The following is a 72,089-nucleotide window of genomic DNA, read 5'->3' on the forward strand; positions in this document are numbered from 1 at the left end:
CATTTTTTACAGATGTAGAGAAAACAGTCTTGAAGTTTATATAGAACCAGAAGTGACCCAGAAGAGCAATGTAATCCTGGGTAACAAAAGGGCAAAATAGAAGACAGATAAATAGGAAGTCAGGAGAAGTTCAAATAATTCCCTAAATTACCTTTTGCACTATAGCAAGAATATTTTAATATATCTGCTAATTCACTTCATTTGTACTACTATTTTTTCATACTTCGTTGAAAACAAAGTTTTGGGCTATCATCTGTTTGTTTCTTCCTTGTAGGAGAGAATATTTTTGTCTTTGAATAACTACTGTGAAGATAATGATATACAGTGTATTAACTATTATTATTCACTATTATTTGGTTATGAAATTTTGTTTTAATTTCTCATAAAATTTAAAAGAAAAGAAAATCTTTTTAAAAAACCCTGGGGCTAGGGATTCCGCTCAGTGGTTCCGCCACCTGCCTCGCAAGCACAAGGTCCTGAGTTTGATCCCCAGTACCAAAAAAAAAAAAAAAAAAAAAAAGACCTGGAGATTTAGCTCAGTGAAAATACGCTTGCTTCAAGCCCCGGTATCTCCCATAAAGGAAGAGAGATTATTCTGTAGGAACACATGTAAGTGAAAATCAGCTGTGTGATTTCTAAGAAGACTAATTTTTTTCTGGATATCTTCTCCACTTTGCCTGTTCTTGTTGGAATATAGATATGATTGAATGCTAAAGTCAGGGGTCCTTTCATTCAGACATAAAACCAGCACCAGCAACTGTTCATCTCTGGATTTGTTGCTATGTAAAAACTAACCCTTAGTTTTCTAAGACTCCATTTATTGCTTATTGCCACAAACATTCCTAATAGATATAGATAAATATATGCTATTCTGGTGAGAGGAATGACACCAAAAAATCCACTGATTTGCAAATAAGAATATTTAAGCTTTCTTAGCTAACATTATTTAAATATATGTATGGCTCCAATGTCCAGTCTTTGATTAGTAAATTGTGACAATGGCTAAGAGGGTCTGAGTCATTATTTCTTTAATGATTTCCTGTTTTAATTTTCTCCACATATTAATATATGAGAATACGAAATGAAAAATGGGGTAGACAGATTATGAGATTGTATACAGGGAAAAATACTTCTATGGGAATATGAATAGAGACATAAGTAAGTGCAAAAATGGGCTAGTTGACTAGGAAGTTAGTAAACCAGTTTTTATTATTTTTTAGAAGTGAATTCTGTTTTCAAGTGCAATTTGGTAAAATTATTGTATTAGTTATTTTTTTTGTCACTGGGACAAAATACCTGATACTCACAACTTAAGGAGGAGAGCCAGTAAACATTTGGCTCATATTTTCAGAGGGGATTGCCCACAATCAGAGGTCTTATATGCAGAAAAGTCATGGTAGAAGGGGACGATAGAGCAAAGTTGGTTACTTCATGGAAACCAAGAAGCAGAGCACAGGAAAAGAGTGCCAATGAGAGACAAACCTTCTGAAAGAAAGCCAGAGTGAATCACTTCCAACTGGGCCTCATTTTCTAACAGTATATTCCACTATGACTATTAGTGGTTTAAACCACTGATGAGTATAGGATCCCTATGATCAAATCACTTCTTCAGGAGTTGACTTCAGTCAGTCTAACAATTAAGCCGAACCATTATATTCTAGCCCTTGTCAACTTGACACCCAAATATATCTCCTTAAACCATACTTCATTACCAAATACAGATAATAATAAGGTCATAATTCCACCTAATGTTATGTAACTGTTCTGTGTAAACTGAAAATTCACTAATAAAGTCTAAACAGTTCTAGGATTTCTCAAAAGTAAAAGTCAGTCTCCTTTGAGATTCAAGGCAAATTCATAGCTTTGAACATCTACAAAGTTCAAAAAGCAAGTTATATACATATCTTGGTGCTCAACTGCTTTAAAACTCATCAAATTTCCCACTCAGTGCATTTTGATATGAAAGTTTTGTCCTGGTATGCATCATTTATTTGGTTCTCAAAGCAAAAACTGGAACTTGCAGGTGTCAGTTTTGTCACCTACCCTTTCCATGACTTATTACCCTTTCCAGCCAAAAAAACTTGTTACCTGTCATTTTTGGCACAATTACATTCCAAAGTACAATGCTATAGATTAAACATTCACATTTCAAAATGAGGAATAGGGGAATAGAAAAGAATACTGTGTAACCAGTGTAACACAGAAAACATTAAACCCCTTGAATCCAGATCTGGTATCCAAGGCAAATGGTGGTGTGGTAAAAAGAAGTGAGTTCCAGAGTGTTTGGGTGGCTCTACTATTACCACCTTGTTGGTTTTAGCCCATGTGGCCTCCCTCATGGAGTGGCTCTACTTCTCTACTTGCTACCTGTATCCTCCCTGGCACATGTTCCATGTTCCTGGAATATCCAACTTCCTGGGGTATTCACTGTAACTTTGACTTCCTTCCTACAGCTTTATGCAATGCCCCCTCTGGGGCTGCTGGCATGTTCTTCAGGCCTTCTTATGAAATCTGGGTGTAAGTCTTTTTGATACCAAAACTCTTGCATTTTTTATGCTACTAAAACCATCGCCATGTGGAGAATGCCAACGTATGCCACCAGGTTGAATAGTATCTAGACACCCCTGGACTATGCCTAGAGTGGTCTTTCTGTGTGTAATAGCTGATCATGGTGAACTCAATTCTGAGGACCCAATTTCTTAGGTAACACCTCTTTATCAGGGATGCTAGGGACTCTCTTCTCAAATGAATGGTTTGCATTTTTGCACCCTGAGCCTGTGATAGGTATAGTCTTATGGATCCCTGAGATGTCCTCAGAGTGTCTTCTAGCACTGATTAGAAGTACTTTGTGTCTTTTTTATGGCACTAATCTCTTCAGCAAGTGTAATCCCTTTGCCTCCATATTTTTACTGGTTGTTTTTGTGCCAAATTTAAGTTTTTCAAATCCCTCTCATCTGCTTTCTGCTCCTGATTCTGAACATAATTCTGGCTAAAAACAGGCAGAAGTGCCTATGCGAAAATCTGGATGCTTGGCTGCTTTGAAATTCCATCTTCCTGATAATTAGCCCTTACCCTTTAAACACAGCCTCCCCCAGAATATTGGCAAAGTGTAAGCAAATGTCTGGCTATAGTGTAATAGGTTTGGCCTTTAACCTAATCCCCAATAGAATCCTCCTTCCCAAATAAAACCTCATAGGCCTATCCTTTACTCTCCATATTCCTTTCAGCGTTCTGATTTTCCAAACCCTAACCAGAATCACAAATCAGATTCTACTTACATCATTTCAGTGATCTTCTAGTCCACTTTCCCAAACCTTTTCAAACTCTCCCACAAACTAGTTTCAAGGGTTCTGAACCACATGGTCAGGTATAGTTACAGCGATCAAACTACTGTCAGTAGCAATTTTCTGTATTAGTCACTTTCTTTTCAATGGGACAAAATACCTAACAACCACATATTAAGGACCTGAAATTTATTTTGGCTCAGAGTTTCAAACTATTCAGGCCATGATCATTTGGCTGCAAGGCAGAAACATCATGGTGGAATGGTGTGGTAGAACAAAGCTGCTCACGTCACGGTACCTGGGAAAAAAATCACCAATGAGCCATATACTTTCTAAAGTTATATTCCCTGTGATCCACCTCCAACTGGGCTCTAACTCACAACAGCACATTCAGCTATGAACTTGAGTGGATTAACTGATAAGCATAAAGCCCCATGACCCAATCACCTTGTCAGTATTCGCTAATCAGCAAGTGAGCAATTAAGCCTAACTCTCACAATTAAATATGAATTTTCTTATTTCTGATACATTTGAAAGGAATTGATGACAATTCAATTGTGTTTTATACAGGAGATGAAGAAAAAAACCATGATATGGGCTTTGCAGTTTAAAAAGTTGATAATCCTCATACATCTGACTGAAATGAAGGAACTGAAAAGGGATATTTGCTTTGGAGGGACAGAGGTAATTTTCTTGATGGATGATTGTGTATGTGGACTCCTTATGTGAACTTGTAAGCTGCTGAGAATAGAAGCAAATAAAAAGCAGTGGTTCATGAATGGATTCTATATTTAGACATAATCAGAAAAGAAGGAAAAGTCACAGAATTGGATGATTTTTTTTTTAATTGCTAAGCTAAAATCTCAGGTATAAAGAATGAAAATGTGAACCTCCAAAACAGGAAGGCAGCAGTAAACAAGAAAAAAATCATGAATGGAGACAGAGAAGAGTTGTTATGAAGGGGAAGCATCGAGAAAACCCAGAGATCAGGGAATCAGCATAATCAAGGGCAGTACTGGAACTTGGCAAAATACTTTATAAGAGGGCCTCGGAGGCCTGAAGGAGAGCAGTGCTGGTAGTGATGGGAGTTATGAAGGGGTTGCATTTCAAGAGTGAGGTAATAAATGGAAAGAAAGAAACTGTAAAATGTTTGACAAAGTAGTGAGAATGAAAACTGCCTAGCTGTATTCTGATTAAAAGGCAATTATAAAACAGCATGTGAGAGACTGACAAAGAGTTTTGCTCATACAAAAGTTTGGAAAATTCGGGTTCTGGAACCAGAAACTCTTTCTGGGTAACAGTTTAAAAAATAACTTTTAATATCCTTCATTTTGTGTCACAGTGCCAATTGGTTTTAAACTTTTGGGAAAAAATGTGTGAACAGATTTTTGTTGTACAAAAGGTTATACAAAGTCATTTTCTCCATTTTATAATAAATGACCTGAATGTGTTAACATAGAGAAAGTTGCAAATATTAAACTATTAATGAAAAAGTTTCTTCCTACTTTTAAAGAGCTAACAAGTTTTATAATATGTTTAGACAGAAAAATATCTTTTGTTTGTTAAAAAAACTGTGTATTTTACTTATGCCTTTGTAGTCAATATTATGTAATCTAATTATTCTTTGTGACATACATTCTAATCATCATACAGCATCAGAAAATTACAAATCAATATCTTATTATCATGACTCCTCTCAAAATTCCTTTACAGATTATATGCAATAATTTGATTTTAAAATTATACTACACATTGCATATAGTATCTATATAGGAAATATTAACAATCTGAAATATAAGTGAGCAATAAAATAATACAATGACAAAAAGACAACATGCCATATGCTCTATGATTCATATGATTATTCCTCTTGTGAGATTTATGTTAAAAATAGATAAAAGAAAAGGGAAAATCATAAAACTCAACTTTTGTAAGACAAAATAAAAGGAGACACACTCTTTTTTGTCAAATTATGTCTCTTAAAATCATGTGTTTCTTGCTTCCTTCTTGAAGCTCTGGAAAATCATATTGAAATTTTCTTTGGATAACTTCCAAAAGATTAATTCCTTCTAGCATAATTATTTCTACATTTTTCCTTTACTACTTGGATTGTCTATTATTTTTATAATCTATTGGTTTGCTATTTTATTATATGTATATTTAATATCATCAATTATCTTATATTTTCTTTGAAAGTTAGCAGAACATAAATGACAGATAATGCATTATATCATTAATTCAAAATAAAGGTGAATAAGTCATTGTACTTTAGGGAAAATAGAATAAATTTAAAAGAATTAACTTGTCTTAAAAGTGTTTATTTAAGTGATATAAATGTTGAAATTAGTTTTTTATGGAAATTATATCATCACTGAGATAAACTATAGATAAAAGAGCAAAATAGATAAACTATCAATTATGGATATTTAAGTTGTATAAGACATAAAATGAAAATGAATACAATTGAAGATAAGCAGAAACTTCCCTTGTCTGGGAGACCTGAAATCAATTTTTTTTTATCCTGACTAAGCCATTGGAAATTTGACTGACCTTGACCAAGTCTTAACATTTCGATACTTGAGTTTTTTCATCAACAAACTTAATAAGTTTGACTTAATATTCAATAAATATCTTTCCTGTTCTAAAATTTCTGGATTTAGGGATGTATCTCAGTATTAGAAGTCCTTGCTCAGTATTCATAAGAGCTTGTGTCCAAACCTCATCACACACACACACACACACACATCCTCTCTCTCTGTCTCTCTCTTTGTCTCTCTCTGTCTCTCTCCTTTCTCTCTTTCTCTCTCTCTCTTTCTCTCTCTCTCTCTCTCTCACACACACACACACACATACACACACGAAAGGGAAAAAACCTAACCCTAAAATTTCATTCACAGGTCTGTGTGTAGTGACATGCACCTGTAGTCCCAGCTACTATGGGAGGCTAAGGTAGGTCGCTAAGGTAAGTCAATTGCTTGAGCCCAGGAGCTTCAGGCCAGCACGGGCAAATAAAGTAATACTATCTCTTAAAACTTTTCTTTCCTAGAATGTTTTGAAAAGTCCTTACATTTTAGAAGCATTATTTTGTTTCATTTTCTTGTTTTACTGGACATATTAATGAATGGTGAAAGGCAAAAAATTAAATAGAAAGCAACACAGATGAGAAAAGAACATAAACATGCTGTTTTTTAAAATTTGTTTTGAAAAATATCTTAGTGAATAAATTAGAAATGTTTAACTTCTAAAAGTTTGTAAAATTGTAGGCAGTAATAATCAAAACTTCAAACCAGAGATTTTTTTTCATAAAAGATGGAGACTGTAATTCTTTGAAGAGCACTTATGATTTTGACATCTTCTAAAATTATAATTTGACTTATAGATATTTTGGATAATGCATCAGATGAATACCCTCTTCAGAAATTCAACACATCTGCCCCAGTGGAAGTCAGAAAAACAAAGTCCTATTGAAATGAAAAGTACATATTTTAATCTGATTCTTCATTTTTGTTTTTCTCGGCTTCCTAAAAGGTTTGATTCTAATCTTATTTGCTTTGTGGGTAATTTGGGACTGAGCTTCCTGGATTGCCCATCTCCATTTCAGAGTGACAGCTGGGAGACATCCAACAACCACAGACCTAAGATAACAAAATAGAACTCTCATTGGAAGGAAACCAAGAAATATACATCAATACACTTTCTAGTTGGCTTTACCAGCTGGCTTGGTTTCTTATTTGTGTCCGCTTTGAAGTGTTTGAGTCTTCTTTTTTTGTGTGTTTTATAAGCCTCACACATATTTAGAATACTTTTATCTACCTCTGGCAAAGGAGTGGAATCCAAGGGAACAATATCATTCTGAGTAAATTACTAGAGAGAGCTGGCAAAAGCTACAGTTTTTATACTATCTCCCTGACACCATCAGACTCTAAGGCCTTTCCTTAATAACAATGTACACCTAATTATAATATCTCAGCTTCATTAACATGTTTAACTATCTTCCAACCTATTGACAGTTGTAAAGAGGCTGATGGGTACTTAAATAGGAGAAGAAAATCACTACTTACAAACTAACAAAGATGTTATACCAGTTATTGAAGTAATTGACTCAGATTTTACAGCTGCAAAATTGATATTCTCCAAACGTTAATTTCTCTAACAAGCATCCAACAGTTACTCCTGAATTTTACTTATCTTACTGGGTGAAGATATAATCTCAACATCAGTAACCCAAAAAAATCCAAAAGTAGATTTTTTGAAAGTCAGTGAAATTGACAAACCCTTACCAAACCTAAAAAGAGAGAATATGAAAATCATTAAAATAAAAATCAAAAGCAAGAGCTTTATTCCCAATCTTATAGAAATTGAAAAGCTATTTTTGTTAACTTACTATTGCTCTGAAAAAATACTTGAGAAAATCAAATTTATAAAGGAAATGGCTTATTATTGCTCACAGTTTAAGACAATTCAAGCCATGGATGCTAGACATTACTGCTTTGGGTCTGTGACAGCACAGTACATCATAGTTGGGTATGTGGCAGATGAAGTCTCACCTCATGGCAGGCCAGAAGCAAAGAGAAATGGAAGAATCTAGTATCACATTCTCGCCTTCAAGAGTATATCTCCAGTGATCTAACTTCCTTCCGCTAGAACCCATCTCCTAAAGGTTCCATTACCACCTTATAGTTCCACAGGTAGAGTATGAAACCCTTAATGCATGTGTTTTGCACAACATTCCAGATCCAAACATAGCAGATTGAAATTGTAATGCTATAGCTTATATCTACATGTCACCTCAAAGTCTCAGGTACTCATAGGTGGGGCTTTTGAGAGTGACTGGATAATATATGTGTAATACTAGATGAGTCCACTGATTGGTTTGGCATAACTCTGGGTGTGAATGATGGACTTACTGAGAGGGAAGACCCACCCTGGGTGTCAGTGGCACCAACCAATAAGCTTGCAGCCAGGATGAAATAAAAAGTGAAAGAAGAAAGATATCTCACTTCTTGTCTTCAACATCATGAACTATTTCTTCTCTGCCATGCCTCTCTGCCATGCCACTGTGCATTGGAGCTGTCTGACTATGAACTGAAATCTCTACAAACTGTGAGCTAAAATAAATCTTTCCTCCTTTAGCCTGTTTTGTTCCAGCAACAAGAAAGTAGCTAAGACTGATTTTGTGGGGTCATTGCTGTGACTGCATGTGACCATGTAGCTCAGAAGCCTTTGGAATTGCCTAACAGGAAGAGTTTTGAAATATTTAGAAATGCTGGCTGCAGATGCAACCCTGGAATGCTATAAGCCAAGCTTAATGGGGTATTCTGATCAGAACTCAGAAGACCACAGTGCAGATAGAAAAATATCTGGCAAAGACCAGGTTCAGGAAGGAGGTTACAGTTAAGAGCAAACACTTCATTGCTGATTGGACTCCAGGCCATGTGTGCTATGCTTTGACAGAAAAATTTGTCTGTATTTTGCTCTTTTCCAGACACATTGTGGGACACTGAGATTAAGGGCAGTAGACTAACTAATCTGGTGCAAGAAATTTCAAGTCAGTCTAATGTTGAGGCAGTGGCATGGCTACCATTGGGGGATGTTGGCCAGCTGTACCTTGAGAATCAAGAGCAAATCTCCCAGCCAAATGATTTAAAAAGTTTTGAGCAGCGAATGTGTGGCTTGCAAGGGTGGAGCTTTTCAGAACTTGGTTCTGAAAAGATTAGCATTAAAAATGCGAGTAATATGGAACAGGACAATAGAAAAGATGGCCTTAGGGCATCACCAAAATCAATAAGACTCCACCTTTTTTAGCCTCAGAATTGTAAAACTGAAAGACTTCGCTTTATGCCAAGAACTACAGGGCAACATGTTTCAGAATAGTGATGGCCTAGGGAATTTGTTCCTTGGGCCTGGGCTCACAGCATATAGCAATCCAGGCACTCAACCCTTTCATTCAAGAGAGATAGAAGCCTGTCTACTGGTCCAGTGGCAGCAGACCTTCGGTGTCACCTACAAGGTACTAGTTTTAGGTGTACACAGAATCCAAGAGTTGTAGTATCTGGAAGGATGCCCACCCAGATTTCAGAAGGTCTGGTAGGCTAGGCATTGTGATTATGAGGGAGCAGGGTATAAAGCTGTGAGTGTGAAGTGTAAAGTATAGTGGAGATCCCAGAAGGTTGGAAGCCAGGAATCTGGATTATCTGAGGAAAGTTGCAAGGAGCAAACTGGCCTCAGAGGCAGGTTGTGAGAGGTACAAGCACCAGCAGTGCCATAGGGGCAGAACCACCCAAGCTCTTTGAAATTTGCATCTTACCACAGATTACCCTAGGTGCTAGACATGGAATTATGGAAATTACCATTTGCTTTTCTGGATTTTGATCTCTTATGTCATGATCATCTGTCATGCCACTGTATCATGAGGCAGTCAAGTATGGACTGAAAACTGTGAGCTAAAATAAACCATTCCTCCTTTAACTGGTGGGTATCCAGTATTTTTTTTTTCCAGCAATGAGAAAGTGACTGAGACAAACAAATTTAGCAATACAGATAAAACGGGAAAATTCTTAGAAATACACCTATTGCCAATCTGACTAAAGAAGATACAGAAAATCTAAACAGGCATATAACAAGAGATTAAAGCAATAATTCTAAACCTTTAGAAAGGAAAAATTCAAAACCAGAGGACTGCACTGATGACTTCTCACAATTATTTAAACACAATACTTTAATATGAAATACAGTCAATCATACCACAAGAAAACTACAGACTTATATCTCTAATGGTAGTGACTCAAAATTTCTGAACAAAACTTTAAAATATGGCTTACATTAGAAAGATTATACTTCATACCAAATTAAACTTATTCCAGGAATGCAAAGATGTTTCAATATGAGAAAATTTGTTAATGTAATATACCATATAAATATTTTTTAAAATTAACTTTATTGGTACATTTTAGGTATACATTATGACAAAGGAAAAAATGATCATCTCTATAGACACAAGAAAAATATTAAAATTTCAAGCCTGTCATAATAAAAACAATCAACAAATGAGGCATGGAAGGGAATTTTTAAAGAACTGCAATACTTACATGAAAAACTTATATTTAGGAAAGATCCACAGTTGATATATTCAGTGCTGAAAGGCAAAATTCTTAGCTTCTATGATCAAACAAAACAAGAATTCTGGCTTTTGTCACTGTTTTTCAACTGTATTTGCTGTGACATGATTCTATACAAAGAAAATCCCAAAGAACCCACAAAATTATTACTGCACCCCTCTTCCCCATCCACAGAGGATACATGGCAAGAACCCCAATGGATGCCTGAAATTCAGACTGTACCAAATTCTATACATGCTATGTTTTAATAAATATATACTCATGATAAAGTTTAATTTATAAATTAGGTACATGAAGAAATTAACAAATAATAATTAAATATAATAATGATAATAATATATACTGTGAAGATGATATTTAACATATAAATTCTTTGTTTCTAGATCTTTCCATTTGATATTTTGAAACCACCCTTGACCATAGGTAACTGAAACCATGGAAAGTCAAACTACAAATAAAGGATGATAAAGTATTAGAGCTAATAAACAAATGTAGCTAAGTTATAGGTTATAAAATCAGGTGTGTTTCTATATAATAGGAATAAACAAACCAAAAGTCATGCTAAGAAAATTCTATCTAAAATAGCATTCAAAATGATAAGAAAACTAGGAAAAACTTTAATTAAGGAAATTAAATATTTGTACACAGGAAAGTATAAAAACTGTCAAAATAACTTAAGGAATACCTAGTTAAATAATACATTACTATATATTCATGGATTAAAACTCTTAAAATGTCAATGCTACCTTAATATAATATATATATAAATAATAATATATATAACAATTCCTATTAATATTGCAAAGATCATTTTTTTGAAATTAAATTTGAAAGTCTGCTACTCTATAGAAAATATGGAATTTAAAAGGGTCACAGAATGTCAAAGTAATATTAAAATACAAAAAACAAAGTTGAAAGACATACTTTTCAATTTCAAAACTTATTACAAATTTGCAATAATCAAAACATTGTGGTACTAGTATAGGATAAATATTTAGGTCAATGGGACAGAATTGATACTCCAGAAATACATGGAAATCTATTACTAGTTTTGACAAAAACATAAGTGGTATTCTATTTGGACAGTGTACTTTCTATAAAAAAATAATGCTAAATAAACAGGATTTACCTACTTCAAAGAATGGAGGGGGTTTTTTGTGTGTATTTTTCTTTTTGTACGATGGTTCAGGGAATCAATACATGGCCTTCTGAATGGTAGGCAATTGCTCTACCACTAAGCTACAACCCAAGGCTCAAGAAGAATGAAGTTTGATCTCTTTCTTGTGCCATATATGAAAATTAAATGTATCAAAAACATATGTGCTAAATCTATGAAGTTTAAAAGAAGACATATGAGTAAATATACAGATCCTCAGATTTGACAACAAATTCTTAGTTTTTAACACCAGAAGTGGAAATAATAAAAAAATAGATAAATTGTACCTCAGAAAAACTGAAAACTTTTTGAGGTCAAAGAACATTATAAAAAATGTTAAATAAAAGCCTATAGGGTAGGGAAAATATTTGCAATATCTGGTAAGGATTTAATACCTAGAACAAATAAAAAATGTTTACTACTCAACAACACTAAAAAAACTCAAACAAAAATGGGAAATGAATTTAAATAGATATTTCTCCAAAGATGATAAAAACATGGTCAAAAAGTATATGAAAATGTGTTCAATTTTATTGCTTCTTAAGGAAATGCAAATCAAAACCCCTTGAAAATTTGCTTTATACCTACTAGAATAAAAATAAGTCTTGAAAAAGATGTAGAGAAAAACAGAAAAAAAAGATAGATAAAATTGGAACTTATGTATTGCTACTGTGGATATAAAATGGCATAGCTACTATGGAAAACAACTTACCCATTCCCCAAAATGATAAGCATATAATTACCACATAATCCAGGAATTTTACTTCTAGACATATATACAAGAGAAATAAAGATAGAAATTCATACAGAAATTTGCATCAAAATATACATAGCAGCATTACTCATGATAAACATGTTCTTCAGCTCAGTTACCCATCACAAATGAATGTATAAATAAATATACATGCAACAGAATTTTACCAAGCCACAAAAAAAGAATTATACATGTTATACCTTGGATGAATCTCAAAAACACTAATCTAAGTAAAAGAATTTAAAACAAAATTACAAGTATTTTATTATTCCTATTAAATAAAATACTCAGAGTTGGCAAATTCATGAAGACAGAAAGGAAATTAGTGGTTTCTAGAAAACAATGGAAAAGAAGTTGAGGAATGACATTTTAAGGATATGGAGTAGTCTTTTGAGGTGATAAAAAAGTTTTGAAACTTGAGAGGGTTAGTGGGTGTACAACGTTGTGCATGCATTAAACAATACTGAATTGTACGCTCTACAATGGTTGTTTTTTAAAAAAAATTTCATGCCAATTGACAAACCCCCCAAAAATAGGACTTACTGTGATAGACAACCTGACTCCATTTTTTGTAGAGTCCAGTGATTCCGGGTGTTTGCCTCCCCCTTCCACCCTTGGGAGTTCCCTCAGTTAATGCATGACAGGCTGCCGCATTCTGCAGTCTACAATTATATGTTATCTTTACAACCTTGTAAACAGGATACTCTGGACCTGTGTGATATTTCATTTCAACTAAACTGTATCAAACTTCCCCTGACCACCTCCTCAATTTAGCAAAGCTCTACTTCCGTAAAATTATGCTTGCACTCCCCCTCTCCCTGAGGCCTCCCCAGCTAAAAGAGCTGCTTAAAAGAACCCCACAAGCTGCTTTTCCTCATCAAGAGCTTTTGGGCTCAAGCTACTCTTGAATGCCGGCTGACAATAAAGGACTCAAATTTGGCTCAGAGTGGTGGCGATTCTCTATAATCTCTCATGATTAAGTATAACACTACCACACAAGGATGTTTTGAAGGTTGAATGAAACAATGCATAAATAGTGTTTTAAAATACTGCTTGAAACATAAAAAAGCACTCAATATTTCCTCAGATAAAAATAATTGTTTTAATTTCTTGTATTTTTGTTAGTCAAACTTAACATTATTTTGTCAATAATTTATATGAATATACAAAATATTTCTGTGGATGTTTGGATATCTCTCAATGGAAAACAATCACTAGCATGTTAGGTAGCACAATTAATATTTAAAAACTCTCAGTAGATTGAAGCAGCATTACAAAGTTGAAGTAAAAGTAAAAATTTTGAGATTTGGTTTATTACTGGAGGAGAAAACAATCTTCAAGTATAAATATGTAAATATGTGATGATTTGGTATCCCATATATTCAAAAGAATCCATAATTGTAATGTCCGTCAAAAATCCAGTACATGCTTTGGTTTCATTAGTTAATTGGGAAAGTCTAAAAGTCTATATTGTCAGAAGCATGAGTTTTGCCTAGTTCTTCAGTAATCCAGACTTTAGCTGAAAGGTTGTCCTATCTGGACAGCACACTTAAGGAAAGTTTTCATGGGACAGAGCATATTAAAAGCTAGGCAAAATATAATTTTGCTAAGCTTGGAACTTTGATACAGGAAGAGAATTGAAAAAGAATGATTAAAATGGAAACAAAGAAACAAATATAGTTTTATATAAATGGGGTCAATTTTTAAAGCTGTAAAATCTCCTTAATTTCAAAATTCTGTTAAAAAACATGGTTGAAATAATAGAAAAAAGATATATAATTAATACAAAAGAAAATAATCTAAACTTCATTATTGCCTTCACATTTGGTGTTTTGTGCTGTAGTAATTTTCAGTCACTGAAATAATCTAGCAATAATTGCAGGATGTCTGTGAAAGAGAATACAATTATTTAGCATAGAACTTTGGAGTTAGTTGGGCTCAGGCAAACCACCTTTGTCAGTGTGACCTTGGCCAATTTACATGTCCTCCTTAAACATCTAATTTTTTCCACTGTAAAGTTAGATAATATTTACATTACAAATTTATGTTAATTCTAAATCACCCACAAAAGAAAGCCTATTGCCTGACATAGTAACATTCATGACATATATATTATCATTATGTTAACCTTGCATACAACAATGGGCTGCACGTTCTTTGATTGGGTCAGAACTGCTAACATAGACAGCTGAAAGGAGACAAAACTATACTGTCATCACAGGCAGTACTGTTGAGTAGATCTCTGTAATAATAATTAGATTACTCACTTGTTTGGATTATCCCATAAAGAGCTCTTCCTTCAAAGAAAGAGGACCAATAGAAAAATTGCCTTCGTAGGCTCGCTCTCAAACAAAACAAGATTTGAACTGTAGAATTTTCAAATTCAAATAAGTGTGTAGCTAAAAACTCTTAACTACATTTATAATGTACTTATTTAGGATTAACAGTTCCAAGGTTCCTCTTTAGGCAGGTGTTCATTGTATGTCTTTACATTTTTAGAATCTTTGTAGTTATTTGGAGAGCATGATTTTATGAAATCTAAAAAGGAACTATCCTCAGTATTGTTTATAGTCACCTGTAGACTTAGGGTATTTTAAGACTTCCAAGAATCCTGTTGTTTGTCAAGGTATGTCTATTCTTCCAAATACATTCTTTCCATTACTCTCTGTTTTTCTTCCTTCTTTTTATCATCTACATACACTAGAATCTTTCAATACATTTGCTTTTTGGTTGATTTAGCATTATAATTGTTGGTTTTGCTTTATAATTTTCTGAGATAAGTAGAAGAAATAGGATACAAGTTTATACCGTGTCTGTTAATACTTAATTCCTAGTATTATATGGATTAATGCTTATCAAAATGTGATAAAAACACTGGTAATGTTTAAAGAAAAAATTTAAAAACATTTATTAATATAAAAGACACATTATCATTAATCCCCTTCACAATAGTCCCCCTTACTTTGCACACACTTATCCCACCTTTCTTGTCAGCTTTTGGAGCAGTTCTGGAAGTCTTTTTTTTAGTGAGTGTCTTTTGTGCCTGCTTTGAGGTCCTGAATGTATTCAAAACATTTACTATAACTTCTGTTAAATAAAAATACTACAGTCTTCTCATCCACCTTATTCACTGGATCTGGCACCCTGTGACTTCTGGCTCTTTCTCAAACTCAAAATAACAATAAAGGTAAATATTTTCATCCATTCAGAACCTTGAGGCAACTATGACAGGGCAACTATTGATACTCATGTAAAAAGACTCTCCGAACTGTTTCAGAAAGTGCAAAAATGATGTGGGATAAGTGTATTCAAAGCAAGGGGGCAGTATTTTGAAGAGGATTAATGGCAATATGTCTTTCCCTGTAATAAATTTGTTTTAATTTATACATTCCCTGTAATGTTTGATTATACTTTGCATTTTCCCATTTATGTTTATAAAAATCTAGATGTCCTTGAAGAAAGGCATTTCAGAAATCAGGACTAGTGTTCCATCACATCTTTTCCAAAGGGGCATAACAGCTATATTGTTAAAAGAGATAAAATAAAATATCAGAAGCTCTTCTAAATAAACCTCTACAACAAAGGGCTGGAGGACTAAGATCCTTATATTGAGCATGAAGTAACATAATAAGTGAATAACTGGCAATAATATGGATGTTCATAAGGCACCAAGTGAAGTGCAGAGTTAGCAGACTCTGGAAAAATCTTGTAGGACTATGTGGGGAAGTGCTGCTACAAGCAGGATATCAATTTGTATTTCCTGAGAATCATCAATTAAACCAGTTTCATCATTGGAACTTTCACTCATCATTGGAACATCATGTTAGAACTTGTGTTGCAGTCTTGATATTTACCCTATATTATTTTATATTAAATTAATAAGACATTAAACTGTTTATATGCATATACACCATATGGTATCCATGTGTGTGTGTGTATATATATATATATATATATATATATATATATATATTTCATTCTTTACTCTGGACAAATGTTGATTAGTCTTGATCTTTTACTTGCTAAATAAAATCTCTGTGGACCAAGTGGTATTCATCCCAGGGATGCAGGGATGGTTCAACATATGCAAATCAATAAATGTAATATACTATATCAAGAGAGACAAGGGCAAATACCATATGATCATCTCAATAGATGCAAAAAAAAAACATTTGACAAAATCCAACACATATTTATGATAAAAACCCTACAAAAAATTGGAATAGATGGTCTCTCCTCAAACTGATAAAAGCCATCTATGGAAAACCAAAAACCAATATCATACTAAATAGTCAAAAACTGAAATCCTTCACACTAAAATCAGGAACAAGACAAGGATGTCCACTCTCACAACTCCTGTTCAATACAGTCTTGGAAACATTAGCCACAGAAATTAGACAAGAGAAAGTAATAAGAGAAATAAAGATAGGAAATAAGTCAAATTGTCAGTATTTGCACATGACATGATACTCTATATAGAAGACCCCAAGAACTCCACCAAAAGTCTTCTAGACTTAATAACCAAATTCAGTAAAGTAGCTGGATACAAGGTCAACACACAAAAATCAATAGCTTTCCTATACATGAACAAAGACTCACTGAGAGAGAAATATGGCAAACAATTCCTTTCACAATGGCATCTAAAAAACTGAAATACCTAGGAATCAACCCAACAAAAGAAACCGAAGACCTCTTCTCTGAAAACTATAGCACTCTGAAAAGAGAGATTGAAGATGATATCAGAAAATGGAAAGACAGCCCTTGCTCCTGGGTAGGAAGAATCAACATAATGAAAATGGCCATCCTTCCAAAACTCCTATATAGATTCAATGCAATCCTAATTGAAATCCCAGCAGAGACCTAGAATAGCAAATGCAAACCTAGGCAACAGAGACATGGCAGGGGATATCACAACCCCCAACTTGAAACTATACTACAAATCTACTGTGATAAAAACAGCATGGTACTGGCAAAGAAACAGACCCGAGGACCAGTGGAACAGATTAGAAGATGCAGAAATAACTCCAGACACACTCAGACACTTCACTTTTGACAAAGGAGCCATTATTAAAGATAGCCTCCTTAATAAATGGTGCTGGAAAAATTGGGTTTCAACTTACCAAAGAGTAAAACTAGAACTATATCTCTCACCATGCACTAAACTAAAATTGAAATGGATTAAAGATCTAAATATTAAAATAGAAACACTAAACTGGCTGGAAGGTAGGTAGGTAGGTTAGGTAGAACTATTGAAGACATTGGCATAGGAAAAGATTTTATGAACAAAATCTCCATTGCCTGTGAACTAGCACAAACAACAAGTGGGATTTCTTCTCATTAAAAAGCTTCTGGAAAGCAAGAGAAACCACCAACAGTGTGAAGAGACAACCCACAATTTGAGAAAAAAATTTCAAGCCGTTCTTCAGACAAAGGTCTACTCTGTAGCATATACGAAGAACTAAAAAAAAAAAATCAGACCTCCAAATTTAAAGGCCCAATCCAAAAATGGGCATCTGAAATGAAAAGACATTTCTCAGACAAAGAATTAGAAATACCAAATAAACGTATGAAAGAATGTTCAACATCACTGGTCATTTGAGAGATACAAATGAAAACAATACTGAGATTCCACCTCACCCCAGAAAAAATGGCTGCTATCATGAAATCAACCAATAACAAATGCTGAGAGGGCTGTGGGGGAAGAAGAAAACTGCTCCACTGCTGGTGGGAGTGTAGACTGGTGCAAGCACTGTGGAAATCAGTATGGAGATACCTCAAAGAACTAGGACTGGAAGTCCCATTTGACCCAGCTATTCCCCTTCTGGGTATCTTCCAAAAAGAATTAAAAGAATCATATCACAGTGATATATGTACACCCATGTTCATAGTGGCAGAGTTTGTAACAGCTAAAATTTGGAAACAGTCCAACTGCCCATCAACTGTATACTGGATAAAGAAAATGTGTTGTGTTTTGTTTTTGTTTTTGTTTTTGTTTATAAAATGGAGCACTATTCAGCCATAAAGAACGAGAAACTAGAGACATTTATAGCTAAATGGATGCACATCGAGGTCATACTCTTAAGTGAAATAAATGGGACACACATGTGTAAATACTGAATAGTTCCTCTGGTGTGAGAAACTGAAAGTGTAAATAAGGACTAAAAGATATCATAGTTAATGTGAAATGGGAAGAAAAAGGGCTAAGGCGAAGGGTAAATGGGAGAGGTAGGCGAAAGGAAAGAAGAGAATGGAATTTATATGAGGAACTGAAAAAAATGGAAACAAAGTCTATGTAAATAGGAAGTGGTGGAGGGGTTGAAAGGAGGGCAGGTGAATGGGGAAAAAATAAGAACCAAGATAGATTACATAAAGGTAAAAATTCTCAATGATGAATGTCATTATATTGTATACCTAAAATATACCTATAAAATTAATTTTAAAAACCCTCTGTGACTAATAACATTTATATTCTAGCACCTACCACAAAGACTGGTCCAGAGTGATTATAAAAATGTTAGTATTATCTTATTAATAATTGAATTACTGAAGTTAATACATTTTTTTCTTCCAAAAAGAATTTCCCAACATATTACTAGTTAAGAAATACAAATGACTGACTTTCAAACAAGGTATTCATCTCTTATATGAGCATTTCAAAAAGGCATTTCTTCTATTTTAAAGAAATTTTTAAAAAAATAGAAATACAGCCCAATAAAATATGACTTTGTCAAAATTACTTTCATGGTTTAATTTTTTAAATCCCAAATTGAGTTAACACTGAAAAACATTCTAAGAGCCCAGTAAAAATTTAAGCAATAGATTTTCAAAGGTGAAGGGGCACTATTGTAATTGTTACATGATATTTAAGTGTGCAACCAATAGTTATTAATGTAAGTTCAAAATGGAGGCTAAAGTACAGAAAACTTCAAATAGAACATCTAAATTTTAAAAGACTGACAATTATAACATAAAAATCCAAAATGGGCGGGGTATTGTAGGTGAATGGATAAGCAAAGGTTCTAAATAGCTAATAGGTTATACTAGGTGCAATAAAGAATTCCTTAAAAGTTTTTAAATTTGAAATACCAATTTATGTGCTTTAATCATGAAAAAATAGTGCCTTCAGAGTATTGATTATGAACAGATCCTATTCTGGATTTTCTTGATAAGAAGTGAACATTACTAGCCAATTTGGACTAGTTAGGAAATGACAAATATTGGCAGTTACCTCAATACCTTTCAGAAAGAGTGGTTAGATGAAGGAGGTAGTGTGTCACTGTAATGAAAATTCCTTTCTAGCAAGTGTGGGTTAGACACATGGAACTGAGCCCAGGAACAAAGTTTACTCCAATCATTACCACCTTTCCCCATTACTCCCAAATCAGGACTTGTTTTAGATGATTCTTGAAAGTTTCTACCAGGTGTGGTGGTGCAAGCCTATAATCCCAGCACTTGGGAGGCTGAGACAGGAGGATTGCCTAGAGTTCGAGGCCAGTCTGGGCTACATAGTGAGTTCAAGTCCAGCTTGAACTGCATAGCAAGACCCTGTTTCAAAAATAAATAAATAAATAAATAAAAGTTCTTGCCTGGTTGGTGTGCAGTAAGGAGAAAAAGGACACAAAATATCTAAACAGTCAAACCAAGCAGAAGAGCCTGTGGTTTGGGTTGAATTTACCCCTTAGAATTCATATGCTGAAATCCTAACCCACTACTTCAGTATATCACTGTTTTTGGAGACAGGTAAAGTGAAATAGTAGGTCAATTTTAGTGGACCTTAATCCCACATGATTGGTGTCCTTGTAAGAAAAGATTAGGACAGAGATAAAAGAGGGAAGAATATGTGAAGAGAGAGGGAAAGTGGTCACATGTGAACTAAGGAAGGAGGCCTCAAAAGAAACCAACCCTCTTGACACTTTGATGTTGGGCTTCAAGACTTCAAAACTAGGAGAAAGTAACTTTCTGTTATTTAAACGATTCATTGTCTTACGCTTTTTATAGTAAACCAAGCACTCTCAGCAAGATCCCAAAAGGGCCTCAGTACAGTTTCACTGATCCCAATAGAAAAAAAGGAGATAGGCTAATCTCTGAAATTAGTAATTTCAGTTGCCTCCAAAAGTTTGTTTTATATTGTCACATTTACCCGAATGTGGTATAGAAGAGGTGATTAATTTTTAAGAGCAAAATGAGATAGGAAATAGCCTGCTAGGACAGGTAATTTCTAGCACCTAGTAACACTGACATTAGAAAACATACATCTTTGTGAAGTTAAAGTTCAGGGAGAGGTAAATGTTTTGTGTAAGAAATTTATAAATTATAAGAGGCCAGAGACAGCTGTTAATGTGGGGAGGTAGCTGCCTGGGAGGGATGGGCCAAGGGGAGTTGGGTAAGAGAGATGAGGCCCAGTACTGAGAGGCGGAGCCAGTGTGCCTGGCTTTTGTTAACCCAGTCCACACTATTTATCCTAAGAAATTTTCTACTTGCCTTGATGTGATTAGATTAAGTTTTGAGACTACAGAGAAGTACTGCACCAGCTGAAAAATTTGCTGTAAGCAAAAATAGAGACTACTTTTTTGGACTACTCTGGGGGTGGTGTACAACCAGGCCTCCATGGTCAGTATTATCTGAGAGCAGTATAGGGATTACACAGTAGTTTAGTGAAGCATTGAATCAAATAAGATGGATCAAACAATTTGGTGAAAACAAGTCAACTATGTAAGTTGTACGGTGTAATGACATGAATATCAGACCTAGGTTCTTTAGGTGAGATTTGGATTTGGGCGATAAATGTTGGTATGGAAACCAAATATCTTTTTGTAGAATTCAATTTGTCCAGTAAAAATGGCCAATGGGAACTTTAGCTACCAGAGGCCATATGGAGATTCCACTCTTGTGGAGCAGGTCTCAAAGAACCCACTGGTTAGTTAGTCACAATATCACAAGAGGTAACACTTTCACTGATGTAAAAGGTAGCTCTGTCCTTCCACCCTTCCTTGCCCTTAAAAAAATAAAAATAAATTAAAAAGAAAGAAAAAAATACTTTGTGCAACATTGGGGAGAAACACATTATATTGTTAATAACCTCTTCAGGATTCTAACATGCACTGTTTTTTACTGTAGACTTCTGCTCAGCTGTGGGGTGGTGGCAGCTGTGGGACATTGGTGATGGTTCCCAGAGAAGCCAGTCTACAGCAGAGTGATGGCAACATCTGCACATCAGTGGTGACTTCCTGCAGTTCAAGGCCTCCATGTTCTTCAAAGAAGCAGTGCCTCTCAGCGGGAGAATAAGATGACTGGGCAGACATGACAGAGCAGAGCTAACTTGAAAATGGGAGTGGGGTCTATAGTTATAGCATTTAGCTTCACGAGGTGCCCAGAAGAAATGGAAACTTGCTGTGCTTTCCCTGGGGAAGCAGCAGTGGGAGAATGGGTGAACTACAAGTCAGAGCAGCTGAGAGCCATCATGCCCAGTGGGAGGGAGTTGGTTTTGAGCAAGAGTGAACTCCCTCTAGGAACTTGTAGAAACAGATACGTGAGGTGTGTGCGTGTGAGGGGACAGGGCAGTGCAATTCAAATTACTAACGTTAATGTGATCTCATTGGGTTCTATAGGCTAGAGCAGCCAGGGGAAATTTTGGTTCCATTATGTGTAGGGGGAGTTACTGATTCTTAAGGAGGTGTGTCACAATGAAAGTAGTATTTCAGGAAGATGAAATTCCAATTTATGAGCAAAGAAATGACTTTACTGGGAGGAAAACCTTAGTTATATTGCTTTAAAAATTGAGAAAATGTCACTGAAGTTTTAAACCAAAGTATTTCATTTAATATGGAGATTTATATATGAGAGGAGGGAGAGGCCGGTCAAACTCAACAGGCCAAGCAGGTTTATAGGCAAATGTGAGGGGACCTCTCTGATCTGGTGGACAGAAGAGAGAAGGTGCTCCCTTACAGACCCAGGAGGTTTTAAGGGCTTGGAAGGAGTGAGTGTATCTCCTGACAGAAGATTTTAAGGAAACTTTAGCAAGGGACTTCTGATTCCCTCTTTCGGTAATCTGGCCATTTTGACCAGAAACCTAAGGTTAAATAAACAGAGACTTAAATCTCCTGAAATGACATGCATTGGTCAAGATAGCGGTTTTCTTGTCCAGTCTGTATCAATTTGCATACCATATAGAAAAAAGAAAAGGCCCAGATCTTTAGAATATTTCACACAGATCTACAAAACTACTGGTTGTTACCATCCTCAAAAGTTCTTTACTGTGAAATAAAGCTGAGTCTTAATTTTAATTTGTTGTGCCTAACACTTCATTGTGCCTTACCATCACTGCTAAGGCCTTATTTTCATGTATACTCTCAAATTCATCTTTCTGGAGTCAATTTCTGTTATCTTATTGTTTATACACAACTCAGAAGGCTTTTGTATTAGCTGTTTAAGTGAAGGAGAAACAAACATTAGAGATAGTTCTCTGTTGGGAAAACACAAGGAAAATAAAAAATTGGTGACTAAATTATTTATTCAGCCCTAAATACTTCTGTTTTAACACCTTTGACAAATGCCTTATGTCCTCATTGTCTTGTGTTCATTATGTGTAAAAGTAGAAGAGCTAAACAAGCATTAACTCCCTTTCTACCTAAAAATTATGTGTTCAAGAATCACTTCTTTCCTTCTGTTGATTAATTCTTAATGCACTTGTCTTTCAGCCAGATTGAAAAGATCCAGAATTTGTCTTTAAATAAAATTACTCTCTTTTCAAAAAGGCAGACAACTTTAGCTCTTAAAAGAAGCAGAAAAAGCAAGGACAGGTAACTTCTGATTAAATGAAATTTTCATCAGAAAATTGAATTAATCATCATTCTCTGTAGAAAATTCATTGGCACAGAAAAGCATAGGCTCTCAGCTACACATTTTAACATAATTTGTATTATTAAAAGTTATATATATATGCATTTACATAAACATTTGGAACACAGCTAATGGTTCAAACTTTACTACTTAATATCACTCCTATTAGGAATTGCTAATTATTGTAATATTAGATTTGAATACATATGAGATAACATATTCCATCAAATACTATGTGCATGGTAGCCCTGAGAATTCGAAATAAACTTTTTAAAGAGAACCACTTGCAATCCATATCCTGTGATCAGTACATAACAACAAAGTTGAAGGATGAGTCCAACTCTTATGCAATAACAATTCTTTGCATTTTAAAAATATCTCAGATTTCTATTCTTAGTTTAGACATAGCTGAAGAAAAATTCAATATCCAGAAACAAATTCAAAATATTTATAATTAATGATTTCATCAAATACATAAAACCAAACAAACTTTAAATACTAGAAGATTGCACAATATCTTAGTGAATACACTTCGATAAAAAGAGAGAAAGGGGAAAAGGAAAGAAACAAGAGGAATGATTATGAAAGACCTGGACATAAAAAACTGTCAAAAAATGGTGGTATAAAAGTAATAATCAAATAAATATTTAAATAGATGATTAAATTTACAAGTGACAAAATTATAGGAAACCATATTTTAAAACTAGAGATGTACATGAATACATTTGGACATAGGTAAAGACAGTAGATTGTTTACAAAGGGATAAAAATATTAAAATTTTAGGACATGTAATTTTTTCTCTCCCTTACATTAAGAAATGTTATAGACAAAACTCAGCCAAAGAGACCAATGATAAAAGAAATATTTTTTAAACAGTCCTAAACTGTTTGTAAAAAGATAAAAATAATAAAATACTTGGAAAAGATTATTTAAATGATATTCAGTGAAAAGAGAAGGGAATAATTTTCTTCCAGAGTTTTGTAGTTTCTTTCATTATTTTCTCCTTTTCTGGATAATTAAAAATGACCAATATTAATGTTGAGGCCAATAGACCAGATGTAGAATGTCATCAAACTAAAAAAGAAAATAAAGAATCACTTTAAAAATCTTTATAAAGTTATTAGTGAATAAATGTTTTGAATCACCCAGATCAGTATCAGCGAAAATAGAAACGTAGTCATAGTAAAAGTTTATATGGAAAGTAACGGTTTCATCACAACATGCAAACACAACATGTGTGCATACACACACACACACAAAGGAGAAAAGCAAACTACTGTACTGGAGAAAATAAGGGAGGGTTCAAATTAACTTCGTTTTCCTGATTAGTTTTTTTCCTGTACTGAAGACAAAATCCAGGGACTATACCACTGACCTGCATCTCCAGCCTTCCTACTTTTTATTATTCTGAGACAGAGACTCCTTAAATTGCCCTATTTGGGTTTGAACTTTCAATCCTCTTACTTCAGCTCCTGTAGAGCTGGGATTACAGGAATAAATAATGGTTGCCTAAAAAGTCACATCACCATAAACTTCAAGAGGGAAAGAGAAATGCAAAGTTCCTGTGGAAAAAAAAAACTGGAATGTCAGTAACACACACGACTATCACAATGAATAAAATTTGCTATTGTATCATTGTTTTTATAACTAATCTAATTTATATCACTATGATAAATATATAAAACTTTCTAAAACATATCCTTCCTTTATAATTTCTACAAGAAAAATTCTTGGAAGGGAATGAGTATATTAAAAAGTTTGGAATATTTTGACCATTTTTATTGTGTCTTTCAAATTTCTCCTGCAGAAAGTTAGCCATTAATATTTAAGAAGAGGAGGATAAGAAGAAAAATGGAAGGGAAAAGCCTTTGCCAAGCATACTGTCAAAAACACCATTTTATTGCCTTAATAATTTTTAAAAATTTTGTTGTCACTAAAGTTTATTATTATCGTTTTAAGCACATATGTTTTTGATGGTATGGAAAATTTAGTCACTATTATGGTTAATTTTTTTCTCAAAGAAACTTTTGTCCTTCGGTTAAACATTTTTTCCCATTGTAAATTATTCATTATACTGAGGAAGGACTTTAAATTGTTAGATAAATCAGTGAACAGGTGAGTAGATAGGCATAAACCATTTTACACATGTATTGTCTAAAGATCCCATATATATGGAATTGTAATTTTGTGATATATTATCCTGACAAAATCTCAGAAATCAAGGTTAAAAATAGATACAATTTTGTCTTTTGCTGAAACTGCTTTTTTCATAAGATCAGGAACTCACATGCCACATGTAAAAGAGCCTATCTGTAATTTCAGAAAGACCATCTTTTTCTAAGAATAATGTTAGACTTTGACGGCTGCATAAAACAGCTCTCATCTTGACCATTGTTTCTTCATCTCACCAGAGAGATGAATTAAAGGTTGATGGCCCCTGAAGAAGACACCAGTCCATTAATCCACTGAATGCTGAACTTCCTCCTGGCTCTCTTGTGCCCAGTAGTCTTCAGCTGGATATGAGCTCTTGCCTCAAGCTATTTACACCATGATCAGGCTAGTAATTAGTAAAATGTTTAATATAATATGGAAGCAATTAGGAGGTGATAACATGCAATTAAGATGTGTTTTCAGATTAAAGATTTTATAGTGCTCTTTTTCTTGAAAAGATAAAGTGCCTATCTCAAAATGTCAAATAGCAGTGATTTAATCTGAATTATTTTCAATTAATATGCATGTATTCTTGCGATGTGTTCACCGTTGTTATTGACATTGATAAATTAAGCTCATCCCAGCTGAATTTATCCTTGAGTCACTCTATATTTCCTGAATGTCAGTTCTTCCTTCATATTTTTTTTCTTTGCCTACAAGCTGTGTGTGATCTGCTCTAAATCCCCTGATTCATTCCTGGGATTACAGTGATATGTCAGTCTGGAGGAACAATAATCTTAAAGGGCATTGTTATAAATAGAGTGTTAGAATATAATTGTTTGTCATGTCATTTCTCCCCTTTAAATTCCCTTGTGTCCTGTTGAAGTAATTTAGACAGCTAAGATGACAAGAGTCTGGAGACTGTACTTATAGAGTTATCCAACACATCTTTAGCCTCTACTGCCTTTTGAGACCATCTTGTCTACAGGGTAGAAAATGCAAACATCAAATGAAATTTGACTGTAATGTAAATTTAATTTGAGAGTTTACACAGACCACTCTTTGTGTAATAGAGCATTGTGTCTCTTAATTCATCTGAACTTGTTTGGACAATGGCTATTAGATGGCATTTAAAATTAATTAAAAATTGTCAGAGGTGAGCACAGCAGCAATTGAAGATAACTTAGAGGAACTCAATATTTAATGTGCAGGAGTTCTGTGTGTTTTTCTTTTTTGATAAAAAATGTGTAGATGAATAGGAAGTAAAATATTTAAATTTTAACTAAAAGACTTGAGGAAACATTATTTTGACTCACCTTACCATATGCAAATTAATAATAATGTTAATGATATTGAGAATAGAAACAATATAAAGTATGGTGATAAAATTAGTGTTTCTTTCTTAATAAACTGTACAAAATACAAAAAATTTGAGAATTATTGTAAGAAACACTTCCATTGGTAATCAATTGGAAATTAGGTTCTATTATTATGTTATGGACACTGAAATTGAAGTTGACAACTAAGTTAATAAGAATACCTAATGTTATGTTTGATTTATATATACATTTATTGGACATATTAAATAAATACTTATTTTATATTTTTTAGCCTTCCTAAACTCACTAAAATGAAGAAAGTTAATGCTTTACAATGATTTCTATGTTTATAAAGGGGGAACTTGATATTTATTTATCTGGTAGGCTCTTGAAGTCTAATGTCATGATCCTAAAAGTGAGATGCATCCACCTGGAAAAACTAGGTAATATCTTTAAGTATAAAAAAAAAGTTCAAATTTTACTTTCACTTACATTGCATGTAAAAATAAAAATGTAATAACATTTAATATAAAACTGACATCCCTGTCTTCTCGCTTTCCTATGTCAAGAGCCCATCCAGAGGACATATGTCATATGCAGTGCACAATGTGTTCTAGGGCAACCGGGGACATTCACAGCATGCCAGAATCAGTGCGGGGATCATCAAGGAACGTGTTTGTTTTCAAGGTATTTCTATGAGATGTACAGTTAAATTAAATTATTCTGTGAATTATGGTATTTGGTTTAATTAAAATAGCCATCACAGAATTGACAAGTGACTTTATAAAATTCTCAAAAAGAAAGTGAGCTGAACATACTCAACATGCAAATACAAGTGAATTTTAACAAAAATCTTTGCATAATTGGAGATGAGTTTGAAAAACTAGTATCTTGATTTAATTCATAACAGGAATTTCTATTTGGAACCATTTGTCTTTGGGAAGTATGTGCTACAGTGGAGATAATTATAAAACAAGTATCAAAATAAATTGAATTTAAAACTTTAGTATTAAATACACATCTATATTTCAAAATATCAAAATGAAAAATTTTAAATAGTGAATAATAACAATTACCACTATCTTTGCCAAATATTTAGTGGTAGGCAGAAGATTTGTAACATTAATAAATAAAATGACATCGATATTTTAAATTTTTGTTTATTTTAGATTCATTTCATTGTAAGAATTTTACTACAGATCCTAATAAAATGAATATACATACATGCCAATAAAAATATGAATTTAACCATTAGTATTTATGAGATTGATTTCAAGACCTTCCCTGTATGCTAATCTTGTAGATGTGTAAGTCCCTTATTTAAAATGTTTCAGTTTTTAAGTAAAAATTTTACATACATCCTCTCCCATATTTTAAATATCTATAGATTATTTACAATACCTAATACAATGTAGTATAATGTAAATACTTATTAAACTGTACTATTTAAAGAAGAGTAACAAAATTTCTGGACATTTTAGTATAGAAAATATTTTTAAAAATTATTTCAATCTGCCCTTTGTTGAATCTGCAGATTTGGAAACTACATATATTAAGGACTGACTATGTGAGTGCAGGTAGATGTACTAATATTAAGGCCAAAAAATTCATTTTTTCAAGCATTTGACTAAACCAAATTAATGCTTAGTCTTTTGCACATTCAATATATTGACAATTGGTTTTTTGCTCATTCAATATACTGAAGATGAATGTGAAGCATGCTTAATTGAAATGTGATCCACAGATGTGTGTGAAAAGGCACACACCTTACATAGAGGCATAGGTTTTTTTTCTTTTTTACTGAGATGTTAACATGTATTTATATTCAGTCAGTATACATTAAAGGTTTGAATTTGAAATGATTTCAAACACAAATACTTTGTTATGTGTGTGATGCATGGTGTGGTGTATGTAACATGAATTTGGAGTGTATTTTTCCCATTACCAGCCTCTCAAATGTGAGAACTTTAATGAACTCCTTTGTCCTGCTGAATGTTCTATCAAACTTTATCAAAATTTGTATGGGAGTTGTTGACCTCAACTGGTGGACTTACTATACATATAAACAGAAAAGTTGACAGATACTTCAACAGCTTAGTCTGTGGCAGGAGTTTGAACTCTGTAATTCTCAGAAAACTTGCCCATTAATATCAGCTCCAGCACTCTAGGATGGAGGCATCTGACCTATGAATAGGTTGTTGGTCAGACTAGTTTCTCCTCATTTCACTTGTATAAACGTAATAACTTTAGCTAGACTTTTTTTCACTTTTTATTAGGGCTTACTTGCAGTAAATAATGAGTTAGTGCAAGTACATAACATGTTTCAACTTTTTTCATTCCTTTTCCCTACTTTTCCTCTCCCCATCCTCACTTTTTTGATTCTCTTCCCATTTTCAAAGGATCTATTTATTTCCTATCATCAATCTTTTATTTTACTCTTTATTTATATTTTGAGTTTCTCACATGGTCGTATTTAAGCTTGTGTGATTTATTTCACTTTAAATTATAGTCTCAAGGTGCACCAATTTTCCTACAATTGACTTAAATTTATCCTTCTTTATGGACTTATCCTCCATTGTGTATAAGTACCACATTTTATTTATTCATTTTTCTGTTTATGGACATATAGCCACTTCCAAGTTTTAGTCATTAAGAATTGTGCTACTATAAACATCGGTGTGCATGTATCACTATAATATTATGTCTTTAACTCTCTGGGGAAGATATGTAGATGGAAAATGGTTGGGTCCAATGGAATTTCTAGTTTTAGATTCTTTAGGAACATCAATACTGATTTCCATAATGATTATACTGACTTGCATTCCTACCAATGATGTAAAAGGGTTCCTTTTGCCCTAATCTCTCACCAACATTTGTTATTACTTGATTTCTTGATCATAGCCATTCTTCTGGAGTAGGATGAAATTTCAGTGTTGTTTCAATTTTGCAGTTCTGTAATGCCCAGAGATAATGAACATTTTAAAATATATTTATTGGCCATTTGTACAAGGAATAGCTGAAAACATGTTTTCTCCCATTCTGAGGCTTGTGTCTTCACTTTTTTTGTTTGTTTTCTTTGCTCTGCAGGTTTTTACTTTGAAATAGTATCATTGGGTGATTTTTGATTTTACTTCTTGTACAAATGGAGTTCTGTTCCAAAAGTCCTTGCCTGTACCTATGTCTCAAGCATTTTACCTATTTTATCTTCTAGTAGGTTGTGTTTCTGTTTTGACATTTAGATATCTGATCCATTAGAATTTTAGTTATTTTAATGTATTTTGGCCACTTTATCAAAAATTGGAAAACTGAATGTGCCTGGGGTTGTTTCTGCCTCCTCTATTCTGTTCCACTGATTCATGTCTGTTTTTGTGCCAGTACTATGCTGTTTTTACCAGAGTTGCATTGTAATATAACAAGAAATACAGGACTGTGATGTCTTCTGCTTTACTCATGTTTCTCAATATTGGTTTTGCTACTATGGGTCTCTTGTGGTTTCTTATGAATTATAGAATTGTATTATTCTGTTCTTCTGTGAAGAATGATGTTGGTATTCTGATTGGGATTGAATTAAATCTGTATGTCAGTTTTGGAATATAGCCATTTTGACTATATTGGTTCTGCCTAACTAGTAAGAATGGATAATTTTTCATTTTCTGGTGTCTGCTTTAATTTACTTTATCAGAATACATTAATTTTTGTTGAAGTGGCCTTTTACTTCCTTGGTTAGACAAATTACTAGTATTTAATTTTTCTCAGTGCTATTGCAAATGATATTGTTTTCCTAATTCCTTCCTCAGTGAGTTCATCATTGATGTAGAGGAATAGCATTGATTTTTTGTGTGTGTTAATTTTGTATTCTGATACATTGCTGAATTTGGTTATGAATTTTAAGAGTATTTTGGGGGAATTTTTAAGTCTCATATAGTGGATTATGTCATTTGCAATGAATAATTTGATATCTCCTTTTCCTGTACATATCATTTTTATTTTTCTCTTACCTAATTCTACTGGTTAATGTTTTGAGTGCTATATTAAACAGGAGTGATGTTAGTGTATAGACTTGCTTTTTTGCTAATTTTAGAGGGAAAGCTTTCAGGTTTTTTTCCCCGTTTAATATAATATTGGAAGTAGGTTTTTCAGAAAGGGCTTTTATCAAATTAAGATAAGGTATTTCTAAAAGTATTTTCTTCAGGATTTTTATCATGAATGGATTCTCAATTTTGTCAAAAGCTTTTTCTTCATCTATTGAGATGATTATGTGATTTTTTTTCTTGTTTCTGTTTTTGTGGTGTATTACATTTATTGATTTGTATATGTTAAACCAACCCTACATCCCAGGGATGAAACCTGCATGGTTATGACTATGACCTTTGTGATAATTTGTTGCATTGTGTTAGTAATTCTTTTGTTGCATATTTTTATGTTTATGTACATTAAAGAGCTTAGCCTGTTGTTCTCTTTTTTGGTTAGATCATTTTCTGGTTTTGGACTTAGAGTAATTCTGCCTTCTAGGGATGATTATGGGAGTACTCCTTCCCTTTCATTTTGTTAGAGTTTGAAGAATATTGGTTATAGGTTTTCCATGAAGTTCTTTTAGAATTTAAGAGTGAATCCATGGGGATCTGGGCTTTGCTTTGATAGGCTTTATATTACTTCTTCAATTTCATTGCCTGTTATTGGATTATTAGGTTCAATATTTCTTTTTCTTGGTTCATTCTAGTAATTAATGTGTATGTAGGACTCTATTTCTAAATTCTCCAATTTATTGGAATATAGGTTTATAAAGTTGCTAATAATCTTCTGGATTTTGGTGGTATTTCGTTTGATTTTATCTTTTTTACTTCTAATTGCACTGATTTGGGTATTTATATATTTATTTATTGTAATATTTGCTAAGACTTTATTGCTGCATGTGGTGGCACACATCTATAATCTGAGCACTTGGGAAGCTGAGGTAAAAGAATTATTGTGATTTTGAGGCTATCTTGGCCAAATAGTCAGTTCAAGGCTTGCCTGGAGTGCATACATAGTGAGACACTGTCTTAAAAAGAAGGAAAAAAAAGGAAAGAAAGAAAAGTAAAGTAAAAGAGATTCACTAAGGATTTCTCTAACTAAGGATTTACCTATTTCTTTTATTGTTTCAAAAAACCAGTTCTTCAATTCACTGATTCTTTTTAAGTCTCAGTTTCATTAATTTCTACTCAGATCTTTATAATTTCCTTCTTTGTACTAGCTTTGAATTTGGATTTTTGTAGTTTTCTAGTACTAGTACTTTGCGGTGTGTCGTAGGTTATTTATTTGGTCTCATTCTATTTTTCTGATGTGACCATTTACAACTATAAATTTCCTTCGTACGACTGCTTTCATTGTGTCCCATAAGTTCTGGTATGTTGTGCTAGAATTAACATTTGATTTTAGGAACTGTTTAATTTGTTCCTTGTTTTTTTTTTTTCTGGGACTCATTGATTATTGGTTAATTTCCATGAGTTTGCATATTTTCTGTGATTTCTTTTGCCATTGATTTCTAATTTCATTGTTCTGTGATCTGACAATATGCTTGAGATAATTTCAGTTTTTCTGTACCTTAACCAATATGTAGTGACTTTCTTTGTCTCTTCAGATCAGTTTTGGCCTGAAGTCTACTTTGTCTGAAAATTGTCTATTTTGTCTGCTTGTTTTCAGCATTCTATTGCATGGAATATTGTTTTCTATTCTTTTACTTTTAGTTGGTGAATTTTTTGGGGGGGGGGATAAATGTGTTTCATGTTGGATTTTGTTTCTTGATCTAGTCTGCCAGTCTATGTCTTTTTATCAAGAAATTGAGACCATTCATATAGAGAATTATGACTGAAAGGTATTGACTTATTCCTATCATTGCATTATTTTTCTGTTGCTGACTCTCTTTCCCCCACCCCCTTGAAATTAAATGCTCAGCCTGCTTGGTTATTCCTATTAGACATTTTGGTATTGTTAGTTTCATTATCTCTTTCTAGTATATCCTTGAAAACTTTTTGTTGTGCTGGTTTAGTGGTCTTGAATTTTTGTCATGGAAATATGTTATTTCTCCAAAAATTTTGGAAGATAGTTTTGCAAGCTATGTTGGTCTGTGTTGGAAATTGTTTTCTTTTAGGGCTTTAAATACTATACTTCAAGTTCTTCAGACCTTTAAATTTTGTGTTGAGAAGCTTGCTATAATTTTAATAGCTTTGCCTTTATAAGTGATTACTCGAAATTCTCTAACAGGTTTTAAGATTCTGTTCTTGGGTTGGTCTTCTGGGATTGTATCTATAATGTGCTATGGAAAGCTCTTTTCTGATCACTGCTACTTGGATATGTGCCTTGCGTGTCTGTATGCTAAAATCTTTCTCCATATTTGGAAAATTTTCTGCTATAATTTCTGTAAAAAGATTTTTATGTTTTTTGTGCTGTCTTCTAATTTTTCACTAGTTAAATTAATCTCACAGTCTTCTTTTCTTCACATAGAAAATATTGGATTCATTTTTCATGTTCTCTGTTTCTTAAAGTATCTCTAAATGATTTGTTTCCAACAATAGCTCTGTCTTCTGGTTCTGACACTCTGTCCTCACATTGGTCACTTCTGCTGCCCACACTGTTAGCAGAAATTTTAATCTTCTGAATTTCTGTTTTATACCTTTTTATGGACTCTAAGACTTTGCTAAACTGGTTATTCATGTTTTGTTTTGTTTTTTTGTTTGTTTGTTTACCTCAGCTACCCTTTTGTAGTGTCTTCTATAATCTCACTGATTGTTTTGCTTTTAAGTTTTTAAGTTCATTATCCATTTCCTTATATCTTTCTTGAGCTCACTAAGGACATTATCATCGTGTTGTTGTTTTTTTAATCTCCTTTGTTACTTCAAAAAATTTGTCTGTGTGTCTTTTGATGATACATGGTGAGAGTTAGGTTAGGAGATTTTGTAGGCATTTTGTTCCTTTGTTTTCTCAGGCTTGTATTATTTTTGTTTGGTTTTGTTTATATTGAGATTTGCAGGTTGTTGAAGACTTTGCTGATAGTATGGGGACCTTTTTAGTTAGTGCCTGCTTTTTATTGTTGCACTCTGAGGATGACTAACTATAGGTCTTTGCTTCTGTCCATAGATCCAACCACTTACATTTTTGAGGGGTAGTGGAGACTGCATGTATTTGGCCCATGAACCATTTCTCCAGAACTGGGCTACAATATTGCTAATGACACAAAGTCAATGTAGATAGTGGCATACAGAGCAAACCAATTAATAGCAACTTTGGTAATAGGAATAAAATCAGTGGTAGCAATGATATCAAAGACAAAGTAGTTATTGACATACTTTAAGTATAAGTAATGTACTAAGAAGTACATTAGAAAAGAAGCATATTAGAAGTAGCTAGAGAAAAGAAATCAATAATTTTAGTAATAAATTAAATTTTACATACAGTAGATAGCCACAAAATGCAGCAACTATACATACCTCTACTAACAACAGAACGGTATTCACCAGTAATAGTATAAAGTTGACTAGTATCTAAAGATTCATAAAGCTCATGATTAAACACGCAAAGAAGCAGAGAAGGAAATATATAGAATTTAACTATTAACCAATGGAGGATGAGGAAGAGAGAAAAGTAAAAATAAAGAATCCTATTGAGGAGTAAAAGGAAATTAATAGAGTATTAAATAAAAGTATCAGAAAGACCAAACAAGAAAAAGAAGAGAAGAAAAAAATAGCAAAATAAAGGGAAAAAAGAAAAATAGTTGAAAAAAGAATTAAGAGAAAAGAAAGGGAATGAAAAGAGAAAAACAAAAACAAAAACACAAAAAAACCAAAGAACTAATAAGGAAAGAGAAATACATTGAGTTAAAAAGAAATTTCTCTGTCCTGAATTCTAGCAAGTCATGATTTTCTCCACATAGCTTTTGGCCTGTGTGTCCGTGAGGTGATCCCCCACAAACTCCAGAGGTCCCTTTGTCTCTGCACCATGGACTGTGAGAACTATCCAAGCAAAGGCATGTCCCTGCTCAGATTAGCAAATGGGAAAAGTAATCAGACCACTGGTCTCTGCTAGATGTGGGCAGCAGATCAGGGGTTCAAGCAGACTTCTGGACTCAATGGCAGCACTTTCAGATTCAGGCACTTCTGAAAGCCATTGTTGCTGGGCCAGGTTTTTTGCTATTGAGGCATGGGTGTGTGTCCTTTGTGGCCTGAGCTTCAACTTCTCAGTGGGTCTATGTTTAGCCTACACCCTCTCTGAAGCTGCCTATTGTGGCTGTCTCTCAGCGTCACTGTGGAGAGTAACACTGGAAACCCTGATGGGCAGTTATACAAAATGGTGCTTAATTAACACTGCTTAGCAATATGGCTAATGCTGCCCTGGATTTCCTCTCCAAATCTAGCCTGCCACGAAGGTGTCACTTTTGGAGTAATTATACCATGCTCCTTTTGTAGTTTACAATAGTGATGGGCCTTTATTGGATCTAGTCCTACTGGACAATGATTCATAGGTAAAATGTCCTTCTCTCCCTAGAATATTTGTCTCCTTCACAATCAGGTATGTTGGTTGGATGTCACTTCTCCTGCCCCAGCTGAGGGGAAACAAAACACAGAGCAGGCTTGGAGTTTGTAGGTGGCCTCTGACAAGGCACAGAATACTCTTGATTATTAGCACAACATTCTTCATTCATTATTATTTCCCATTGCTGCCTATCTTCTTCCCATTCAGAGCCTCATTCTTGGAGAATATAGTGCTTGCTGGATACAGCTGATAGACAGCTCATAAAATAGCTCAAACCAATCCTCTTTTCCCCAAAAAATAAACTAGTAGTCTACAATAGGCACAGGCAAAGCATTCAAGAAAGCTCGGAGTGGTGTCCAAACTAGGCCAAGGTTGTAAGCACTTGGTATAATATAGAGTGTCATGATGGAAATGCTTTTATAAATGACACATTGAAGATTCTGATGAATAGTTTCTTTGAGCAAATCAATTCACATAAACATTAAATTCATACTTTGCACTGTGCTTACATCAAATGGAAGTCCAGAGATAGGGAAAAAGCATTAAGATATTTTTCAATTTATAAATTTTAGTGAAGGATATTCTACTGTTTGGACATATTTCTTGATGGACAATCAAATTAGACCTAAAAACTTGACTCAGTTGGATTTCTAGTTTTAGAAAATTTCTCAAATGTTTTTCCCTGTTCATTCAAAATAATATGACTACTGTGTCCAATCTGAGTCTATTTTTCTATTTTTCCTGATTTTACAATGTACTGAGAAGTAGCCTTAGAAAGATCAATGAACAAATTAAAAATTATAAATAAGAATGACCCATTTGAATGATACTAGTTAAACAGATTTATTTACAAATAAAAGTTACCTAAAAAGCCAAAGTTAAAATCTTTTAGTATTAAAATTTTGTGGATTGAATATTAAATAAAAGTTTTTTAGAATTAGCAAAATAAAATATTTTAAGGTTATTTCTGTCAATAAAACAGATAGTTTATATACATGATAATAAATCATGAATCTTAAACATTTTACCTATGAATCATTGTATCCATTAGAACATTTATATTATATAAATTCTCAGTAAAATTTAGCTTTTCCTATTATATTATTAAAAAACAAAATACATTTTTAGGCCAACTCTAAGCAAATATCTTGTAAGATTTATTTTGAACAATCCAGCCACATGATTTTGTTAGGAAATTGTCATTAGTTTTTTTTATTCTTAAAACATTGTATTGAGATAAAATCCCCATATTATATAGTTCACTCATTTAAAGTATACAGTCCAATAGTTCCAGAGTGTATGACCACATAATTGTACAGCCAGAACCCTAATTAATATTAGAACAAATAATACAACTAGACCAAATATTTCTAATATTTATATAGTTTAAAGATAATTTTTTATGAATACCTCTTTCTGGAACTTATTAAAAAGAAAACTGTATTTTAAAAATTTGTATTCTAAATATCATCAAAATTGTAAATAATTTGCTCATATTGTGAGTAGACTAATGATGTTAACCTTATGCTTATTTGTTTTTAACCAGTCACAAGAAGCTATGTTATTTTCTGTATTAGAAAATATTTGTAGGTCATTATAGCCAAACATAAAACATAAAAGCCAAATATAAAACAATACCTCCTCAAAAATTTATTTCTCTTATTCATAGACATGTAAGCCTTTGAGAATATAAACTTTCTCAAGCCCCTGAAATATTTCATTTCATCAGTAACTAAGATCAGAATCTGCAAAGGAAGCTTTAAGAATCTTCCTTATCAAATTTAATTCTACTGGGTGATTTAAGGACCATTTACATTTTCAACCCTTTAGGGAAAACTGAAAGAAGAGTTTTAACAATGGTGCAATTACCAATAGCAGCAAAATACCAAATAGCATACAGATTTCATTACCTTCTACCAGACATGGGCATGTGTTTATAAAATCTAGGCTGTCTGCTTTACACTACATAGACTAACTAGCTAATTTTGAAAATCCAATCTTAAAACCTAATTCAAGGAGAAAACCTCTCAACCTAACAAAAGGAATTATTGCCAGAGATTAAACTGCTTGATGTTCTGTATTGTTCTAGTTGAGTCAGGAGGGAATATTAATTAAGATGTGCCATGGATTCCAGTTTGTGTTCCATAGCAGTTCACAGGTTTCCTGGTGGTCCTTCCAACAGGAATAGCGTAAATGAGTGGAATAGGATGGATCCTTCTGAACCACAGTAGTTAAGTCATTGTTCTGGCTGGCACAAAAGGTGATGGTTGGTTGATTGCTTTATTTCTGTGCTGTTCACATTTTTCCCCCATACACCCTAATCTCTACCATTTCCTCTGTGAGTCATCAGCAGCTGGACCCAGGGAGACCACAGGAACCTGCTCCTAGAAAAGAGTTCTAATGGAGCTATTACTCAAGTTCAATAAGCTTTCAGTCTGGTAAGAACTGTGAGTTTTGAGGAGATAGAAAAAAGAATTTGTTTGCATTTTCTGCTTTGAAGAGGCTTCAAATCATGCTGACCTATTTATGTTTCTCTGCACACACATGGTATATTTATCTTAGTAGTTCTTCTGAGCAAATGCAATTTAGATTTTAAAGTAAGAATATTTAAATTTAGTAGAATTAAATTATTTCTGTTGGAGTGTTCATGCTTTGATTTGGAGTAGTTTATATTCTTTTGCAAATTTTGAAGAAATATTTTAGTACCTTTTCTCCCACAAAGAATCCATCAAGCAATTTCTCTTAGCCTACATCTGATATAGTTACTATTATAACCTCCATTAGACATAAGCATCCTTGTTTTCTCACCACGCAAGGGTGTCTTGAATTAGAACTCATAAAGAACAGCTTGATTTATAGTTTTCTCTCAATTCTATTGAAAAAAATTTAGCATGGCATCAGGTTTTGATATGAAAGAGTTCTCACACTCTGCTGGCAAAACCTCTCTGGTTGCATACCAAAGCCAAACATTAAACTAGAGATTCTATTTACTAAGGAAAAAGATATTGGCTGCTCACAAAACTGTGACTATGGTGGAAGGCTGTTTGAAAAGACTGCTACTATTATGTGGAATCTCAGACTAAACAAGATATTTAAAAATGGTAAAACAATTACTAAAGAGATGTTTTGGTTAATACAGTCCTCCTACAGGTGATACAAAGGAACTTGGTAGGAATGTATGCCAACCCCAATTAAGTGGCTCTTTGTGGACTGGGTGTCTAAAGTAAATAAAATGAAATCTCTATCAGAAGTTATACAACTAGAGAGAGTTTGCAGTACTCAGGTTCCCTCTCCTCATTGTTCTATACTCATTAGGCCTATTTTTTTTTCTCTACCAGCTCTCATCCTAAAGCGTCCATATTCTTCTGCTGCCCACACCTCTATCTGTCTTGCCATGGTGCCTTGTACTGTCCCAGAAACCCCATCAACTGAGCACGACCTATCCTTCATCCTTCACAGGGCAAGTTTCTGAGGACTCTCCAGGCATTCTTCCCAATCACACATATGGATTTTAATGGTGAAATTGTTGTAAAAGATCTAATGATTTGGCCTACTCAGAAATATTTGAAACCAATGAAAGACTAAGAGTTTCTAAAAGGGTAGTACAAAGGTTTCATATACCTACATTTAAAATCTATTTCCTCTTAAGAGGATGAAGTCTAACTTATTTTGTAAGTAAGCAACTTTTTCAGCCTAGTTATATCAGGAATTGGGAGATTTCATATATTGTTTTAATATTGTATTAATATTTCATTCCAAAAATGTATTCTCAGCACTACAAGAATGCAAGCCAGTAATATAATATACTTTTATAAAGAATTTTAATTATCGCTCTCCAAAATATAAAAAAAAAATCTTTGAAGAGCTGAGAAATAGGAGACTCTTCTTTAGGATTTATAAATTCCATATCAGTCTTCAGCAATAGGGGACTTTAAAAATAATTACCTCAAATTCTGAAAATAGCCATTTTATGGAAGTCTTATGTTTTATGGTATTGCCTGATATTTTGGGTAATAAATATACACTGGAATATTTCATCATAGTTATTCAACTAGTTTTCTCAAAATTACCGACATAATAGACAAGCAAAATTCAGTAAGTTTAAAGAAAATTAATTTCTAGTTAAAAAAATAATTAAGATTTACTTATGGGTTTTAGAGAAATACACCATTTTTTATAGCATTACATTGCAAATTAATTCCTGGATAATTCTCCATTTGTTTTTGTACATGATCTAGGTTACTAGAAATATAATACTTTACCTTGAATATCTGAGTTTCTATTCATACAGCATATGAACAGTTTTCCAATCTTTAGATTTTTAAGAATTCTGAAAAAGCCTGAAGGTCATATAGTTATACCCAGTTGTAGCAGATATATTTGTCTTATAATGAAAATAGGTTTTTTATTTCAATTTCTGAATTATTAATAAGTGTTTGCTTTCTATTTCTTTCAGTAATATTCATAATAGCATTTAAAATACTATAAATGGCCTCTAGGATTTTGTTGTATATGAAAAAAGATCCCCTTAATAAATTCACAAAGATATATGTATTTTATAATTTAGTGAGTAATGTTGGTAGAAAACAGCCCTACATTGATCATTAATTTCCTATATTTTTTACTCCCTCATATTTTCTGGTAAGATTTGTCAAATATTTTATGTAAGACATTGTGCGAGGGAACTTTTATTTAAATCACAAGTGGATAATCATTCAGTATTAGGCAAACTCATCAATAGTAAGAGTATATTCACCTTGATATTTAATTGTTATGTAATTCTTTTTAAAAATGTCCTTTTATTCTCTTGAATAAGTTTAAAAATACTTCATTTCATAGAATTATCTATTCTAGAAAAGCAGAAATAGAAATTCTTGGTATCTTCTCCAAGCTTTCCTAAATAAAAGCTTATGCTCATACAGTTTTTTCTAATATAGACTGCCTACCTACTTCTTTATATTACAGTAACAGTGTGAGAGAAGCACATTCCAGTCCCTATCGTCAGTCATGATCAAAACTGTGTATACACCAAAATGGAAACTAGAAATGACCTTAAGAAGCTGTGTGTTTCTTCTCATTCTGTTATTTGTGTCTGTCTCAGCAAACTGGGGATGAGAATCAGAAGAATAAAATGTCAGTTAAGTTATGGAGCCACCTGACCAATGACAGACACTCATATAATGATTCCCGGAAATACATGTTCATCAGTATCCACCCCATTTAGGAGCAATTGTTAGTTTAAGGTGTAGGCAAGTGGCTTGGGAATGGGTCTTGTGATAAGTATGAGTAAGGTATAAAACTGGAGCTGGAAATATGAATAATGGAAGGAAAAGTCCTGAGAACCTTTTATGCTGCCACTAATGAAACATTGTCACTAGCATTGTTTCTAAAGACACCCTTTGCGATGAACCAGTTGTATTTTTTTCCTTATTCAGTCAGACTACAAGAAATGTGAGTCTAAAAAACATTTATTCAATAAGGGGTTTGGAGTATAAATAAATATTGGAGCCAGGTCTTCTTAAGGACAATGTGAGGGACAATAACAACAAGAACAAATTAGTAGGGAAGTTCCATACTTACCGCACCCTATGAGGAATACACATTTTTCCAAATATATTATGATCTATTGGTAAAATGGAATCTTTCCAAATTAAAAACATCCATTGCATCTGTTATACACTTAGAATCAAAATGACAAAATGATATATGGAAGGACTATTAGTATACATCTAAATGTATGTCTATTTATAAAAATATTGGAGCGCACAATATCAAATCCTAAACCCAAAGAAATCAAAGAAGGCTTTATATAGTAAAGAACAACAAAGATGGATCAAACATGAATGCTAAAGTCAGGAAGATCTGGGTTCATATATAGCTCTATTTTTATTACAAATGTTACCTTGAGCAAGTTTCTTCACTTCTCTCAGTAGCCTCATCTTTACTATGGAACAATATAAATATCTGCTACAGAAATTGGGAGTGACTAAAGTGGATTACCTCAGTGCCTAGAATATATTTGTTATTACAGACAAGTCTTTACTACTCCTCAGAATTGCTTTAGCAATTCTTTAGGGCTGTTTCATTATCTACATTACATTATTGTTAATTCGTATTTGTAGCTTCTTGCTTCTGTCAGATTCTTGCTGCAGCTGGAATCTGCATTTGTTTCATCTTTGGACCAATACATTGGCACAAAAACAACCTTTCAATGAAGATTTATTTAAAAATTTCATTAATTTTTTGAAAGCCTACGTCTTTTCAAAAAGGTTTACAGTGACATATGAAAAATAATTACAGTAAGTTTTAAAGAAAAGTTCATGTATATATCATAAGACCCAATCAATATTTAATTAATGAAATATAAATGAATATTTGAATCAACCAACCAAATCAATTATATATAATAAGAGGTTTGGATTAGATCTGGGATTCACCTAATTTGGGATTCATGCCCAGACTCTTATTTTGGAGGGAAAGACTTTATACTTCAATGTCAACAAGTGTGAAAAAGAAAGAATTGAAATTTAAATAAGAGGCCTTATGTGAAAAAAACTCAAAATGCCTAGCAAACCAATGAGACAAAGTTTTAATGATACTAAAGTTAAAATGATACTTTTAGTGGACACACACAAAACTATTTTATTGTATTGTTGAAATTATTATCTCCCTCAAAGTGTGTATCTCTGCAGTTATTTCATCTATGATACAATTTGCAAATAATTTGAGGTTAGGTATAGAAGAATCACAAGAAAGAGCAAATTCTCCAAAATACAAAATACAAGTGGAACAAGAGAGCCCTTTTGTTTTTACCACTTTTCATTTTTTCCAGTGTAAACATAGTCCCTATGGTGGTGAACCTACAGTGTGCATGCTGCAGCCAGCTATTTGTTATCATTGAAAACTCTAAAAGTTTTGCCATCACTGGACCCTGTACCTATTAATAATGATATTCTAATAAATTTTAATTTTATCCTATATTGTCTTAAATTGCTATTTATTGGGCCCTGTATTAGTTTCCTTGCCCTGCTATGACAAAGTACCATAAACCAGACAGGGATTAAAACCATAGAAATATATTGTCTCATAGTTTGGGGTGGTGGAAGACTGAAACGAAGAGCTCTGTGGAGCCGTGTTTCCTCTGAGACTCAGGAGAATTCTTGCTTCTTCCTAGCTTCAATTTGGTGGTGGCCATCAATTTCTTGGCATTTCTTGGCTTCAAACTACACACTCCAATTCTGTCCCTATTGTCACATGACATTTCCACAGCCAATCTTTCTCTCCTCTTCTTATAGAGGTATCATCATATTGGATTAAGATTTATTCTAATCAACTTTTTTCTTAATGATATTTGTAAAACACTTATATTCAAATAAAGTCATACTCACAGTTACTGAAGGACAGGACCTCAGTATATCTTTTTAAGAAGCACAACTGAACCAACAATGTGCACCTGCTATATTATAGATAATATTCATGGTGCTGAGAGCACAAGAAAGAAAAAGAGAGCTTTGGGATGATAGTCATCCATTTTTCTTTTGGCTTTATGTCTACACAGTAGTTGCCTCTTGCATAATTTCTCCACATTAGTCTTTTCTGTATTTTCCGTACACCAATGCTAGACCTACAAATACAGCTTCTTTACTATATTCACACATGTAGTCATTTAGAAAATTAACTTCCTTTGTACATCCACCTGGTACATTATTAATCCAATAGGATATCAAAGTTCAAATGCATTAGAAACACACAGGCCCAATATCACCTTGTATCTCTTTAACAGATGTGGAAACTCAACCCATCTTATTACTCTGATTGTATCACAACATTTGCCTGGCAGCAATAATGGTGGGCACAGCCCTCCAATTATAGAATTAGACATGGTCCTGACTCAGTTGGCATATTGTCAAATTGGACAAACATGATGCAAACAAACATTAGTAGGATGTGAGTAACAATGGGAAAGAAAACTCCAGTGTTTCATAACCGTGTGCTTCTGGTATCATTGATTTTACAAATATTGAAATTCTAAGAAAATTAAGTAGGAAAAGTGGAAAATCATATTTAGTCTTTTTGATAAAATTAACACACAGTTAAAAGAACATTGCAATAATTCAGGGAATGCAGAGAAACTGTTAACGCTCTCTGATGGCCTTCTAGTTCCATATCCTTTTCCTGTATTGTGTGATTTTATGTGTATGAAAGTTGTTTTAAAGAAAAAAGTACCACCTGTACATATAATTGGCTATTTTCTTTTTTCTAACAATTCTATCATAAAATTAGAGTGTATATTAAAATCTGCAGCAATTCTAAATTTGTCAGTTTCTCTATTGAAGCCGTCATATTTTATTTTAAATCTTGAGACTATGTTAATAGGTGCATAGTCTTTTAGAATTGTTATACCTTTTCAGTAGATTAAACTTTTTATTATGTAAAACATTTGTCACTCATTATAATAACTCTTGTTTCAAAATTTTTTCCAACAAAAGATATAAACATCCTTTTAGTTAATATTTTGTAGTATAACTTTTGTACCATTCTACTTTTTAATACATATTTTTCAATTTTAAGACATTTAAACAATGTACAAATTAAGTTTGTTTTTATTTTGTCTAGTTTTATATTTGTTTTAAAAGTAATATTACATATTAAATGGAATGATTATTAGTCTAGCATTACTTTCATCATCATATTATTTATTTTGTATTTTCCCCACCTACTTTATTGAAATATAAAATACTTTTTAAATTTTGAGTTGAGATTAACTCAATTTGAGTAGATTGAGTTTATTCCATATTTTTTATCCGTTATAAAACTAACAGTGTTCTCATACATTTTAACCATTTTTCCTCAATGGTTATGTATTGCAAAATATATGAAATATGACAGTGAGGGTATCAATACTGATAGTCAAGACAAAAATATTTTCTTCAAACTTAACTTCCCTATTTTGTTCATTATAGTCGCAGTATCTTTTCTCATATTTCACAATTTCCTTAAAATCTATTAACCATAATATGTTCTCCATTTCTGTGTTTGTCGTTTCAGTAATGTTTTGTAAAGGAATCATGTGATATGTTCAAACAATCTTTTGAAGTTGATTCTTTCTATTCACCATAATTAGCTTGAGATTCAACGAGGTAATTGTGTTTGTAAATGGTTTTTGCCTTTATATTGCTGAGTAATATTCCAGTGTGGATATATTTCAATTTGTTTCACAACTCATCTTTTGAAAGGTATATGTCATATCCAGTATAGACTATAAACATATAACAAGCATTTGTGTAAAAATTAGTATTTTTTTCCTCTCTAGAATAAAAGCCTGGAATTTCAACTACTGGTACTTAAGCTATAATTGTGTATTTACTTGTTTGGGAGTTCTGGGATTTTTATCTTGAAGAAACCGTCAAACTTTTACAGACAGGTTAAGCCATTTTACAACTTGTCCTGAAGTCCAATTTTTCTGTATCTTCACCAGCATTTGGTGTGGTTGTTATTCAGTTTTTAAATTTTATCCATTTTGATAGGTGTCTAGTAATGTATCATTGTGGTTTAACTTACATTTCTCTGATGACTGTGAGGTTGGACATGTTTTCTTTTTCTTTTTTGTTTTTTTATAGTCAATACATCCTAAGTGAAGGGTCAGGCTGTTTGCCCGTTTTTTAAACTGAATGCTTATTTATTTACTTACCTATTTATTTATTTATCTATTTTTTTCATTTTGAGAGTTCTTTGTGAATTTTAGATAAAAATCTTCAGTTGCACATGTAATTTGCAAATATTTTCTCTAACAATGATTCTTTTCTTTTTATTCTAACAAGCTAGTTGATAGTAAAAGTTTTTAATTTTGATGACATCCAGTTTATCAATTTTTCATTCTATGAATCATAATTATGGTATCAAGTCCAAGAATTCTTTACTTAAATGTAGATCTTGAATATTTTCTTCTATATCCTAAAAGTTTCACTTTTTTATTTTAACATTTAAATCTGTGACATATTTTGAGCTAATTTTTACATAATGTATATATAACATTCATAGCCTTACCAAAAGTAATCCCATTGTTTCAGTATGAATTATTGGAAAAGCTATATAACCTCCACCAACTTATTTTTTCACTTTTGTCCCAGACCAGTTCTTTGTGTTGCTGTATATATTTTTATTTTACTTATGTGTCTACTTCTGTACTAATATCAGACTTTTAATATCTTGAAATTGGGTAAACTGATTTCTCACAATGTATTTTTTCAGAGCTATTCTGATTTCCTTTCTTTTCCTTGCAAATTTTATAATCCATACTAACATTCTTTCTCAGTAAGTTTTATCTGTTCATAATCATTGTTATTAGATCCAACTCTTATCTCTTATAATTTTTTCCCGATAAGATCCCTTGATGTACAGAAAACAGATTCAATTTTGGAATTAATAATCTTGGGGTTTTTTTCACACTTTTAAATTTTTAGATCATTTTACATTCACACAAAATTATAAGAAATAGTACAGAGACATCTGGGGTAGGTTGCAGCATATTTTTCCCAACTCTAATATCCTACTATTTAATGTATCTCTTTTCTTCTGCAAGTCTTAGATTGGATATTAATAGCTGTAAGGTATACATGTGCTCACTATCACAGTGTATCTGCTTCTCAATAGTCATAATTCCTTTAATTATGTAAATTTATATAATTTCAAGGCCATGTTACCATTCCATTATTATCCAAGTGGAGACATTTCATTTTGTGATTAAATTTTACTGTTAAATTCATTGTAGTCATATAGTCAAACAATGTAGCCTGTACACATTATAATTTTTGAAATTTGCAGTTCTATTTGTATTTAACAGTATACAAACTCTACATTAGATCAACCTGATTATTCTAGTCTTCAATGTCCTATCATGTTTTGCTCTTTTGGCAGTTATTGAATTAAATGACTTTAGGCCTATGATATAACGAGAATCTGACAATTTTCCCTCGTAGTTTTTATCAGCCGAGGTTTATATTTTTGTTAGATATTAACATGTAGTTGGTGCTTATTAATTAGAATATATATATGAACATTCAAGAAACATATTTTTGGGCCGGGGATTTAGCTCAGTGGTTCCGCCGCCTGCCTCACAAGCAGAAGGACCCGAGTTTGATCCCCGGTACCAAAAAAAAAAAAAAAGATACATATTTTTGGCTGGATGAGATTTTATCAATTTAAATATACTTCATGCTTATTTAATTTTTGTATGGAATCTATTTTGAATTATTTCAATATTTTTTGTCAGTCTCTTCCAGGTATATTAAAAATTATTTTAAGACTGTAATTATCTTAGGTTTTTTTACGAATGTGGTTGATTTTTAAAATTGAGCATGTTTCAGTAAATTAAGAAAGATTGGAACTTCTTCAACTTGTTTTTTGTTTGTTTGTTTCTTGTAATAGGGTCCAAATTCAGGACCTTGCACTTGTGAGGCAGGCGCTAAATCCCTGGCTCCAACTTGGTAAAAAATATCTACAAAAACCCTTCAGATAACAATGTATTTAATGGAGAGAAACTTGACGCTTTCCTTTTAAGATAAAAAAATACAAAGATGTCTAGCTACTTTTCAACATTATATTGGAAATCTTAGCAAACACAATATGAAATGAAAGAGAAATAAAAAGCATACAGATCAGGAGGGAAGAAATAAATTTTTATTTGTATTTAACATGGTTGCACAAGTAACAAATTCGAAAGAATTGATAATTTCCAGAAGACTGCATTATGAATGTTAATATATGAAATTCAATCATTTTCCTATATCAAGAATAAATAAATGCACAGTAACATCTTGGGTTGAAAGTAACTTGATCTGTGAGTGTCCAACAAGGTGCGCAAATATTTCTAATAAATTTTAACTTGATAAAGGAGCAATGTCTTGCAATACATGTAGTATGTGATGCTGAATGTCACATGATCGTGACTGAGCCAATGGTTCCTCTCCTCCCCAACACACTGCAGGATTGTGGGTGATTATCGCCCAACTGCAGGAGGTTATGAAGGAGATTTCTTCTGCAGAGGAGTAGACAAGTATAGAGAACTCTTAGGGCCGAAAAAGCATTCCATGTGATATTATCATGGTGGATGCATGCCATTATAAATTTGTATAAATTCATAGAATATTCGACACCAAGAGCTGCTGTAATGTAAACTACAGACTCTGAGTAATTATGGTTATCAGTGTATGGAGAAAGGGGCCCTCTGGGAAACTACTTGGCCATGTCACTGAACAAATTTTTTCAGTAGAATTACTTTGATCAAGTCATTGATCAATAGACATGTTCTATTTCAATATTCTGTCATACTTCAGAAGCAATATTTGATAAGCAACTTGGTTCTAAGTAAATTTAATTATGAATTCTTGTATTAGGTAATAAAAACTATGATTTAATTGTATTTGTCATTCTTATGAGGTCAGTACTACCCATAAAAGTACCTTTTGTTTCTCTTTTACTCTACTGTCTGTTGAAGCAAACACTTTTATTGCTTATAAGAGAAACAAGCTGGAGCAGAGCATCCTTCTGAAATTGCCACATGAAGGCACTGAACTTTCAAGGGATGGTCAGATTGTCCTAAATCGGATCTTTCCTACTATCTGTGGCAAAACTGAAAAAGGGTGGGATGTTGGTGGAAATACTGTGAATCACATACTGAGGGACTGAGGTTAAGGAGGCCTGGAAAAAGGGCTAGGGAAACCCATCTCTATCCCTATCAGAGCTGTAGGTCATTTCAACTTCCAAGTCTCATCGTCAAATTCAAAATGTAACTGTGCTTAAACATAAGAGACAAAGTCCCATATATGGGTGTCACAAGCTCATAGCTGCAGATGCTCCTGAACACTGCATTAAGGACAAAGAACATGCTTACAATTTCAATGTAGCTAACATCTGACTACAGAGTTCATTAATTCTGACCTAGTCTATGATAATGGTAACAAAGCATGATTTTAAAAGTAGATGCCCAAGATGCAGATGTAAATCATATTAGAAGTGAATTCTATGACCAGGAGTCCCAGGGGTTAATACATGCAAATGAAGATACTTAGGATTTCTTACTTATATTTCTTACTCAGGATATTACTGATTATGAGGATGAACAAGTCAACAAATTCTTGTCAAATAAATGAAAAAATAAAGTTCATCTTTCTCTTCACTCAATTAGTATAATTTTTATTTTAGCTAATATTTTGATATGATAATTGTATTTAGACTATAAATATTGGGTCAGGAAGGTAAGTCATTTTAGGTATGCAGTTATTTTTTTAAACTAGCAAAATATTTCTAGAATTTTTTCTGTCAATATCCAAAAAACATTAACAAAGATCATGTTTATTAAAACTCTTCAGCTTATCCCAGATTACTTTTCAAGATTTAGTACTTTATTTCCCTTATTATATACTCATCACCATGTTTTTTCTCATTTTATTCTCTACTGACTCAATTATTCTAACAATCTCACTTTATAAGTTAAAAAAAAAAACAGTATAGTCAATAACCCTAGAACAAATACAATCTAAAAAAATAATTCTCAGTGTCAGCTCTTTGGAGGAAATTTCCCCCTTCTTTTGTGGCTGTGTCTAATGAGAGAATATATATCAGGAGAGGAATAGACCATTTAGGTTCCCAGACTGCTTGCCCTATTTAGCAGTATTATTTTTTTAAAGTTGCAATTAGTATTAGCCTTAAGAAATGAATGACAATTGGTGATGAATGAAAAAAGTTAATAGATGTTAGTATAGTAATTAGCAAGGGACTGATCTTGCAGGAGTAGTTTTACGACTGCGGTCTTTGGAGGGCATGCAAGTCTCCAGCCTGTCTGCCTGGAGCTTTGCACCATGACTTGAGGGAAGAAGGGATTCCAGGGAGAAAGGCTGGATTGCTCTCCTCTTGTCACCACCCCATGATGATAGAGAGACAGGAAACTGATATGAAGTTGGAGCGTTTGGCAGCCTCTCAGATACACCAGCAAGAATAGAAAACAGTGGAAGTTTAAATGGGCTGTGGTAGCAAGAGTAGTGTAATTGAAATGAAGTTTTGATTTCAGCAGATAAATTGAGCTGTAGTTTGGAGAAAAGAAGCCTTTAGATATATTGCTAGAAAAGAGTGCCCTTACTTGGAGAAGTAGCAACTTGCATTTCTTTTGTACATTATGTCTACTATTTGCCCAGAGGGAACCTTTCTTCTCACAGAAAGTCCATTTTCTGAGAAACAGAAAACAAAGTAATTTTGGGGAAGACTGGAAAAGAAATCTAGAGAAAAAGATGCATAGGACCAGAAATAAATAATGTAATTCTATAGATTCTGAGGTAAGTGTGAGCATAAACCTTTACAATTGGAAATTGTATCTCAGTCTAACAATACTCATCAGCCTTCATAATGGTGCTAAGAACTGCATTTCCTACACTGTTTCTAGGCATGTAAACTGTTCTCATGTCCAGGAGGGGCATTCAGCAAGGCTACCAACGTAAAACATCAATAATAGCAAGGCTCTTTGACCCTGTAAACACAGTATAAAATAATCTACCACAAGGAACCAGACATGAGTGAAAAGAATATGAAAAATATATGTATGTTCAACAGCCCATGATAAATGATAAACAAATAATAAATGATAAACAAATTTTTATATATTGATATAATGTAACACTGCATCTAAGTTTTAAGAAAAGATATTTAAATACAGAGAAAATTGTGCAAAATCTAAATCATAGAGGGGAGAGCCTTTCAAATTAAGTTATAAAATAATTTTCACTACTTTAAAATTTTTAAAATTTTGCCTACAGAAATAAAACATCAGAAAAAATGGCAATCTGAAGATTAATTGTGACATATGTACTCGCAAATATTGTTTTATTTGATAAGTATGTAAAGATTTCTTTTATTTAAGTAAGAAAAAACTAAACACTGAACAGCAAAATGAAGTAAATTCATCAATAAGCAATTTCCAAAGAGATGCAAGTGGATGTAAAAATACTCAAACTTAGTCACATTTAAAAAGTTCATTTAAAACTATAAATTGTCACTGTGCCACCTACTATAACAGGAAAGATATACAGTATGTATATTTTTAACAAGTGGTAAACAATATTGTGAAGGTAAAAAAATATACACGGTTTCATTCTCTCCTTCTTGGTAGGGAAAATGGTAGCATAGGAGACCTATATAGGAACAGTTGTAAAAAATTTAAATGGAGCTTTATTTTTCCCTCAGAAATGCACTTTTAAATATTTTCTTTCCATATACATTAATACATAGTCCACATTTATATGCAGGAATATCTGCTACAACATTGCTGATAAAACTAAAGATGGAAAAAAGACAATATACTTAGGTAAATTGTAGTATAACTTTTCAATGGGATACTATATAGCAAAAAAATGAGCAGATAGATGTATACTGCCAGTGGGGAAGGATCTATATATAAATGCTTTATTAATAAAAAAAATGTCCAAAACTTTGTCTTTAGTGTGTTTTCATTTGTGTAGAAATGTAGAAAAGACTCTGGAAAGACACATGCACATATAGATCCCTTAACATGAGAATATGATGAATTTTTCATTCTACATAAATTTTTATGTATAATTTTTTCTACCATGGGCATGAATATTTTTCAACATAATCTTCTAAATGGTAAACAGTGATATACAAATACATAGGCAACATATTAACATATTTGTTTAAAATAGCATGTCTGAGAATGCTAATCTTAATTAAGTACTGAGAAATCAAAACAGGTATATCAAATATCAATAATGATTAATATATGTGGTGGAATTATATGTACATATATTTTGTTTTTCAGCATTTATTTATGGACGAGATTTAAAAAAATCTTTTTATAATGAAACATTTTTATAGAGAAATGTTATGCTTATTAAAGTCTTACTTTACTTCAAGAAAATTTTGTGAATTAAATAGTTAGAAGTTTTGTTTCCTTATTTTGGATTGTTTTCAATCTATATTTGTACTGATTATCTCTTTTGCTTCTCTGCTATAGCTATCAGGTTTTTCCTAAAGCTTTTTAGCTCTTTTCAATCTGTTTTAACATAGTCACTTTTTAAATTCTCTAGTCTCCTATGATATTTCTATGATGTCTTTTCTCCTTTGTTTTCCTCATTTCTTTTTATGATTTCATTATTTTCCTCTTCTTTTGCTGGACCTGACAGCTCCTAACTTCATTTCACTTTGTTTATTTTGTTTTATTTCCATTTTGTCCCTGAATTTTTGTGTTTCTACTTTCAGGTCTTCTTTCAAAGAAGAATTTTCTGGCACAGGGCATAGTAGCACATATCCATAATCCTAGCTCTCAGGAAGCTGAGGCAGGGGTCTGAGGCCACCCTGCGGTACATAGTGAGTTCAAGGCCAGCCTGAACTGCATGGTGAAATCCTGTCTCAAACAAAACAAAACAAAAAAGAATAGAAAAGGACAAAAGGAGGAACTTGTTTCATTTTTTAAAAAGTGACTATTTCTTATATTTATTTTTACATGTGAGTAGGAGCATATATCGGCTGAATAGATGTCATCACTGAAAAAAATCATAACTGCTTATTTTTTATTATTATGGTGATTTTTATATTGGCTAGTATCTTTTTAAAAAAACCTATTATTAAATTAGTTTGTCTTTCCTGAACCAGCTAGTATTACAAGAGATTCCTTTGGTCAGACAGGTATCTTAGTAGTATACCAGCCCCTTCATTTTCGTAATGCTAAAATAAACTTATTTCTGTTGCCTCATATTCTCTCTGAGATTATTTATATAACCCTACTTTCTTTTTTTTTTATTAAATTCTTTTATTGGTACATTGTAGGTATACAACACAATTACATTTCTCATTGGGAATTGTACCTTTACATAATGCATCTTGGTTCTTATTTTTTCCCCATTCCTAGCCCTGCCTTCATGCCTTCCACCCTTCCCTATTTACAAAGACTTTATTTCCATTTCTCATCATTTTTCCTTTCCCTTCTTTCCTTTCCCCTGCCCCTCCCACTACCCCTACCACTTTGGACCTTTTCTTCCTATTTTACATTATTGATTATTCATTCTAATCATTGGTACATTTTAGGTATACAATGTAATGACATTCATCATTGGAAATTTGCAACTTTACATAATCTCTCTTGGTTCTTAGCTTTTAGCCTTGCCCAGCCCTCCCTTCAACCCCTCCAGCCCTCCCTATTTACAAAGGTTTTTTCCTATTTTTCCATTTTCTCATATTAATCCCATTCCCTTCTATCCTTTCCCCTAGCCCTCCCACTTCCTTCCCCTTTGCCCCTTTTCTTCCTATTTCACATTACCTATTATACATTTAGTCCTTATTTTCACTTGCAGTTTCTCACACCAGAGAAACTATTCTGTATTTACACATGAGTGTGCTATTTATTTCACTTAAGAGTATTGCCTCAGTGTGCATCCACTTAGCTATAAATGTCTCTAATTTCTCATTTTTTATGGCTGAGTAGTGCTCCATTTTATTTAAAAAAGCACATTTTCTTTATCCAGTCTCCAGTTGATGGGCATTTGGGCTGTTTCCAAGTTTTAGCTATTACAAACTGTGCTGCTATGAACATGGGCACACATATATCACTGTGGTATGATTCTTTTAATTCTTTGGGGAAGATCCCCAGCAGTGGAATAGCAGGGTCAAATGGGACTTGCAGTCCTAGTTCTTTGAGGTATCTCCATACTGATTTCCACAGTGCTTGCAAAAGTCTACACTCCCACCAGCAGTGGAGCAGGGTTCCTCTTTCCCCACAGCCCCGCTGGCATTTGTTATTGGTTGATTTCATGATAGCAGCCATTCTTTCTGGAGTGAAGTGGAATCGCAGCTTGTTTTCATTTGCATCTCTCGAATGACCAATGATGTTGAACATTTTTTCATGTATTTATTTGCTATTTCTACTTCTTTGTCTGAGAAATGTCTATTCATTTCAGATGCCCATTTTTCAATTGGGTCTTTAAATTTGGGAGGACTGGTCTTTTTAAGTTCTTTATAGATTCGAGATAGTAGACCTTTGTCTGAGGAAGAGCAGGTGAAGATTTTTTCCCACATTGTGGGTTGTCACTTCACACTGCTGGTGGTTTCTCTTGCTGTGCATAAGCCTTTTAATAAGAAGAGATCCCATTTGTTGATTGTTTGTGCTAGTTCACAGGCAACTGAGGTTTTCTTCATAAAATCTTTTCCTACACTTATGTCTTCAAGGGTTCTACCTAACCTCTGTTCCAACTGGTTCAGAGTTTCTATTTTAATATTTAGATATTTAATCCATTTTGATTTTAGTTTAGTGCATGATGAGAAATACAGGTCTAGTTTTAATCTTTGGCACGTTGAAGCCCAATTTTTCCAGCACCATTTATTAAAGAGGCTATCTTTCCTCCAGTGAGGGTGTTTGGCTCCTTTGTCAAAGATGAGATGGCTGAGTGTGTTTAGCATTCTTTCTGCATCTTCTAATCTGTTCCACTGGTTCTCAAGTCTGTTTCTTTGCCAGTACCATGCTGTTTTTATCACAGTAGCTTTGTAGTAGAGTTGCAGGTTGGGGATTGTGATACCCCCTGCCATGTCTCTGTTACCAAGAATTGCTTTTGCTATTCTGGGTCTCTTCTTGTTCCAAATGAATTTTTGGATTGTTTTCTCAAGGTCTATGAAGTACGCTGCTGGGATCTCAATTGGTTTCATTTTTCATTTTCATTTTTCATTTTTTCCAGATCCCCTTTTGTTGCCAGTTCAGTGGGTCCAGGTGGTTGAGTATCAGAATGTTCCATCTCACTTGTCTTTGGGGTTGCTGTAGGTGATCTGGAAGTCTGGTTTTGAGACTTATTTACGTGTTTTCTCATTTCGACTGGGGCGGGGGGCTATTAGTGCCTGCATGGATTACCTCCTCTGAGCTGGAAGAAGTGGGACAGGGGCCGGGAGCAGCGGTAGGGATGATGACCTAAAAGCCCTTTCCTGTGGGCTGGGAGCAGCGGGAGGGATGGTGGCCAGGAAGCCCCTTCCTCTGGACCAGGAGCAGTGGGATGGCGGCTCAGAAGCCCCTACCTTTGGGCGGAGAGTGGTGGGAGGGATGGTGGCCCAGAAGCCCCTTCCTCTGGGCCAGAAGCAGCGGGACAGAAGGTGGCCCAAAAGCCCTTTCCTCTGGGCTGGGAGCAGCAGAAGGGATAGTGACCAGGAAGCCACTTCCTCTGAACCAGGAGCAGTGGGATGGCGGCTCAGAAGCCCCTGCCTCTGGGCCGAAAGCAGCGGGACTCAGTACCTTGGTCTGATGGTACCGTGTCCTCTGGGTCTTTGCAGTGTGGAACCAGGTGGCTGCCTGCCTGCAGCAGGCTGATTCCACATCTTCCGTATGACTCAGGACCTCGGTAGGGCATGCACAAACATGCCTGTCTGTAGCGGGCTGATTTGGCGTGTGTCCTGTGACTCAGAACCTCGGTAGGGTGTGCACAGACCTGCCTGTCTGCAGCAGGGTCAGGAATCTGGGATCTCAATTGGAATTGCATTAAATCTATATAGCACTTTTGGAAGTATGGCCATTTTCACTATATTAATCCTTCCTACCCAGGAGCAGGGGATGTCTTTCCATTTTCTGATATCATCTTCAATCTCTCTTTTCAGAGTGTCATCGTTTTCAAAGAGGTCTTTGATTTCTTTTGTTTGGATGATTCCTAGGTATTTCAGTTTTTTGGATGCTATTGTGAAAGGAATTATTTGCCCTATTTCTCTCTCAGTGAGTCTGTCAGTCGTGTAGAGGAAAGCTATTGATTTTTGTGCGTTGACCTTGTAACCAGCTACTTGACTGAATTTGGTTATTAAGTCTAGAAGACTTTTGGTGGAGTTCTTGGGGTCTTCTATATAGAGTATCATGTCATCTGCAAATAATGACAATTTTACTTCTTCATTACCTTTCTTTATTGCTTTTATTTCTTTCTCTTCTCTACTTGCTGTGGCTAATGTTTCCAGAACTATATTGAACAAAAGTGGTGATGGTGGACATCCTTGTCTTGTTCCTGATTTTAGTGTGAAGGGTTTCAGTTTTTGACCATTTAGTATGATATTGGCTGTTGATTTTTCATACATGGCTTCTATCAGTTTGAGGTAGAGACCATCTATTCCAATTTTTTGTAGGATTTTTATCATAAATGCATGTTGGATTTTGTCAAATGCTTTTTCTGTGTCTATGGAGATAAACATATGGTTTTTGTCCTTGGCTCTATTGATATAGTGTATTACATTGATTGATTTTTGTACATTGAACCATCCCTGCGTCCCTGGGATGAATCGCACTTGATCAGGGTGTATGATCTTCTTGATGATCTTCTGCCTTCTGTTTGCCACTATCTTATTAAGGATTTTTGCATCTATATTCATTAGTAAGATTGGCCTATAGTTCTCTTTTTCAGTTGGGTCTTTCTCTGCTTTGGGGATCAAGGTGATGCTTGCTTCCAGGAATGAATTTGGGAGTATTGCTTCCCTTTCAATTTCATTGAAGAGTTTAAACAGTAGTGGCAGCAGTTCCTCTCTAAATTTCTTATACAATTCAGCAGTGAAACCATCAGAGCCTGGGCTTTTCTTAGTTGATAAGTTTTTAATTACATTTTCAATTTCATTGGTTGATATTGGGTTGTTCAGAATTTTTAGGTCTTCTTCGTTCAACTTTAGTAATTCATATGTACCTAGGAATCTGTCTATTTCTTCTGTGTTGTTCATCTTATTGGCGTATAGGTTCTGGAAGTAGGTATTGATGATCCTCTGGATTTCTGCTGGGTCTGTGGTAATTTCACCCTTTTCATTCCTAATTGCATGGATTTGGGCCTTTTCTTTCCTTTTTCTGACAAGGTTGGCTAAGGGCTTGTTAATTTTGTTGATTCTTTCAAAGAACCAACTCTTGGCTTCATTGATTTTTTGTATCATTCTCTTAGTCTCCATTGCATTGATTTCTCCTCTGATCTTTATAATTTCCTTCCTTGTATGAGCTTTGGGGTTGTCCTGCTTTTCTTTTTCTAGAAGCTTGAGGTTCATCATCAGGTTGTTTAATTGGGCTAGTTCTGTTTTCCTAATATGCATATTCACTGCTATGAATTTCCCTCATAAGACTGCTTTCATTGTGTCCCATAGATTCTGATATGTTGTATTGTCATTGTCATTTAATTGAAGGAACTGTCTGATTTCTTCTTTAATTTCCTCTGTGACCCATTGGTTATTCAGAAGTGTGTTGTTCAATTTCCACATGTTTATGAAATTTTTTTAGTTTCTTTTGCTATGGATCTCCAATTTCATCTCACTATGGTCTGATAATATACAGGGGATAACTTCAGTTCCTTTGCACTTACTTAAACATGTTCTATGTGTGAGTATGTGGTCTATTTTGGAGAATGACCCATGTGCAGCTGAGAAGAATGTGTATTCTGATTTTGTGGGGTTGAACACTCTGTAAACATCTGTTAAGTTCATTTGTTCAAGAGTTCGATTGAGTTCTAGTATTTCATTACTTATTTTTAGTCTAGTTGATCTATCTACTTGTGACAGTGTGGTGTTGAGGTCCCCCACTACAATTGTATTAGTGCATATATGACTTTTCATGTCTGTTAGTATTTGTTTTATACAGTTGGGTGCATAGTGTTTGGTGCATAGATATTTATGATTGTCATCTCTTCTTCTTAGATTCTTCCCATTACAAGGATGTAGTGTCCTTCTTCATCTCTCTTAATTAGTGTTGGTTTGAAATCTACTTAATCTGCCAAGAGGATAGCTACTCTTGCTTTTTTTCGGGTTCCTGTTGCATGCAGTATTGTTTTCCACCCTTTAACTTTCAGTCTATGAGTTTCCTTTTGAATGAAGTGTGTTTCTTGTATGCAGTATATTGTTGGATTTTGCTTCTTGACCCATTCTGCCAGTCTATTTCTTTTGATTGGTGAATTGAGACCATTAATGTTGATGGTTATAACTGAAATGTATTGACTTGTCATTGCCATGACTTTTTCTTTTGTTGGATTCTCCCCCTTTACATTTAATTTCTTGTCATGCAAGATGGGTTCATTCTGCTTTGCTTCCTGGGGTTGTGATCCTCAATGTCTGTTCCTAGGATATTGTGTCAAATTCTTTGAAGTGCTGGTTTGGTATTCACGAAGTTCCTAAGGTGCTCTTTGTCATGAAAGTATCTTATTTCTCCATCCATTTTGAAAGATAGTTTTGCAGGGTACATCAATCTGGGTTGAAGGCTGTTTTCTTTTAGGGCTTGGAATATGTCACTCCAAGCTCTTCTTGCCTTGATGGTTTGTGTTGAGAAGTCTGCTGTGATTCTGATGGGTTTGCCTTTGTATGTGATTTGTTTCTTTTCTCTGACTGCTTGTACAGCTTTGTTCTTCTATTGTGTTTCTGGAATCTTAACAATTATATGCCTATGTGTAGATTTTTTTGATCAAGGTCATTTGGAGTCCTATATGCCTCACTTATCTGTATGTCAACCTCTTTTCCCCTGCTTGGGAAGTTTTCTCCCATTACTTCTGTGAAGAGATATTTTATGTCATCTCCACTCTCTCCTGTTTCTTCATTGAGCCCAGTCACTCTTATGTTATTCTTCTTTGCATCATCTAGCAGCTGCTGGATTGACTTCTCATGTTCCCTTATAATTCTGAAGCAATTTTTCTTTTCCTGGTCACTAATTGTAATCTTGTCTTCTATATCTGAAATTCTGTCCTCACATTGGCTCATTCTGCTGTGTAGACTTTCAGTGGAGTTTTTCATGTCCTGGAAATCTATTTGCATCTGTTTTATGGATTCTATTTGTTTCTTATGTTGGTGTTCCATCATGTTCCTGAGCTCCTCTCTAGATTTATTAATCATGCCTTGCACTAGGGGCACAAATTCTCCTGGTATCTGATAAATTATTTCTGATTTCATTTTTTCCAGATCCCCTTTTGTTGCCAGTTCAGTGGATCCAGACAGTTGAGTATCAGAGTGTTCCATCTCATTTCCCTTTGGGGTTGCTATAGGTGATCTGGAAGTCTGGTTTTGAGACTTATTTACGTGTTTTCTCATTTCAACTGTGGCAGTGGGCTGTTAGCACCTGCATGGATTACCTCCTCTGAGCTGGGTGAGGTGGGACAGAGGCCAGGAGCAGCATTAGGGATTGTGACCCAAAAGCCCTTTCCTGTGGGCTGGGCGCAGCCAGAGGGATGGTGGCCGGGAATCCCCTTCCTCTGCACCAGGAGCAGTGCTATGGTGGCTCAGAAGCCCCTCCCTCTGGGCCCGGAGCAGTGGGAGGGATGGTGGCCTGGAAGCCCCTTCCTCTGGGCCAGGAGCAGCGGGACAGAAGGTGGCCCAAAAGCCCTTTCCTCTGGGCTGGGAGCAGCAGGAGTGATGGTGACTGGGAAGTCCCTTCCTCTGGACCAGCAGCAGTGGGACAATGGCTCAGAAGCCTCTACCTCTGGGCCGGGAACAGTGGGACTCAGTACCTTGGTCTGGTGGTCTGGTGTCTTCTGCATATTTGTAGTGTGGAACCAGGTGGCTGCCTGTCTGCATCACCCTGATTCGGCATATTCTGCATGACTGGGGACCTCAGTAGGGCGTGGGCAGACCTGCCTGTCTCCAGCAGGCTGATTCAGGGTGTTCTGTGGGACTCAGGACCTTGGTAGAGCATGCACAGGCCTGCCTGTCTGCAGCGGGCTGATTCAGGGTGTTCTGTGTGACTCAGGACCTCGGTAGGGCATGCTAACCCTACTTTCTCTGCTTCTCTAAACCAAACTGAGCCTAGGATTCCTGCTGGAAGCAATTCACCTCTATCTCTGCTCCTACTGTTCAAAACTGGGAAACAGATACCTCACCTTTGTTGTGCCTCTCATCTTCAGAAAGTGTGCATTTACTGGTGCTTCTGAAATCTTCCATGACTAAGCTCACTTACCAAGTCTTTTCTTGGCTGCTTTATTTCTCTTCTTCTACCCTTGAAGTTCTTTTCTTAGGGCCCTTGGACGCCATACATGTACCATACTGTGGAGTATGCAGACTATGCTTGCATATGTGCTCTACAGAGATTGAGTTTCTGTTTCAGATTCTCCCTCTCAGAAGTAGATAACTGGAAGGAAAACTCTTTATGATGATGTGCACAATTGGAAAAAAATATGATGCTGCTGTTATTTAATTAATTTGTGCTTTCATTCTCAGTTTATAAAGCTTTGGAAATCATTCTTATACCACAACAGTACAGCCATCTCTATTTTCTTCTGGTGCATCCTAAAATCATTTTTTATGTAAATCTTTAATTTACCAAGCATTTATGTTAAATAAGAATCTAAATTCATTTTTGAAAAGAACTACGTAAAATCACCAGCAAGCTTCACTGAATATCATTTTAATCATGAAAATGTCCTGTTTATCAAACATTGAGTTTTATATACTTAATTCATTCCATTAATCTTTCAATTTTTTTATCTATGTTATATCATTTTGATTATTATAGCTTTATGAAACATTTATAATCTATTGTAGAAAAACTTGCACTTTTCTTTTTTTGACAATCATTTTCTGATTTCCTAATAATACTTAAGAGTATTATTCAACTTGGAATAAACCAATATATTGATGTAATAATAAAATACTTTAAAAATGATTAGTGAGCTTCAGAGCTCACTCTCACTCTTTCTGCATCACAGGTTCATGATTCTTCTATGGCAGGTCAGTCACTCCTCAATTGATATATCTTCTGGAAAAATGGCTATACATAATGAGTTTTTCTAACAACAGGGCTTGCTATAGATTTCTGGGATAACAAAAGTTTCCACTCAAATCATAAGAAAAGCCATTTCTGTTGACTTCTTGAATTCAAGATGACCTAAGAGATACATTAGTAAAATTTAAATTTTCTTTGTTTATAAGTATTCAACTTTTTTTTCCTGGTGACAATGCTATTTTGAAAGATGAACAATTTAAAGAAAATTCATTTAATATGATTCAATTGGTATTAAATCCCCAGAAGTTCATCATGATTTCTTCCCCATTCTCCAGGTTTGTGATTATCTTACATAGCATTTAATCTATTTACTATAAGGAGGTGATATAGATAGGCACCAACCTGAGGTCTATTGCTGTATTCAAATGAGCCTACTAAATCACAAATCAATGTAATTTCTATTTCTGTGTACTTGTTCTCTGATTAAAAGTAGTTGGCACCTGTAAATCATTTTTTTTACCAAGCAATTACATATAAAATATTCAATTTTAATAAGAAAATAAAAACAGAAAAAGTTAAAAACCCACAAAACCACATTTTAGTCTAACCAAAGTTTATGATTAAAATATCTGAAGGATTTTTTATTTTGTCTTCCTTTGCAGCTAATTTCAAAAGATTGTTCTGGAATTGCTTTTTAGAAGCTGAATAATTCTTGAAGTATACATACAGCATTTCAAAAATTATCTTTAAAAACAGTAGTTATGAGAGTTTTATCTGCAAATATCCATATCAAATCATCTCCATATTTACAGTCATGCCTCAGGAAAAATTATACAGAGAAGAAATTATCTAATACTTTCTGAATCAAGTTCTTCTAGTTCATACACTTACTCACTATTTGAGTGAAATGAATAGAACTCTAGTTGTCTGAAAAAGTTGTTCACTTCCAAAAGTGCTTGGCTTCCTCCCAGAAAGTATTTTGCACAGTGACTGGTTATGAGGGAAAAGTGATATGAAGAGGTACTTATGTACCTGCAAGAGCATACATCTGCCCAAACTGGAAATGCCCTCAAGAAGTTCTTTTGAAATTCTTTGATAGCAGCTAAACTTCATCTTTTAGGGTAAACCTGCTTTTTTCATTTTGTCAACTAAGATAATTGTCCAGTTTTCTTAAATTTGGCATTAAACTAAAAATCATGTCATGTTATGAGTTGTACTTGATAATTTAACAATATTGAAAATGCAAATTAAGAAATCAGAGATACTTTAGAATATAAAGTGATTAATTTTAGAATATGAAGTGATTAATTAAAAATATACTTAAACGTCGGGGATTTAGCTCAGTGGTTCTACAGCCTGCTGTGCAAGCATAAGGACCCAAGTTCAATCCCTGGTACCAAAAAAAACAAAAAACAAAAAACAAAAAAATATACTTAAACACTACATATATTTTTAAAATATGGTATGAGATTTTAAATTGACACATGAATAAAATCAACAAAAAAGACTTATCTGCATCTTGTCTACCAATGAGTTTTAAAGTTCCAAACATAAAACTGCAGTCAAAGTCATAATTACTCATAAGTTCATAAAAGTTAACTATGTGAATGCAACCAAATAAACAGTAAATTATTAACAGATAATAATTTAATTGAAAAAATTAACAAAGAGTACACCTTTATGTTTAAATTCAACTCCTTTTACTTTTTTTGTTGTGTTTCCTAGGAAATTGGGTCTTTTCTGTTTCCCACAGGGATATTGTCCTATTAACTCCTAATTTGAGGTCCATTTCTTTTTTTCCTTTCTTTCTTTTTTTTTTTTTTTTTGGTACTGGGGATCGATCTCGAGACCTTGTGCTTGAGAAGCAGCCATCGGAACCGCTGAGCTAAATCCCCGGCTCCATTACTTTTTTTAAAAGATAACATTTAATGTGTTTCTGTCAACTGTGTCTTCTTTTCCTATATTAAGGATGATATAGTTATTTTTCATTTGGAAATGCTTTCATTCATCTCAGATTGTAGGCAGAAGAGCAAGAGATAAAGCATTGTAAGTCCCTTGTATACTATATAAATATTTCACTCACTAGTGAAAGACTACTTGAAACATTTAAAATATGGATGAGCAGGTACTAAAAGAGGAAGAAGTTGTATGATGAGCTTGGAGTTTTGTTTGTTTGTTTTGTTTTTGGTACCAGAAATTGAACTCGGGACCTTGCACTTGCAAGGCAGGTGCTGGAACCAATGAGCTAAATCCCAGGCCCAAGCTTGGAGTTTTGAATAAATTTCGTTTTCCATAATATAAAGAATGAATTTGGTGGCAGAAAGAGCGCATAGTTTGAGAAATATTTAGACAAGGCTTCATGATGGATTGGATGTGAAGTGACTCGTATGTTTCTGGCTTAAACAACTAGATAGACTATGTATCTTTTCCCTGACTTGGGGAGTCTAAGTGTTTGTAGAGAAAAGATGTGAGATTTCATGAGTTAGAAATACTTTGAGGACACCAGGGTAGAGCTGCAAAACGGGTAGATGGGTTTATGGACCTGAAGAGTAAGATAGAAATAGAAGAGTGAGATAGAAATAAACATTTGAAAGAAAAAGAAATAAACATTTGAATTCCTTAGAGTCTAGTTAATTTAATTATAGACCTGGATTGATTGGATGGGAAGATATTATAAAATGATACAAGAATAAGACCTAAGACCTAGTCCTAAATAATTGCACAGAGAAGGGTCAGCGTGACAGAATAATTTTTAACAAAGACAATGAGTACCCAAAGAGTTAATAAAATAACACTACACTTTATATGAAGTGAAGGAATCATAATTTTATAAATTATTAAATTTGTCTAAAATTTCTCAACAGTGGCAAATATTATTGCGAGTTCAAGTAAAACTTTAAAATGCTTACTTTTTTTTTTTTTCACAAAGGATCCTGTAAATCTGAACCAGAGGTATTTTAATGGAATAATAAAATTGTTATTAACAATTTTTCTTTAATTTTCTTTAATTTTGTGTATATAGGAATAGACTACTGTACAAAAATTATATTGATGTGGATCAACAATATAGTGCTATCACTCTGTTAGTTGACAATGGTTATCATTCTTCCTTGGATTATTATTTCTCTTTAACACTATCTCTTACTTTCTACCGTTCCTTTTTTGGTTCTTTTCTGGTTCTAACCTGTATTTGTATCCCTATTTGGTTATCTCTCTCACCAGTCTCATTTCTAATTTTGCTTTGTATTTGTGAAGATCCCTTGAAGGTCATGTGAATTCAATCAAGCATTACCGTCATAGAGGAAAGGCACACACCAGTGCCAGAGTAGTCAGTCTGACACAGACACGGTACTGTAAAACTTTCTAAAAGCTGTTATTTTACTACCTCCCCAGGAAACACATACTTCTTAGTATTTCTCATTTTTAATTAATTTGTTGATGATATTATAGAATATGGGTCATTCCAATATGAACATTATAACACGTGTCCAACATTGAGAAGACCTAGAGTATTCTAATAGACCAAGATAATGTACAAATTACAGCCTTTGGGTAAAACTTTTCTTCAAATTTTTAATCACATGATGATAGAAACAAAGTTCAAAAACAGAGCAAAATGTTATTTTTTTATTTGAAGGGAAGAAGAACAGAAAGAGCAATGCTGAACTGACTATAATAGACATTATGTTAGTAATTCCATATGGTTTTCTACTTAATCTTCTCAAACTCTTTTAGGTAAATTTTATTATCCCTATTTTCTTTCAATTCAGGAAATTGAGACTTCTTAATCACTTTTACTGAGGATATAAAGTTAATAAATGATAGAAGCAAGATTCAAATTTAGGTTACTAAAGCTTCTAATTACATTCTTTTCTCTCAGTTGTGCCCAGTAGTATTTTTCAAAGTTGCACAATATCCTCAAAGAGATGGCCATATTTAGGGACTAATACTTTATTCAAGAATTGAATTATAAATGAACTGTCATGGATCATAATTTTAGGTATTTTTGTTCTGTTTGATAAGCTTCTAGTATCTGTGCATACTTTGAAATAAAAATACATTGTTTCTTTTTAACCCAGTTATCCATAGGGCTCCTTATGTATCAAATTCAAGGAAATTGTGTTATATCTTGGATTTGAAATCACAAAGCAAATCATTCCACAAATAATTTTCTCTACCTATCAAAATCTATATATCAAATTGTGTCATTTCAATTTCATTAATGATGGACTCGCTAATCAAAAACTCTCCAGTTGCAACATTATAATAATTTGTACATTTATAGTGACTAATCATATGGCCTTTAAATATACAAGCTCAAAATAGAACCTCATGATGTCATTTCCTTATTTCAGCATGCTTTTGTTATATGAAGCTTCTGTACAAAGGGAAATCATTATTAATATATGAATTCTCTCAAATATGACAAATCCAGTGTATTTTTTTATTAAGGGGGAAAGGAAAATCTACAACATCAACAGGTATTATTATTTTTGAAGTCACTGAAATTACCATACTGAGTTGATGTTCTTTGAATCTTTACACTGAAGTTTACAGTTATGGTTATAAATGCTAATTTTGTGTTAAAAGTTAAAAGATGCTGATAAAATTGCATTTTTGTAGAAAAGACAGCAGGAAAAATTTAGGACTATTTTAGTTTTTCTGATAGGTTGTTGGAATTGATTCAAAATGTAGGTGACCACTATAGCAGTGCTTATTTAGATTTCCCATTTTTCCATATTTGACAGGATACATGTGTTTTCTGAAACTTAGCAGAATATTGAATTAGTAATCAAAAGTTCATCTATTTATTTTAAAGGATGACTAAATATTGAGTTAAACCACTCTTCCACAAATGAAATTTATATTACACTCCTGACACTAATGACTATTTAACAGAAATAGGTTATTTATTATTTGTCTTTGGGTTTTTGAATGATTTATCTTTTTCTTTTTGATCATAGGAAGAAGAGGATACCTAACATAGTGTAACACACGCTGCTTTCTTGGTTATAGACAATAATTATGTGTTTAAACCGTAAGTTATTAGGAAAACATTTAAGATATACTTTGTTTCCATTTTTGTCATTTAAAATAAAATTAAACCAGGTTAGGAATGAATTTACATTGTAAGTCTACTGTAATTTATGCTTTCATCCCACTTTGCTTTGCTTTCCTGTTCTCCAAGTACTTGAAGGAATGTGAATCTCAATAAGTTACTTTTATTTTGAAACAAAAAATATGGTTCAAAACAAATTTCATTGCCAGTGGAAATTTTCTAAAGGTGTCCATATTTTTTTAAGAAGCTGCAATTTATTTACACATTCTTTCTCTCTAAGCCACTTTGTTCTATCATAATAAAACCTACAAATAAAGGATCTGCTTTATGGATTAATGTTGATATACTACTGAGTACAAACACAGTGCTTGTTTGTTAAGAGAATTTCAAAAGATTATTTCATCTAAGTAAAAAAATAACACTTAATAGCAATTATCATTATGCACTCGAAACTTGGAAAATATTTATTTGAGATTACAATAATACACATTTGCTTTCACATCTAGTTAAGCATTGCTGTATTTATTTAAGTCAGAGAAACTAGTGATTTTTATTGTATATTATAATAACTTTGAAAAATAATCTGGCTTTATGTGAACAATGGACCATAATTATTTTTTTATTGAGTTGGCTTCCTCAACCAGTGAGACTATTGTCATTTACCCAGATATTTAAATTCAAAATTTAGAGAGAAATAATGGACTTTATTTCTCTCTCAAATGTAAATCAACAATATGTATCCATATTTAAGATATGAGCAGTATGAGAGGCTATTCCTATTCGAACAAGAAAATTAATTCTTATTTTGTTAATCCAGGTAATATAAAAATAACTGTTCCTTAAGTTACTAATTCATAAATAAAAATTTCAGATCAACCAATTTAAGTCATTATTTTCTTTTTTGTATGGCCTAACACAATCAAGCATGACTATGACTGATATAATTTGCATTATTTTTATGTGATATTTTCACAAACTCATTAGAAAATCAAAGACTGGTAAATAAACACAAAAATATGAAATATTCTTTGTTAAAATAAATCATATTAGAAATAAAACATATGTGAAATATTTTTAAAGCTTGTTTGGAATGTGCAGAATTTTAAATAACCTAGATAAAAATATTCACAAGAAGTTGAACACTCATGTAACATGCAGAACTAACAATAATCTAGAATGTAGTAGGTACTCAGTAAAGCTCTTTGAATCAAATGAAAGAAAATGTAGTAATTAGAAGAAATATTTGAATGTAGAGTAAGTTGGCATAGATTTAATATATCTGCTTTTTGAGAGATTTCCTTGATTTAATTTACTTAACTTGGCTGTAATTGATTTTTCAGAGAAATTCTTATAGTGGCAATGATTCCCCAGGGTGCCAATTTTGACTCATGCTTGGCTTAATTTTTAAGAAATCAACTAGCTTGAGGAAATGCACAGAGTAGGAGAAAAAATATCCAAATATTTTCTGTAAAATGATATCTTAATTCTGTAAGAGTTTTTATTGCTGATTTAAAAGTAAGCACTTAAAAACAGTTGTTTATAGCATTTGTATGTCAAATACTCATCAAAAATGTGGTGAAATTACTAGCACAATTTATTGAAATTGAAACATGCTTTGACTGATTCAATGATGGCGAACCTTTTAGAGCTTTCAGTGGTAACAAACAGCTGACTGGGGCACAATACTTTTCTACCACTGGATTACACTGACTAACACTTGTATATTTCAGGTTTAGGTATGAGAATAGTTTGTTAGTCTTGGTAGTCTTATTTAGCTTTCCAACAGGACTAATTCATTATATTCATTATATTGTGAGAAAAGACAGCTGAGTAAATAATAGTGATAACAAATACATTTATAAAATTCTTTAAGGTTTACAAATGTTTTGTTTAAAATGAAAATCAATACTGGGGCATTCAGAGACATTGTATATTGCCCTCTTCATGTGCTGGTTTTCTAGAGCTTGCTGGCCTTGTTCTACAATAGCCGATTGTTAAAATTTTAGAAATGTTGCATGTAGAGTCACTGAACACAACCATTATTTTTACAACAAATAATAAAAACTAACCACAAAGTAAATTAAACCAAAAAATATTCAAATCTTACCAATTCCTATTTTACTATATTTTATAATAGCCGTGCATTGAAGATTTTTTACAATGATTGAATATGTATGTCAGAAATAATAGCATATGAAATATTATGATGGTATGTGAAATACTATATTATATAATATAACTATGTGCAACTGTGTATCTCTTTCCAAGACTATATTGATAACTAAATTGGTTGTGCTGGAAGGATTTATACTGTAGAAATCATCAAATGCTTCAAATCAGAGTTTCAAGCATTTACTTGTATAACTGACCTCATAGGCTTCTCAAATATATAAAATACTTTATGAAAGTGAAAATTTAAATTAAAAACTTAAATGAATTAGTCTATTCCACTCATTTCCTAAGTGTTGCAAGCAACATAACTTACCTGACTCAGCTATCGCGTATGAGGAATGTTTTGGGATCTAGCAAATACAACATCATAATGGCATTTAGCTCTTCCTCAGTGTCAGGCTCTCTGAAAAGCACTTAGTATATTTTACCTTAATTGTCAAGAATGTTTATAACCTTCTTCTTATTCATAAGTGAAGAAAGTACAGCTTGGAGTATTCATTTTCATTTTCCTGAGTTAGGATTTGAACTCAGACCTCTCTGACTTTAAAACCAAAACTAATCACTCTGATCACTCAAATAATCTTCAAAAGCTGAACAGAAAGGGGAAGGGAGGTTGGAAAAACAACATACATATAAAAGACTTTTCTAATGTTGTCAAGAGATCAGACTTGGGAGGTTACTTTTATTTAAACTTTAATTCTTATCTATTTGAAGTACTATGAAATTGTGAACTTTCCTATTTTCTTTGTTTCTTTTTGACGCTGTTAAAATAAAGCTCCTCCCTAGCCTTCACTTCTGAAAGGGCAAAGCCTTCTTTTCAGGATTTTTTAACCTAAAGAGGTCCTTTGAAGAAGAGGAAGGCAAATTATAAGTTTAGTCATAAAAAAGACTTGAATGTTGTTTCAGTAAGCATTTTCAGGAGGCAGAATATTATTTAAACTATGAAATAACATTTGTGGACTGAGGCTGAAGCTTAGTGGCATGGTGCTTGCCTGGCATGCATGAGGCCCTGGGTTTGATCCTCACTAGCCACCCCAAACAAAGATTAAAAACAATTTTATTCACTTTTCCTAGCTATTTAAAATAATTCTAGTAGATATCAGGTTTAAATAATGAGGAGCAGTACATTTAAAAATGATTGGTAATGTCATCAAAGGTTATTATTAATGAAGTAGAGTCCTTAAGAAGATACCAAGAAACACTTAGAGAAATTAAAGTGACATGAAGGGAAGAAGAAAGAAGCTCTCAATATCATGAACTAAATTAGCCTTTACAGAGGAAAAATAGAGGGAGAGACAGGGGTTTGAAAGACAGAATCTCCGTCTGGTAAGAGGAAAAAGGTGAAGATAATGTCTTTAGAGTTTCTCAAATGGCTACCTTTCAAAGAAGATATCATTTATTTCAGATTAACATATTACTATTACTACTGTTATTATTGTTTTGCAGTGAATGGACTCCAGAGTGCCAGGGATGTCCCCCTGAGCTAATCCTCAAAACAACATATATTTTTAAATTACACATAAACTCATGTGCAGATGAGCCATTATCAAATATTTTCTGAAAACAGATGTTTAACATTTTGTGGTCACCATATTCCTCAAATATTTTCTTTTATTCTTTTACTGAGCTGTATCATTGGAAAAATTCTATTTAAAGCTTAAATTAAATAACAATTTTTCACCTAACCATAACCAGTGCTGTATTTGAAAGCAAAAGCAAAATTATCTATGGGAGATACGTTTTGTTTATTGATATTGCCTATATTCCTAACTCCATATAATTTTTGTACTTGAAACTCACACTGGTCTCAGTTTTTCCACACTTAAAAGAATCCTTTTATTATTATTTTAAAAATCTATTTTTGTATTTTATTTCCTTCAGAACCGATAGGAAAATTTTTACATATACTGGAATTAGCTGTAAATATTTCACTTCAATCCAAACTATACTAAAATGGTACCTAGAATATTAAAAAGTTCAAAACAATCAGAAAAATAGATATTGGTATTAAAAGAAAAACAAGCTGTGCTTTTAAAAGATGTACTATAACTTTGTAATAAAAATGAATGACACTGATACTTGAAAGCTTAAGAAAGGATAGCTAATAAAATTTCTTCTTTTCCTATAATAATAAAAAAACTAATCAGAAGCTACTGGCTTCATTCACTAAGCTTCTTTATTTTTTCCAGATTTTATAAATTTAGTCAGAGTGATGAAAGAATCACACAATTCAACTAGGAGTATACTATAAGAGTGGCTTTGAGAAAGAATTGAAATACTGATTTTTTTTTACAGCACTCATGATTAACCATGTTTTTTGGTGTGCACGACATGCATGTTAGTCCAGAATATCATTAAAAGCAGAGATAATAATTCAGAAATAGAAATTTTTCTTTAATTGGAAAGTTGATTTGTTAACACTTTCAAAGCTATAATTTTGTTTCTAAATTTTTTTCCTAAAAATATTTTTAAATTGTCATGATTATTATTAAGTGAACTTTATACCGTCTTCTCACTAGACTTTATTTATATGTCTTTTAATGTACAAGTCCAGAATATATCTTTTGGTGAAATGGAAGGTCTTTATTATAATTAAAAGTAGTAAGCTGGGATGAAGAGTTAAAATACATGTTTTATTTTAACTATGTAATCATTTTATTATGTTTTTCTTATATTGTTTATTTAAAACATTTGATGATGGCAAGTTAATATTGTAACTTAAAATATAAAAATAAAGAATTTTAGTTTAAAAATTAAAATTAACTAGTTAGGAAATTTACTTTTTAACAAGTCACTCAATTTTCAGCATTTTTAATGTAATGATAACTAGTAAGAAAGCATTATATTGGTTATCTTTCTAAACATATTCTATCAGATTGATTCATTTTATTATTTCTTGAACATTGTAAAATTTTTTCCATATAATAGATGTTATTGTTAATAAAAATGAATTAATTGTAAAAAGAAACTTGTCCTACTAAAGTATGTATTTCAATTATAAATAATAACCAAGAAAAGGTTTGAACAAAATACATAATTCTATATTCACAAATTAGAATGAAAATAGTAAGCAAGATAGATAACCAGAAGTGGTATAATTGTATATAAAAGCTTTATTCTGATATTTTTATTAATCTGTTTTATGATTATAGAATACTTTACCTGATTAAAACACTTCTGAGTGAGCTATGAGACTTTATATTACCTTTTGTAGATATACTTGAAAAAGATTTTGCTTGACAAAGTAACACTGTATTCCGTAAGGAGGGAAGGAAATTTTACTGTTTAGGAATTATCCACTGGAGTCACCTATTTTAGCATATATTTAGATATTAAACGATTTGTGTCAACAAGAATACAAAGTATGATTGGAGAATTTGAAAGCAGAAAGATATTATTAGGGGGACAGAAATATTCTCAGATGTTTAATTTCATCTAAGTGACAATGACATAAGTTTATTACTTATCAAACATATTATTTTTGTTGTAGAAGATTTATTATTGGATTTTCTTTTGTTACTTCACTAGTTCTTGAATACAAAGGAGTATTTTAAAAGCTAAGATGATATATAAACTTGATGAATAAACTTAATCTCAATTTGATGAACATTTTGCCTCTCATTTTCCAAAAATTAGACTATAATTCTTAGGAAAAAAATTACCTGTATTCTTAATTTGGCAGAATAAATATATAATAGAACTTTTCATTTTGTTAATATTATTTTCACCATGAAACTTTTTTCAATTCTATTTTCTTCATAAATATTGTTGCTTTCTAAACACTTGACAATTTTCAAAATAAAAACTCTTATGAATTTGTTGACGGTATTTTTGAGTTGAAAGAGGCCTTAGAGGTAATCCTATACCAAACTCATGTTTTCCTATAGAGGGAACTGAGAGAAATTAAATATTTTATGTGATTAAATAGACATTTATAGTATTTAGAGAACTTTTATCTTAAAAAATTTAGAAAGAATGATAACTTATAGCTTCTATTTCCTTTTACTTTCCTTATTCCCTGAATTTGAAAAGCTAAAAAATATGCAGAATGACAAAAAAATGGGCTCTTGAACACAGAGTATTAAATGTTTACCTAGATAGATCTCTGTGTGTGTGCATGTGCTTGCACGTGTAAGTGTGCGTGCATTGTGTACCTCTGTGAATTGTGGACTCCTCGAATTTGTTTTTGGTCACCCTGTTTATAGTTATAAGTATGAATGACAAATTTTTTTTTTGTTAAACTATTTTGAAGCTTAATGCACTATTTTATTAGGGCTTTATATTTTATTCCTGCTTGCAACTCAGTGGAAAAATTCTAAGAAATAAAAGATTTAAAAATAGAAAGGAAGCATATATTCACTACGCTAGTAACAGTGTACCAGAACTGTAGCTCAGTTGTTCTGGAGATTGTCTTAGCTCAGAGTGACATGGTAAAACTTCACTGTATATTATGATTCCCCTGTTGTAACCATGGCTGATGCCAACATGTGTTCTGCATAAGTAGAAAAACACAAATTGAACTCAAAACGCCCCAAGAGTATTGTCCTTCATAACACCCTGGTGTCTCCTGTGTGGCTGAATGAATAACAAATGACTGAGCTATTAAGACACTAAACAAAAGTCATCTAGGCCCATAATATTGATCTAACACATCTCAATACTGTATGTGCTTCTATTAGTTTGTGAAGAATAAATAAATCTTCCTATCTTAAAAAAAATCACACTGAGATTAATCATAATTTGCTCCAGGGTTTCTTTAAAAAAGGAATTCATCTGTAGTTCTTTTTAGTAGCTACACATGTTTAATATTACAATCACAGTTATGAGTGTGTGATTGTGCAACTTTTAGGTTTTCTTTATCAAATTCCAGTTGCATGTGTTTGTATTGATTTTTAGAGTTTAGCTTCCTTATTATTAACTGTTCTATTTACAACTAAAATGGGATCTGTCCAATAGTTGGAGTAAAACCATTGGCTGCAAAACCAGATCTCTTTTAGTATGATTAAAATGAAAATTTCAAAATGATTTAAGCGATTATGAATG

This window comes from Heterocephalus glaber, unplaced genomic scaffold (genome assembly GCF_053883595.1).
Source record: "Heterocephalus glaber isolate CG9 unplaced genomic scaffold, H.glaber_assembly_v1.0 deba00001504, whole genome shotgun sequence".
Lineage (NCBI taxonomy): Eukaryota > Metazoa > Chordata > Mammalia > Rodentia > Bathyergidae > Heterocephalus > Heterocephalus glaber.